This window comes from Papaver somniferum, unplaced genomic scaffold, assembly GCF_003573695.1.
Source record: "Papaver somniferum cultivar HN1 unplaced genomic scaffold, ASM357369v1 unplaced-scaffold_137, whole genome shotgun sequence".
In the NCBI taxonomy this organism is placed as follows: domain Eukaryota; kingdom Viridiplantae; phylum Streptophyta; class Magnoliopsida; order Ranunculales; family Papaveraceae; genus Papaver; species Papaver somniferum.
In genome coordinates, this window is record NW_020622934.1 from 17,575,407 (window position 1) to 17,647,495 (window position 72,089).

Below are 72,089 nucleotides of genomic sequence, written 5' to 3' on the forward strand. Positions count from 1 at the left end.
CTTCTCTGGAAAGATCAATTTGAGGGTGTTTTATTTTCTTGTGATCTGTATGGATATGTTAGTGGTGAAATAGTTGAACCACCTCAAAAAGTTACAGTTGATGGTGCTGAGATTGTAAACCCATAATGGGTCTCTTGGAGGAGATTAGATAGATTTGTTTCTACTTGTCTTAAGGCAACTTTTACACCGACAGTTAGTGGTGATGTTCTTGGATTGTCTACTGCCAAAGATATTTGGGATTTTCTTCAGATGAATTTTAGAACTCAATTTCTTGCTAGGAAGGGTATGTTAAGAAATCAATTGCATAGTATTAAGAAGGGAAACATGTATATTGTTCAGTATCTTCAGAAAGTTAAGAGTATTGCAGATTCTTTGGCTGCTATTGGTGAGAAAGTCAGTGATACAAATTTGTTAATGTTTGTTATGAATGGATTGGGAAGTGAATATGATGTCTTTGTTGTATCTTCACAAAGCAGAGAGACCCCTTATACTTTTGGAGAATTGAAAGCCAAGCTACTATCTCATGAGAAATTTTTGGCTAAAATACAGCAACAAAGTACATATATATATATGATGGTCACAATGCAACTGCCTTTTTTACAAGAAATGGTTCAAATACATATGCTAATAACAGAAGAAATGGTGGAAGTAATAGAAATGGCAATGGTGGAAATTTTAAAGGTAGTCAGTATTAACATGGATCTTCTTCTAACAACTCTACTGGTCATTATCAAAATGGGTCTAATACAACAAGTGAAAGAAGACCATATGTGGATTACTCAAAAATGTTCTGTCAGATATGTAAGAAGAATGGCCACATTGCAACAAGATGTTTCTTTAGATATCATCCTCCACCAACTGGTACTTCTACCGGTCAGCATGTTCAAGCACATTATGTTACTTCTAATGGTCAAGAATATCATTCAACAAATTCAGTTCATTCTGCAAGTACTTCTCAACATGCTTTTACAAGTCTCAATGTCAATGATGCTGCAGTTAATGATGATCCTTCTACTTCCCATTCAGTCTGGATTTCTGATAGTGGTGCTTCTTCTCATATGACTGGTAATAGAACATTACTGCAGAATACTTCTACTTATAAAGGCAAAGATAATGTGCTTATTGGAAATGGTAATACTCTACCTATATCTCTTACTGGTCATACTAAATTACATACATCTACTACTAGCTTTAAGCTTGATAATGTTATTTATGTTCCATCTATGAAGCATAATTTACTGTCAGTAGCTAGATTTACTAAGGATAATGTATGTTCCATCACTTTTACTCCTTTTGGATATGATATTAGAAGTCTACATGATAATGTTCTCCTGGATTAGGGTAAAATGGTCAATAATCTGTATCCCATTATTTGTCCATTCTTGTATTATGCTTTTACATCTCTTGTTGCATCTCATGATGTTTGGCATAGTATATTAGGGAATCCTTCTTCTACTATTGTTCAACAATTGCATTCTTCTAAAAACATCATTCTTAAATCTGCTATTTCAAATCAAATTTGTCATCCATGTCAAATAGCAAAAAGTAAAAGACTTCCTTTTCAGTTATATTCCACTCATGCCTCCTCTCCTTTAGTTCTTGTTCATTGTGATGAGTGGGGTCCTGCTACTGTTTCTTCTCTAACAGGTCATAGATACTACATCCTTTTTATTGATGATTTTAGTAGATTTCACCGGTTATATCCTATGCAACTTAAAACTGATGCATTACAATGTTTTAAACACTTCAAAAGTTTAACTGAAAATATGTTTAAATCCAAAATTATTTCTTTTCAAACTGATGGTGCTAATGAGCTTGTAAAAGGTGGTTTTTTAGATTCTTCTGGTATTCAAATTAGAATTTCTTTCCCAAAGACTCCAGAACAAAATGGTCTGGCAGAAAGAAAACACATACATATTGTTGAAATGGGAAATACATTTCTTTTTAATGCTTTTTGATCTAAGGAATATTGGTATGATGCTTTTTTAACTGCAACACATCTCATAAACAGAACTCTTACTCTTGTTCTTCATGGCAAATCTCCTTTTCAAGTTTTATATAACTCTTCACCCGATTACTCTCTTCTCAAAGTATTTGATTGCATTTGTTATCCTTTTTTAGGACATTCAAGAGTTGATAAATTATCACCAAAATCTGTCAAGTGCATTTTTCTTGGATATAGCTCTTTGCATAAAGGCTATAAGTGTTATAATCCTATTTCTAAGAAAACTTATATTTCTAGACATATTGTATTTTCTGAAAATGAGTTTTACTTCAACTCAGATGCTTCTTCCAATGCAAATCCTGTTGTTATTACTGAAGTTACTTCTACTGTTCAACCATCATCTTCTTTACCTTCTTCTTCCATTGTTACAAGGTCTCAAAGAGGAATTTTAAAACAAACTCTTATCCTGATCATGTTATGTATCATTCAGTTCCTCATCCTATTCCTTCTGCTTTCACTTCATTATTGATTGTTCCATCTGAGCCAAAGAACTTTAAGGAGGTAATACAAATTCCAGATTAGCAGTTTTCAATGACAGATGAACATGAAGCTTTGCAAAGAAATGGAACATGGGATTTAGTAGACCCTGAACCACATATGAATATTTTAGGATGTAAATGGGTTTATAGAGTTAAGCTCAAGGCAGATGGTATAGTTGATAGGTTAAAATCAAGATTGGTTGCACAAGGATATAATCAGCAAGATGGTATAGATTATGATGAGACTTTTAGTCCTGTGGTTAAAGCTACAACTGTGAGAGTAGTTATAACCATTGCAGTTACTAGAGGTTGGTCAATTAAGCAATTAGATGTATCTAATGCTTTTTTACATGGAGATTTAACTGAAAATGTTTACATGAGGCAACCACCAGGATTTGTTAGCTCTGAGTTTCCACATAAAGTTTGTCATTTTAAAAAAAAAAAATTATATGGATCAAAACAAGCACCAAGGGCTTGGTTTGATAAATTTAGTGCAGCTTTGCTTTCTTATGGTTTTGTCAGAACAGTCTCATATTTTTCCATGTTTGTTTATACTGCTGGTGCTGATATGATGGTTTTATTGCTATATGTTGATGATATCATACATACTGGATCTTCTGATGCTTTTCTTGCTCATATGATTACATTTTTGAGTGATACTTTTGCAATGAAAGAACTTGGGAATTTACATTTCTTTCTTGGTATAGAAGCAGTAAGAGATGGAGATAGTATTAAGCTGACTCAAAATAAATATACACTTGAGTTGCTGGAAAAACACAAATATTAGAATGTAATCCTTGTTCTACTCCAGTGGAAAAAGGTCCAAGCGTCTCTATAAATGATGGTATTTTGTTGACTAATGCTTCAGAATATAGAACCTTGGTAGGAATGTTACAATACTTATGCTTAACTAGACCAGGCGTTTGCTTTGGGGTGAATTATGTTAGTCAATATATGCATGCACCAATTAATATTCATTTATTATTGGTAAAAAGAATTCTCAGATACATCAAGGGGACTATTAGTTCTGGCATTACAATGAGAAAAGGGGATATACAAACTTTAACTGCTTACACTGATTCTGATTGGGGAAATTATCCTGAGACAACAAGATCAACTTGTGGTTATGAAGTTTTTCTTGGTTCTTCTTTAATTTCTTGGTCAAGCAAAAAGCAACCTACTGTGTCCAGATCCACAGCTGAAGCAGAATACAAAGCTTTATCAGTTGTCACTGCTGAACTTGAATGGCTTTCTTCTCTGCTTTCTGAGTTGCATATTGTTTTAGTGAAGCCAATTACTTTATATTGTGATAATACTAGTGCCATCTATCTGTGTGCTAATCCAGTTTCTCATTCCAGGGAAAAACATATAAAGATCCATTATCATGTTGTTAGAGAACTTATCAGGAGTGGATTTCTAACAGTTCAACACATTGCTTCAGAGAATCAGTTAGCAGACTTGTTCACAAAGGGTCTTTGTGATCCTATGTTTACTTCTCTCCTTCATCAGTTGCTGGGGGTTTCTGCACCAACAATTTCTTCTGCAAACTTACTTCTTGATTCTAGCTCAACAACAGACAATACTGTCTTCAAAAGCTTTTTCATCATAACTAGAATTGTGGCATCTAGTTTTTTCATCAAGTCCTACTTGTGCTGATACCTGGCGCTTTTAAGTCTGAGCATGCCTATCTCCTTTACACCTTGTCTACATAAGAGAGAAGCTTAAAGTTGTTCCACTTGAAAGTGACGAAGATCTCTTAAATCACAGATGTGTATTGATGAGTGTATGGAATGAAAGTTTGCTACATTATATGTGCTTAATTAGATTATTGTCAGTTCATCCCATTGGTACTGGATTTGGTCCAGTCCTCATTTATGAGTGGGTTGGCTTGCAAGTTTAATGATGAAACTGAAGATGATGTTATGGGATTGAAATTTGTGAGATATATTAAGTACAAGCTGATGTTCTTTTTGATGAGTCTGTACTCAATTCTGAGTGTAGCGTGTAATCCATTATCCTTTACTGTTTTTTACTTCATTATTCAAGTTTTGCTTTGTGTAAGTGAATAATTTCTGGTACTTTAATAAGTACTGGTGTGCTGAATAAAGCAAGGCATTTATCAGTCTTGCCCTCAACTGCTCATAATGTCATTGATGTATGCAAGTTAGCGGTGTTGGAAATGTGTTTGTATGAGAATGCAGCTTACAAGCTCAAGCAATTGAAGTGCAAATAGTTTTTATGTGGACTGATCTGGTGTTCTTTTATTCAACTATTTCTTCTACTTCATATGTTGATTCACTACCATTGTTCTACTACATATGTATCTCTATGTTTGGAACTGGTACAAATCAGCTGTTGTCTGGATTTCAAAATTGTACGTTTCTACAAATGGTGGTGTCTAGCTATGGTGTTCCCTGATTCTAATCCTTCTCCCAATTCATGTGCTGGTTTATCATCTGTGTCCTGCTCTAAATTCTGTGTATGAAGCTGACCAAGGTGTTGTCTGTGTTGCGTCAATGGTATACTTCTTTTAGACTGTGTGTATGCTTCAGCGAAGGTGTTTACTGATATTTTATCCCCTGCATCAACCATTCTTCCTCTGCACCAAGGTCCTTAATTATGATTTGTTATGAAGCTTATTTTACATATGGTTGGTGCTGGACTGTGCCGGATTATAATGCTTCAGGTTATTCAGTGGACATCTCAGGGTTGTGACAATGTTTCCACTCTTCCCAGTTCTGCTATTGGATGCTAGCATGTGAGTCTGTGTCATGTTTATATGCAAGTTTCTTGCAGCTGGTCTTTAATTTTTGCAGCTGTATTGACATAGTTGGGGATTCTGGAGAGAGTGATGAAACTACAAACATTGAACTACTACTGTCACACCTGTTTCAACTAAAGCTGTTGCACCTCACCTACTGCATCACCAACTGTCACTTCTACTCATTATGCTTATCATTCTGCCTACTACATCAATCTGTTTGCATCCTTGAATATGAACATCTACAAATGGTTAAGGATTGTTAAGGATTTGAACTGCAACTATTTTTGGATGAGTTTTCATCTTACTATTGTGCAAGATATCTTCTCAGCATACAATGGTGCAGGGTTTCTACACAGCATTCAGGGGTTTCAATTCCATGGTGTTTGCTTCACTCCATCTGTTCCTGCAACAAAGATGCAATTACTACACTCTACACTACCTGCAACTACTACATCCTCCTGGTATTATACTTCTATTCTATGCTTGGCTCTTTACATCTCCATCAACTGTTAGCATAAGAGCGCCAGTAGTGTGAGAACTGTGTTAGCAATCTCAAGTTGTCTTTTACAGCCAACTTGGGATTGAGGGAGGGTAATAGCATAATAGCGTCAGTAGTGTGAGAACTGTGTTTGTATGACAATGAGAGTGTGCAGTATGTGAGAGTCGCACGTGTAAGAGTGTTTGAGAATTGAGTCCAGTATATAATCATGTCTCAGTCCTGTAAACAATCAAGGGGATTTTAATAAAGTGCCACACTTCCAATTTGCAGTTTAAGAAAATGCCACCGTTTTTTTCAAAGTTTATTTAATGCCACACGTTTGACCTTTTCCATCCAAAAAAATTGTTGCCATCAGTTAGTGCATAGGTGGCATTTATCCAGCTTAGTAAAATACATATACACCCTCAAATCTTTCACCAACTCACCAAACCCATTCCTTATTTTGGCAGTTCCCTTCTTTTCTTACACTTCTTGTAGCCTTCACCGTCAGTTCATAGCTCAATCTTCTCAGCTTACAGCTGTATCTCTGCTTAAACATCTCAACTCCATTTACTCCAGCCATCACCCTGTAATCTGGCATACTCAGCTTCACCAGGACCACGGCCAGCTTAACCTCCTTTCTTCATTTCCAGCAATCTCTGCCTGCGAACACATCAGAACTACCACCAAACTGCAGCGGCAACAATACCAGCTGCACCATTTCATCTCATAAACATACATCTCCTCATACCATTTCCGGTGCCAATTCAATTTCATTACCAGCACATCTGTTACTCATCTCACTTGCAATCTCGCCATGTCCAGTTCAACAGCATCATACCCATCCGTAATCCATCACCGATTCCTCCTTGTTCTTGGGTTCACTGCACCTGCAACATCCACCAGTAAAACTCTCCAGCATCAACACTGTCATGTCACCTGTCCTAGCATTCATCTAAGTCACCAAATACCCATGGAACTATGTAGCAACACTTCAGTTCCATGGCAATTCATCACCAACCATCGCAGTCATTTTCTCTTGCTTCATCTCAAGAGCCTACAGCAACTCCCTGCAGCTCCTGTGACATTAACCAAGCACAAACCACCTTGTACACAGGCTCAACTGGTAGAAACTGAGCTTGAAGAGGTGAAGAAAAAACCATTTAGGACTTTTATCGAACACCTAATGTGCCATTCTCATCTTGGTGTAACATTGAAATTTCTAGCGCTTCTAAACTCACCGAAACACCTGCAAATTCAATCCCATGACAGTTCTACCATTTTATAGCCATATATCCCCTGGAAAACCATCTTCAGTTTCATTCAACACCTATCAGAAAAAACGTCACCAAACCCATGGAACCAACATCATACATCTCCATTACCACCAACCAGTTCAGTCTCTGCAACTCCTTCTTCAACCTGCCATCACCTGCAACCATGACCCAAGCCATGACATCACCACCAGTATCAGCCACCAATACTGCTTCATCACGACAACCATCATAATCAAAACAATTTACAGTAAAAAACAATTAGAAACCCTAATTAACATACGAAACTGGAAAAAAAAATGAAAATCAAGCTAAACCCTGTTCTTAAAACAACCTGAATTCTATGAATTAAACATAATTTTGACGAACCCTAAAATTATTTCCCAAAACTTTAAGAAAGAATTTTGACAAATCCTATATGTAGGTTTCACAAAACTGATTTTGATACCATCTCATCACTGTTCTTGCTTCATTACAAAATTCTAACCAATTCTCGATTTGATTCAAACCCACAATCATCACAGCATCCATCAGATCAATATCTTGATCTCTATCGGCAAATCAAACCCAATGTTCAATTTATTCTCAATTATCCACGACTGTAGCTCAGTTCAATTTCATCATTGTACCCTATCAATTCTTCTTCATCTTCCATTTCTAGAGATCGACAACAACATCAACTCCAAATGTTCATCTGAATCACCAAGAACACCTCCAATTTTAAAACAAATCCTCAATTTGAACCTTCACAATCTCAACAGATCTAATTCTCAGACCCATCTTCTTTTTTACTCGATTTCATCTCTCAATTTCTCTGTTTTTTTCTCGACCTAGTTCTCGGCAATAATAGCAGCAGCTGCTGCTTTTCTCCTCTCTCAGATTCTTTGTTCTGCTTTCTCCTAATTAGCGATTCACAAGTCTTTAAGGATTGTGAAGGGTAAATAGGGAATGATAACATATTTTCTTGACTTGTTCAACGCATATAGACCGGTTTGGTAGGCCCTGACGGAATATTTAACGGTTGTGGCATTTAATTAACTCTGAAAAAAACGGTGGCATTTTCTTGAATCGGGATTTGCAAGTGTGGCAGTTTGTTAAAATTCCCAACAATCAATCTTTCTCTTATCAATTCAATTGATTAAATCGTCTCAATACAATGTAGACATTTATTCATTGAATGTTAACAACATGACTCTTGGACTTAATCTGTACGATGTCAAAGGCGAGAATGACGCAGGGAAACCCGCGGGACACAGGCAGACAGTCCACGGTCAATGTAGCAGAGCTGATTTTTTTTTTCTTTCTTTCTAAATACAAGTAAATGCTGCTTTTCTCGTCAGCTTTGCGAGGTTGTTTGGGATGTTGATTCGACTCAATACTTGGATAGTTTAACTTCAGAAGAAAATACATAAATAAATCTGTGAACAGCTTTAAGCATCTTCAATTCTTGGTCAACTTAGGTTCAATTTGCTATTTCCTTCCGGGTGTTCTCCCACTTATCCATTTGACGCTTCTGCTTTAGCATTAGCATTTAGCCTGAACGACTTATCCCCTTTTACGTCCAACACGACGAGGATCTGTAACCTGTAGATATTCTCTTCAGATGTGTTGGCGCTTATCATTGAACCTACATACATAAAAGACACACAGTTATCACGGAACAAATACATGCAACAACTACGTTACACAAATTCAGAACATCCACGAGCCATATCCTATTAAAGGATGCAACTAACAGTTACAGCTTCTCGTGCATTCTTCCTTCAGTTCTCTGATGCTGTCAAATTCTACCATCAGCTTCACCGGTTTCCACTCATTCTGTTTTCTGATGCAGATACCTATAAGTCAATTAAGAATACACAGGTTGAGTTGCAACACCACAATTATACCAATTATGTAAAACATCCATCGAAGAAAGTCAGACTTACCTGGACTAGGCTCTCCATATAGATGCGGAGTCTTCCACCAACGGTGGCAAATGAGATGATCAAATTCAGGTACCCATTTTGGTGACACGACCAATTTGTCCGAGCTAGGAGAGCTAGGAAGAATTTGAAGGGAGATTGATCACAGTGTTTGTTTACGGCATCTTCCATATCTCTCGCTGAAATTAGATTATGGTTCACTGATGATTTCGATTCAACTAGTTGGAAATCATTTGCTGAAGTGAGTCTTAAAATACTACAAATCCTCTCTCAAGCTTTGATATTCAAATTTTGGAGATCTCAAACCTGAAGTGGAGTAGTAATTTCCTGGTTTTCTCCTTGTGTTCCAAAGTGCCGATCTCAAAATGTATAGTTTTGAGTGAAGGAATGTGAAAAAAGGGTTAGTGTTTTAGGTAATTTACATCCCAAATTTCCAAAACCGCCATCTCACAAGGTAGACCCCGCCCTTGATTAGTAGAGCCGTAGAGGGCAGGTTTTGTGAAATGCCCAGAGAACAAATAACCAGTACATATACAAAATCATTAGGAGAACACAATCATTAATTGGCATTATGAAATGAACACAATCATTAATCTTTGAATGAGCGACTACAACTATGCAGAAGCACCTAGCCAGATACATATATAAAATGAAGTAATACTTCTCAAGCTGAATGCTGGAGCGTGTGACTCCAGGTTCTAGTATCAACAGAATATCACCTCCCACTTGGGTTTATCTGTTCCTAATCATAAAATCAGGAGCAGCTATACGTTGCTTAAGATAACCCCACACTGGAACGGCCCTGCTCTACGATGCCTACTCTTCCACAAAGGGCACGCAACTGACAAAAGACTAGAATGTTATGCCAAAATAACTTGGTCTAACATCTAAACTAAGCTGCTATAGCTATACTACTCATATGTCCAGAAAGTGCATAGTTCTGCTCTTCTCAAAAAATCCAACAAGCAAACACTTACTCTTCTTGCCAAGGGAACGATATTCACAACTCTTACTCCTACTGTCTGCCAAAAAGATGCTTTAAGAAAATCAAGCATAAGTTCTTTCTTACTTCCTCCTCTGCATTACTCTATAAATGGACTAACTTTTACTGGCTGCCATCCGGAAAAGTGAGGCTTGATCCACCTTTTTATGGTGATTACCGTGTCTAAAATTAAGAGTACATCACCCAAGACATAGTTCTGTAAGCAAGCATCCCTTAGAATAGTAGCTGCTTCAAACCTGTTCAGAAGATGCAAAGCAGTTCTCTGGGTTAGGAAAACAATCCCTCCAAGGCCATATAATCTCACAGTATCCTAATGATAGAAAAAACACATTACCTGCACTTGGAAGCAATAACGTCAGATCTTCCATTCGGTGATAATAGAAACTTCTTGACTTCATCCCACACTTCCTTTGGATGCTGCCTAAGATTTCCACCGATAGGGTTAACACACCTCCAAAGCTCTCCCTGAGTCTTCCCTATGTAAACCTGAAGTGCACCAACTTGCCGCTTGTTTACTCTCCCTCGCTCAATGGAAATGTCCAGCACTTCCTTAACATCAATATTGTGGTGCGTAGGATCTCCATAGAGAATCCAATCAGCTATGTTTGCTTCAGTTGGTGCCATCTTATTCTCTTTTAGGCCGCCTAATGCAAGTAGAATGACGCAGATAAGGCCTTCCATATAGTCAGGAGGTTGCGGGCATCCTTGGCAATCCCAAAAATCAATAGGATAGTCGTTAGTACACATTCCAGAGGATGCTAATTCTGGAGCAACAGGATATCCCTCTGTATTGAAGTTTGACTTTGATACCCTGTTTTCTGGTTGTAAATGATGTGGAGACTGAAAACCAAAAGGGTATCCAGTACTCTGTGAATAAACATTAACCGGATCAGAATTAGCTTCTGTAGGAAGACTTTTCGACCTTGCATGATGGGGATAATGGAGTTCATAATTACTGGATAACCTGTTCCATGTGCTCAGTGAAGGATCAAGATTCTTGGGGATGGTACCATCACTACTGTGTGTAGAATTGGTGGAAGACGTAGCTTTGGACTTTTTAGCACCAAAGAATTGATGTGGAGCTACCTTAAGCTGCTCTTCTTCAAAGCTTTCATTGCTCTGATGAGCATCCTCATGAACTGGATCACCTGAGGTCCTTGATATACTGTTGAATTGTGATACTTTCCACACCTGTTTAACCACTTTATGACTATTACCAAAAGTCCTTGCATTACTAGATATCTTTTGGTTCCCCAAGGAGACACTACCAGAAACAGGATGTAGTAGCAATGTATCTCGGCCCTTATTAGGCAATGGTGATCCTCCTGCAAGAAGAACACTCCAAATCCACACACTTTTAGCTGCAGCAACAAGTGGAGCACATGCACTTGGTGGTTGCGCTAAAAGTATATTGTATCTTCTCATACGTAATTGATGAAGAGCATTGGAGAAGTCTCGGTCGCCAGAAATCAACAAATAATTAGCTGGAGCAGGATTGCCTACTGCCCAAAATAACATGTCAACCAGAATCTTCTTATCACTAGCATCTTTTACACCTGCATCCAGAATTTATATATCAATGGTAATAATAAATTCATGTTTAAGGTAATTCCAAATTTCTGCTACATATTACGGCTCTGAAATCAGTCATTTTTGCTGTCTCCTGTATCATATCCACCCACACATTTCACCCTTAGTACGGTGAAATGACTAAGATTAGCCATACCCATAATTAGGAAATATAAAATATAATAGGAAACACTTGATTGCTCCTAGCATAGCCGTAATGAAAATGCAAGTGAAGATGTAATGCAATCTCAGCACAATGTTTAACAATTTTCTCTGCCAATCAATGGACATAACTCTTTATTATAATCCAAAAAGATCCGGTGAATATAAACATCATAACTACTAATAATGAAAATATAAGTAAACATGCAAGCTAGCTTATTAACAATGATGAGTTTCATCTCGGCAATTTCTTGTTTTCTATGTGATCCAAAGGTTCTATGTTATATTCACACAGCAGTATGAACCAACTTAATCTAACTATTATTGGCTTCGATAAATTCCAGTGCAGATTTTACTCCACATGTCTATAAATGATGCTGCCTAAATCTATTTGAGGACAATGAAGCCTACAATTTTCTAGAACGACAGGAAAAATCGATGACAAAGAAATCATAAACTCAAATACTGACCAGGTGGTTTCTGCAAGATGGTCTCTATGTGACGTTAAAAGAATTTATCATTAAGTACCACCCTTTAATTGTGGTGCAGTACAGGGCCAGACATGAGTCAAGGAGTACCCAAATGCACATGGCATCAGAAAGATTATTCTAATAAACTTAGTTAAGTTGAAAATTCATTGACACAGACGGATGAAATATGCTATTCAAAAGTTACCAAACAATATAGCTTGAAGAAAGCAAAGATCCTTCATCAAAACAAGAACAAGAGACATACTCTTCTATAATGTATTTCAAGACCCTTCCCAGATATGTGGCCAAGATTCTCAATGGAATTACTGTAACCAGTTAGAAGTATGGGTTCACAGACTGACACAATCAAGAACATAGTCATAGTCCTAGATGATACATGCCCATAAATAATCAACAACCAAATAAATCCAGGGCAGATACAATATCAATAATAAGTGACTAAATCATCCATATAATCCCACTTTTCTCTATCAACGAAGTGTAAAACTAATTCATTCAGGCATGTCGTCAAACAGTAAAAGACCAAGAAAAAGAGAGAACTTCACAAATTACCAGAAGGGACATGGTTGAGAGTTATGCCGGTACTAGAAAGAGCATGTTGAACAGAAGTAGGAATACGGTTTGTATCACCATAAGCAGATATAGAAATGGGTCCTCTGTAATTCATTTTCTTTAGTGCTGAAGCTATGTTCTGTGCTGTTGAATGCGAAGAAGATGAGGAAGAAGATAACCCTTGACGAGAATGAAGAAACGGAACAGGACAGTTCTCGATATCCCACCATACTAATGTTTTTGTTTCTACATATTGTGCTTCCGCTTCCTCTCTTTGTTCTCCTTCTTCAACCTGTGTTCCACCACTTCCTCTCTTTTCATCCTGTGTTCTTGCACCCATCTTTCCTTCTTCCGATCACCACCAGAATCTCTGCCTCTCTTTGGCTTTGTCTTATGTGTATGAGTGCCTCTGTACAAAGAGAGTCTGTTTGTCTAAGGTTAAAAACTGAAGCGTCAAAAAGAAAACAGTTTGACCACCGGCTGTACGTTTTTCCCAGCTCCCCAAATCCTGGTATGACGCGTCCGTGCCCGGAAGAACGGAGCCTCAGCATTGGACGATGCGTGACACATCTACATATTAAAAAAAAAACCATTGATATTTCATTTTTCATCCAATAAAACAAAAACAAAAATTCCATTCATTAGGAAAATGACTCATCAATGTTCTCCATAGAAAACCGATATAATGCTACTTCGTACATGGCCACGTTAATGTTATCACCTAATGATGTGATTTTACATGCACGTAGTAAGACAAAAGTAGACCGGTTTGCAGTACATGGCTGCTAATGGGTATGCCGATCCCAGTCACTGCCCCGTTCGTAAAAAAAATACTCATACTCATTTCGTATCCACATGAATTGGGGCGGGCGGATATGGGGAATACTCATGTGGGGCGGGTTTTCCATGAGTTACCCGTAACACTGAGTTAATACATAAATTTGTTTATAATCAAAACTTATATATGATTCAAACAAAAATATTAACGTAAGAACAATGCATTCACAAATTTTAAATTCAAAAAATCATCTTAAAGTGAACAAAAATGTTTGCAAATGACTTGTTAGTTTTTCTACTTTTTCCACTCTCATTCTATCTTCGTTTCACTTTAAACCATTTCATTATCTGCTTCGTTTTCTCTATTTTAACTTTTAGAGAATGTGTCTGATCACTACAAAGGATCGAAAGTGATGAATATGCAAGAATGATCAAGAATTATAATAAATGAAAGAAAGCTTGACTAAGTGGTGGAAGTATAAAAATTCGATACAAATTCTTGTATAAAAGTCTAAACTCCTATAATATGAAACGTACGAGGAGGATATGGGGCGGGGACCTTGAATCCCATCCTCGCCCCATCCCCGTATTTTAGGTTTCGGGTATTACTCATACTCGACCCCATTCCCATTTATGCGGGTAAAACCCTACTCAAAAGGGAGGAGTACCAACGGGGATGGGTTTGGGTGGGACGAATGGCCATCCCTAGGAATGTCACACATCACCAAAATAAATGTACGGATATCAATATTTTAGTTGCTCAGAGCAATTAAATATTTTTAGATTTATTTCTCTAGGCCTTTAAGTCTTTAGATTTATATTTCTTTTTTTTTTGTATTTGGTTTTTAATTTTCTTGTTTTATGATGTTCTTGATTATCTTGTAAAATATCCATGTAATATGAATTTTTCCGTAAAATAAAATATTGCATGGTATTATAAAGAAAAAAATTAGAAAAAAAAAACAACATAGTCCGTACATTTTATAAGGTTGCACGTGAATTTGCTTGATGGGTAAAATTATCCAATTTTTTTATATTCTGTTCCAAAACACTGGTCTGGTTACTAGCGGATGCGTACATTTTTTTATATTCAGCTATCAATATTTAATTGCTCAGAGCAATACTCCTCGTATTGGTTCAGCTATCAATATTTTAGTTGCAGTATTTCTCCTGTTGATCTAGCTATCAATATTTGAGAACTTAACACTGATCTGTATTTTATTGGTTCATCAACCAACGTTTGGTTCGTCTGACAACCATTATTTTAATGTTATAATCTCTCATCATCATTCGACTGACTCATGACATATGGATCGAGAAAGACCTTCAATGATCATTCAGTGATGATTATGTTCACAAGTGCTCAGTGCACCAATATAACGATTTATGATCGACCCAACAATCTCATAAAATCGTCACTAAGTCATTCGACTACCATTACTGCTTCAACTAACATAATGTGTGACATGTCCATCAGTGACCTAATTCAACATCTATGGTCAGCAGAGCATGTTGTTGTTTCAACATTCCATGCTTCATCCATCATAATATTGAACATCGTCGGTTCAGTTCATAAGACTCATAGTCTTAGGTCAAATATTGACCACTCACACGTGAGACATCAATTCACGTCACATAGGGGGATATCACTAGGGTTTTTGGTCTGGTGGCCTACAACATGTGCCATGTGAGGTACATCCACGATGAGAGTTGTGGTAAGTCGTGCTGACAGTTAAGTAGTAAATAGAATAGTGGATTGTCGATCAACCCAGTCTTCCGCACAAAATGAAAATGGTTTTTACACGATCTCCCACTTCCCCATCCTTCCACTACCTTGAACTATGACCACTTACAGGAGATTGATGTGCTCCTACAAATATGTTTCTGAAGCTATGATATGATAATTAACAACGACCAAGACTCGTCACTGCTAAGTTATCAAACATTTTCAGAGGATTTATCTCGTCCACACAGAGAATCATCTTCACGGTAGTTCAACACATCATATCACCTACAAATCAATATCCATTGATCTCCACACAATCTTTGCTTCCCTCCCTACAAACTGACCCTTCTCCTCGTCTTGTGACCGTATTCAATCTGGAACTTCCATTGTCTTGGTTTAGGACAGGTTTCTACCGATTAGTCTCTCGAACTCAAAGTACTCCCGTGCAGTACATTTGTTTAAAGGATCAGACGATTCACAACTCCGAGCACCTGCTTTAGCGAACACTTGCCTCCTCCACCACTTTTTTACCAGAAAACCTGTGAACCATTTTTACCCACAAAAACCCGTGCACACCAAATTAGTATGAAAAGAAAATGCCTGGTGCGTGGCAAAGGCACAAATCTAGTTATGAATAAATCACGAAGAGAAAGAGCGATGAACTGTAATAATCCAATTTTCATAGGAAGAGTAAGGATGGTATAAACCAGAATAAAATCTGAACATTTAAGATAGTTGTCTTCTTCAAAAAGAGATGTTTCTGAAATAGAGAAGTAATTTGCTCTAACCATTGTCTGATACGAAACCGGATGCCCTAAATCTCTTGGATTTAAGGTGAAATCAAAGGTCGCCAATTTAAATCATTGGTGTTCTTGAATAATCCAATAACATGCCACATAGCAACTGAAAATCCTATAAATAGTTACCTTGGAAACAAAGATAGAATCGGCATAAAGATGAAGACAAAATCACACAAAAGCGAAGATATAGTCGCTCCAAAGGCGAAGAAAAATGTCAAACGACATTAAAATGAAACCAAAATTAAAAATCTACACTAAAAACTAATGGTAATGCAAATAAAACAAATTCTTTACTCAGATTTATTCAATTGGACTAAATCTGAGCAAAGGGATGAAGGCTATTTGAAGAGTCTTTAAGGTTTTTTTCCTAAGGGAAAATAGAAGAAAAAGAAGAAACTGTTTTATGCAATTACATTAATTGTGATTTTGTCGTAAATGATGAAATATAGTCTGGTCCCATAGTTAATGTTCTATTAATACTTCTGTTATTATACACTGCTAGATTTGTTCTAGGGGTATGAGCCGAGTTTTTTTTTCTTTCAACCATATTTTTGATTTGCTGTGTGCAGGGATTTACCCCGTCTCGTAGGGATATATTTTTTATTATGTGTGCGAGGGGTTCGGCCTTCACCGTCCGGTCAAATTGGCAAGCCTAGGTCCTCCTATATTCGGCCAATCAGGAGCCATAGTGACTACCTGCTGCTCGTCTATTATTCTAGCCAATCGGATCGTCGGTAGCCTACATGTTCCGCTCCCAGTGATTGGTCAAAGTGGTCTAGTCGGGCTCATTAATTCTATTAAGGAATTGGATCCTGACCGCCCAAGTTAGTCGCGAAGCAATCACGACCATCCAAATTTTCCGGTCAGTTAAGCTGCTCAACTCCTTTCCTACATGACCGGAAAAGTTTCATGATAGTCACCTCCTGCCCCTTACCTTTTCATCCAATAGGAACACTCCTAGACTACATGCTCCACTCCTAATAGCTATCCAAAGTAGGCTAGTTGAGACGCTTCAAAAACCCTAGTTAGGTCAATGTCGTTCATAGAAGTCGCAGATTCATCTCGACCGCTCGACTTAACTAGTCAATTTGACCAATCTAGATTTAATCCTGGTCGACCAATGAGGTTCCAAGGCTGCCATCATTTATCCCTCTTCCGAACATACCAACCACGTTGTCCATAATTCGCATGTGTAGCAACTAATGGTCGGACGAAGAGGTCCGGTCATGCTCCTTATAATTATATAAAAAAACATTTAAGACTGGTTGTGTAAGCCACATCTTTTAAACATTAATTTTAAGGGATTTGTGGCAGAACCGAAGTGTTTATTGTTAACGATACATTACATGAATCGGTTTTGAATAAAACCATGTATCGATTTTGTTCAAAACCTAATAACAACCAATTGAAGATCCCCACTATATGTGCTTCTCCTAACAAGGCGTGGGAGACTCTCGCCACTATCTACATGTAACATAACTCACATGTGATTGGTCGAGCATGTCCTACACTCACGTTCAACACCAGAGTGATTAAACAATCACGTCTTCTTATCCACCTCTTATAACTACCCTTCAGTTAAGGAGAGTGTTAGAATAACCACGCTCCATGCAACATAACTTGATGACCTGTGAGCTAGTCATGTAGGTCAGGCTAGTCGAGCAAATCGACTTCTTTTATAATTTTTCGCTCGGGATATTAACAATGTCACAAATAGGGGATGTTCATCATGGTATTGGTTTGGCGGCCTATAACATGTGATGTGCAACACACCCATTATAAGAAAGTGATGGGAAGAGCGGACAATTAATGAGTAAAGGAAAAGTGGGTACACAACCGTCCAGTCTTACCTTCACAATAGGGATATGGTTTCCACCACCTTCACATGATATCCACTTCTTCTCTACTCCACAACTCCACTTTCTATGAGATCCTGGTGTTCACTATACTTACTATAAAATCTATTGAATCGAAAATCAACACAAATTTACAGAAAACATAGAGAATTTACAACTTACTATTCTTGCAAGCAAGTTCCATCTTCTAAGATAAGTCACACACAACCACACTATACAAAGTCTATCTCTCTGAATCTCTGATCTCAACACCTTCTCTGCTTTCCTACCTAAGATCAACCCTTCTCCTTTACTTTGTGACTGAAGCAAGACTGGAACGACCATTTCTTGGTTTAGGCCAGAATTGTACAGATTGATCTCTCGAATCTAAAGTACTCATGTGAAGTACATTTGTTTACAGTCTAGACTCATTTCTCATCAACTTACCCACTTTTACTCTTTTATCCAGAATCAATTTTTGCCCTACTATATCTTATTAAAAGAAACACATTGTTTTGTGTGACTTTTATACTATGAAACCTAACTCTCATAAGTTAGGTGACGACTTCATAATCTTGCTAATAAAAAGAAAAGAGGCATTTTTGGTGTGTGTAACCAAAATTTTCAATCGACAATGATATTACATATTTACCCCGCCGGGTTTTTGTTTTAGTTTAAAATCATCGTAAATATTTTTAAACTCGGGGACGTATTCGTCCCAATATCTTTCCTCCGTGTTTTGTTTTATCTGAATCTGAAGCTCAAAGTCAAAGGATAGAACCAGCGAAGAGACGAAGAAAAGCACCGCCAACATCCACCTCCTACAGTTTCATCCTCTTTGACTGCCACCACCACCACCATCATCTCTTCTTCGTTTTTTCTTTTCTATTCGTTTCTTCTAACCTGGAACCCTAAATAGTAGATACGAATATAAATGTTTTTCCGATTGTTTCGTAGATTTCAATTTGCTGAGGGGTAAATTCATACTCGGTGGTTTTTGGTCCTATCTCTTACTCATGTTTCTTCATCCCAAAATCGATTATACGATTTTCTAGGGTTTTTTTTTCCCATTATACTTTCTTTAATTTCAACAAGAGAAACAACTCAGCATGGAATGGGGATGGGTAACTATAATCTGATTAACTTGGGGTAGGGATTGGATTAAAGGTTACATCTAATGTTGCTTCTTTGTACTTATGAAATTATTGATTCCTTTAATCGTTTTGATTATTCATTTAGTGTAAAATTTGGGTATGAGTTTTAGATTTTTAATAGTTTCGGTAATTTAGGTTAGGTTTTGGATAGGAGTTGAAGAGATGATTCAGGGTATGAATTCAATTTCAGTTGAACTTAGAAAATCAAATACCCTATTTTCAGTTTCGTGTTAAATGTTCAATATTTTCCTATAACTTCTATTTATTTGTTGAAATGCCTTATATAAAATTTGTCTGCTTTGGTTCTTAAAGAAGTCATGTGTATATATAAAACTAACGTCAAATTTTCAGTTGTGCTTTATGGTAATGAAGTATACAAGGCTCCCGGAGTTCAGGTGAGGGTTAAAACTTATAAGACACTCTTATGGAATTTCGTAATGTCAGCTTGCAAATTTTAGAAATACAACATTGTCGATGAAGATCAGGTTAACCATACCACTAATATAGTTTATGGCGCTTCTTATCCTGCCATTTCCGAGATACGTAGTTCTCTTTCTTTATGTTTCGAGCATATTTAGCACATTGGGTTCTTAAAGAAAACGTGTGATCTTTTGTTTTGTTTTACCTCTTGAATTGTGTTAAATTGAATTTAGCTATTGAGATTATGTTAAGTCATCTGTTGGCCAAGGACTACAAGAATTAGTGTATGTGTATTACAGGATTCATTACCAAAATCCCCTTATCCCCCTGAATTTTCCTTAAAGAAATATAATGTTCGTATACCGACATGAATTACCAGATGATTGATACCATATCATTTGATCTCAAACTCGAGATAAAAGAGATTCAGTAATTGAATCGAAGTTGGCTGTGATACTCTTGACATGTTTCCTGTGTTGGATGTCATCCACTTGATATTTTAAAAGCTACAAGAAGCATAAAATTGAAGAGAATCTTATTTCAATTAGTATAAAATGGATTAGTTAATAGTTAAGATATTTGGCGTGGGTGTGTATGTATAAGCTGTCAGTGAACCCAAAGCCACCTTAATTCGTCAGTGTGTCAATATTTAAAGATATTTTTGATAAATTAGTATTCAAGTATTCACAAATTGAAGTTCATTTGAAGTTTACTAATATATTTTGCAGGGGTCTTAAACGGAACAACTTGCACATCGTGGTGGGCGTCTTTGCTAGGACTGTACATATTATCTTCGAAGTACAACTATCGGGTATGTATTCTGCTGAAGTAGAAAGAAAGCTACTTCTGGTGATGATATTGTTGATTCTGAACGTTTCCAACTGAATGCAATCATGTAAGATACTGTTGCATTCTTTTGTTAGTTTTTTGTTCATTTTTTGTGGCAACTAGCTACTTGCTTTGGTGGAAAGATAAGAGTGAAATTTGGAATTTGTATTTACAACAATGTCGTTGCATTATGTTTTGCATCTACAGGTAAAATAAAAAATTTGCGTCTTCATGTTACCATGTAAAACAAGAATTTTTTTTACATTCACAATAAAATTTATGCAAGCGCCACCACAACTAGCAAAACCACCATAGCACCAGCATCACCGCTTCTGCAACAAAAATGTCAGCCGTTTTCCATTTCATATGGTTAGTTCGGTAACCATAACTATGGAAGGGTCGGAGACACTTGAATTGGTTGGAGTAGTATTTGGGAAATGAACTCTGTGTGCACAAGTTTGGAAATGTGTAATCTTCAGTTCAAGCGGCAGGCGCATCGCGCGTGCGTGTTATACTAGTTTATAATAATCCATTTAACCATTTTAGATTGAAATTTCGGTTTCGCTACACACACAACGTTGTATGCATCGAGAGGGGATCCAACGGCAAAAAGATCCCCTCTCTGCATTGGGATAGGGGTGGACAGAAATGGACCCCGCCCCTCGATGATGTCAATAAGTAATTATAAATATTTGTTTTTCGGTCCGCGAGTTATAACCCCAAAGGTGTCACTATCCATCAATAAAAAACCCATCAAAACAAAAGTAACACAAAAACCCCATCAAAATAAAAGTAACACAAAAACCCCAAAGAATTTTGATAAAACCAATTTTGAAATTTGGGATTTTTCTATCACCTTTTTAAAAGTTTGGGGGTTTTTGTTTCAATTTTGTTTAAGATGGAGTTTTAATTGATCTCAACATTTGAATAGGGTTTTTGTACCACAAGTTTGGTCACCTTGGATTTTTATGACTAGTTCTGTTTGTTTTTTAAGGTCAAAAATCTAGTTCCTTTGGCTAGAAGAAATTCACAAAGATAAATGTAACACGATGGGAAAAGAATAATTTAATTCGATATAAGTGTCTACTTTGACTTTGGTCAATGAGAATTAAAAAGTTCAGTCTTTCGGCTAGCAAGAATAAATTTGTCGTATATCAAGATGCAAAACTTCAAAAGCATCGTGCTTTCATTTTAGAAATTTACACGTGCTAATAGTTAAATAGTTCAATAATTTGTTTATAAAATCTCTAAATCACTGTAGTTAAACCTATGAAATCCATGTATTACGATTTTAGCAAGAAGAAATTTTCCTTATATTAGGATACAAAACCTCAAAAGTATCGTGCTTAATTTCTTTTTAAAAATTTACACGTGCATGTTGGTAGTTAAATGGTTCATTTATTTGTAAAATCTCGAAATAATCGTAGTTCAACTTATGAAATCTATGAATTAAAATTTCAAAACTGTAACAGTTCCATATTAATTTGCATGACAATTACGTGCACATTCATTCGCTCTTTTTTGCAGATGTTCTTGCTTTCTCTTTATATGTAGCTTATCTCCTTCAGGGCGGATTTTTTGATGAAAAAAGATCGCCCCTTTCTATATCATATTTTGGTTTCGAAGTCTCCTAAGAATTGATGGAGAACATAAATTTCCCAACTCATTCTGAGTTTGATGTTCTTGGTCTCTTCTATTTTCATTCTTAAAGCCTTTGCCTCAGGCGTGGTTTTGAACCGCCTACTTTGGATCTACAAAGACGTGGTCTTGAGCCGTCACCTTTCGAAATAATTTGGGTAGATCGGACACTTTAAGGGGATCTCATATACATATTTCAAATCCAAAACATGTAAGATTTATGCAAACTAATCTCTTCCTTTTGTTTAATTAGATAATAATTCACAACAAGTACCATTTTGTGTCGAGTAATTTTGTGTCAGTTTATTGACACCAACACAAAATAATGTTGAACTTCACATTTGTTTCATACATAAATATGTTAAAAGTTTTGAATATACAAAGATAACTCAAATATATCTTGAATTTTCTTCCTTGTGGATGCCAAAAGATCAACATATTATAATGTGTAGGTATGTATATCTTTTGCACCGTTTCAAGTATTTTTTAAGAAGTTTTTTGTGTAATCAAATAACAGATATTCCCTTCGTCCCACAAAAAAGTGTTTTTTTTAATGATAATAAATGGCCCCTTTTCATTTTTCATTCTAAACATGTCTTACTAACAACTAGTTTTGTTAAAATGTTCTCAAAAAAATATAAAATATTTGGTAGTGTCTTCACACAAAAAAAAATTTTGAAAATATAGCATCTATAAATATCCAACTTTTAATTTGTGTGATATGTTAATCCGAAGTTTTCACACAAAATGATAAATATAAGAGAAAAATACTAAAAATTTAATCCTTCCTCGTTTTTTTCCTTCAAATTTTTGCAAATACCAAAATGCTCACTTTTTTGTCGGAGGAAGGAATACAATTATTTCCACAAAACCTTCTAGTAGAATCTTTGTTCATGCTGAATATGATAACCAAAGAACACCAAGCAACACTCTTCAATGATTCAAATACTTCAACTTTTGATATTTTATTCCAAAACTTCAAGGTCGGAAATATTTGTTTGTTAAGAATAAATATCTTATCTGATGGTTAAATAAATCTATAAGAGTTAATGTGGGATCCTGATTAAAGAATGAAATAAATCATCAATAACTACTTTATCTTTGGAACTTTGAAAACTACAGTCCTCTTGGTTATCAAATATCAATCTCTCTTATAATAGCATGCCAAACCTCATCTTTTTATAAATTTACGTAATGCTAATAATTAGTGGTTTATTCGTTTGCAAATTCTCGATATGGTTGCACTAACAAATTTCGACATGTTGCGCCCTTGTATCTATGTCAGGATCATTTCAAAATCACAAACTGCCACACTTTCATTTTCAGATTTCTACTTACGATTTAAAACTATATGCTAGGATCATTTGAAAAATCTCAAATTTATCGCACTTCTATTGACATAATTCTACGTATTGCATTCTTAAAACTGTGATAGGATGGTCACAGATTAATTTGTACGCCAATTATGTGTATCGCTTCGTTCTTTATCCCAGAAGTATTTTTTTTTAACATAAACATACTCCCTCCTCCATCCATGTTGTGTAAGCATAGTTCTGTTCCTCTCGTGTTTAAGAAAACATTAATATGCAATTATGAATATCAATATATATAGTAAGTAAGTGTGAAAAAATACTGCTTTGAATATTAAAATATGCTTATTTAGACAGAAAAAATAGCTTAAAAAGACAATCAATATCGATTTATTAAATAAAAATAAAGTTGAATTGATGGTAAATCATGGCAATATTCCTTCTTTCTTGAGAACATCAACCACCGGAAAATTGATTTTGAAAGTACGCCGAGTAACACTTTCCCATCGTAGGCATCTCTCGATGGATTAGAATAGGTATATCTCTCGACTTCATTGACTACTTTCTCTCTGTAACTTCTATGCAACACAATATCATGATATGTATCACTATAATCTTCTTCCACCTTAATGGATTAACATCGTCGTTTAATGTGAGATTATGGTGTTGCATAAAATGGAACCTAACATCAAAATGTTTACGTATATTAGTATTAAACCCGAAAAAGCACTTTCATCCCCATATTATTATTATAAATTAATAATTTACTTAATATTGATGTGTACAAGTTGTATTTGCGATCATATTTGGATCACTTACTTTAACAAAAAAACGTTGATGAAAAGGATATCATTCATTGTTGTAACCCAAGGGTCAAGACATTTTTTTTTAATATTTTTGCCATCTACCACCATTAAAAATTATAACAAAGAAATTTTAAGACGTAGGTTGCAACAAATGGTGCTGTCATTTTTGTAAAATTAATTTTTTGTATCATCTTTCAAATGATAGTTCCCCAGATGATAATTTAGAAATGAAGTAAAATATGACTGAGTCAAACTGGATGAAAAAAACTATTTATTATTTTTAGTGGATGTGTGAGAGAATTTCACGAATTTTCGTTGTTAGTTGAGCTTAGGATTTTTATTTCTGCGGTAGTTTTGTCAAAAAAAAAATTCATCTTCAAAACTAATCTCAATGTTCATTTATTGTAACTTACTATTTTATTTCTTCTCTGATTTAAGTATTTTTTTATTTTATTTTTTGTTTTGGTAAACTCATATACTGGGACGTATTAGTATTCAAAGAAAGAGTTATCCTCGTCTCGATCAACCGGCAATAAATTTTACTTTTTTATTTGTTTATTTTATGTTTGTTGTATCGTCATGATTGTCGAGAAACCAATAAAAAATCATATTTTCCAACGATACATAACATTACTACAATATGCATGACATGGCTAGTTAAATGTACCCTAAAAGGATAAATTCAATATAACGACTTTAAAATGCCCATATCGATAAAACATTTTAATATCGCGTAATGTTAGTTGGCACTTGCATTTGTGCGAGTTACAAATTACTTCGACTCAAAATGAAATTAGAATCATAACATACATTAAAAAGCAACAAAGAAATTTCGGTTGGATTAAAAGTGATTTTGTAATTTTCGTGTTATGGTTGGCTTGATGACACCGATTCTGTTCGTACAAACATGTAAACATTTTTGTATATATAAGTATTCTTTTTTTATCCCTCTCGGAAACAATAATATATATGTATATATAAGGTTATATTTAGTGGAAGTAAATTCCATAGATTATCCAGTGTTTATTGAAATAACGATTTTTGCTTGATTTGATTATAAATTTATTTTCTTGGAATTGTTGGTCTATTTAAAAATAACGTAGTTTAAAGTATGTTTTGACTTTTTTTTTTAAAGGCAAAGTAATCTTGCTCAGAACTGGTCCAAAAAGGACCAAATCTAAGCAAGAGGTGGATGAAGGCTAGAGGGTTTTTTTTTTGAGAGATAAAATGAGAGAGAACAAGAAGAATAAGTATGTTTTGACTTGAAAAGTGTTTTATTATATTTCCCATAATAAAGATTCCATGAAATACATTTTCCATAAAAAAAGCTGAATCTTATTATTGGGGCTTAGAAAGTCAAGTTTTTTTGGGGGCTTTCTAGGGTCATCAAATATCAATTGGGACACCCCTCATAATATATTTACATAAAGACTAATATGACCCCATATGATTTTAGATAATAAAACGTGATTAACATTATTAATCATGATTAGCAAATAAATTAAGACTAATTCATCTCTTTAAGTGAAGTGATGAAACTGAAAATCAAAACAAAAGAATATCAGAGGGAAGAGAAGAAGAAGAAGAAGAGAAAAAAAAATTGGAGAAATTTTTTGCAAATGAGTGATTCAAGCAAAACTTTTGATGTAGGTGACCCTTCATCTTCAAAATATGATAACATATTATTACCCATCAACAACGATCAATTCTTTGCTGATTTTTCATAAAATCATGAAATTTTTTCTCTAACTCAAAATAACCCTTATGAACATTACTATGATTTCGAAGGACCAACCCAAGAAGAAGAAGAAATCGAAGAAACCAATGCTCAAGATTATCAAGTATACCTCTATTCTAGCTCCAATTTCAGTTCTTAAGCTCAGAGTGGCTAGAAGTTTCAATTTTTTCCTTCCGAAAACCCTAGTTTTCCAGCCGCCAGGTACAATCACGGCTGGGAAAAAATGAACTCCTGGCCTTTATTATGTTATACAGCTCACAGTTCATGAACTCCCAGCCGTTATGAAATCTTACGGATGGGACGATGAAAAGTTCTTGGCCGTAATTAGTCAATTACGGCCAGCTTTTTTTTACGTGCATGGGAAGCATTTAATGTTATCGGCGGCGGTTAAGTTTCCTGGACGAAAGTAATAAATGCTATTCAACGCTGACGGCGCCGGCTGGGTTACCCAACCGTTTATAGTTTTACGGCTGGATTTCTAAGCCGTAATCAGACTCATCCAAAAACAGGGAAATAAAGGGCCAATAACTCATATCCGTAAACTTTTTACAGATGGGATCATGGGCGGTCGACCCAGCCATTTAATTCTTGACGGCTAGAATATCCCTAGTCGACCCAGACGTAAATAATATTACGGCTCTAACGTTACCTTTCCACCTAGCCGTTTAGTTACTGACGGCTAGGTATTCAATATCGACCCAGCCGTTTCTGTGTATTTTTTTTAACAAATGATGTGACATATTTAATTTTGTTATAGATTGTACCGTACATTCCGGTAGAAGATCAAGAGGTGGTTATGAAAAACCAAGAGGTGGTTATAGAAGACCAACCGCCACCGGTGCAAGTTTCCGAGGACACAAGTGCTCACTATGCAAACAACTTTGAGTGGAAACATAAGAAAGATGCAAAGAAGTGGGCTCAAGAACAAGGGCTGAAAAAGATGTGCATCATAGTCCAGAATAAACAAGTTACTCCCACTAGCTTTCAAATGGTTTGCGAGTGTAGTGAAAAGTATGAGAGACATTGGAAGAAGGGTAGTGAGTATAAGCCAAAAACAACGAGGAAGAGGGGACGTTATAATACGAAGAAGTGCGGATGTCCTTTTAAGCTTAAATTTAAATTTAACGACGACAAGAAAGTGTGGTATATGGAAAAAGTAGTCTCGGGTTATCATACTCATCCTATTCCGAAGAGTTTGATCAACCATCCTTATTCGGCAAGGCTCAACACTTTAGAAAAAGAGTTAGTACGCGTGTTGAGTAAAAGACGTACAAGACCAATTGATATTCTTAGTGGCGTGAAGGTGTTAAACCCCTCAAACTCATCCTCACTGGCAACTATCTATAACGAAAGAGAAAAATTTAGAATTGAGTTATGGCAAGATAGGGTGCTTATGCAACAATTATTATTTTTGTTTGAGGAAGCAAAGTACTCTACCGCCCACGACACGAATGACGAAGGTGAAGTGGAATATCTTTTCATCGCGAATCCAGAATGTGTAGAGTTGACAAGATACTTCCATCAAATTATCTTTATGGATTGCACGTATAAAACGAACAAGTACAACATGCCGATATTGGACTTTATTGGGCAAACATCTACCAAGTCGACATCTACCGTTACGTTTTGTTTCTTGAAAGACGAGTCGAAGGAAAGTTATGAATGGGCATTGCAAAAGGTCCAGCTATTGTATCAAGAAGGTTATACTCCTGAGTGTTGATTACGGATAAGGAGAAATCATTGATGTGGGATATACCACGTGTTTCTCCCGACGCGCGTCACCATATTTGCACGTTTCATATATGGAACAATGTGCAAACTAATTGCAAGAGGGTTACTTGGCCAGCAAGGAAGACCGAAATGGAGAGGATCAAAAAACTACCCGAGGAGAAACAACAAGAAGCGAAAGATAAGTTTAAGATCGATGATGAGATAACAGGGGTGAAATGGGTAGATTTTCAACGTGATTGGGAACAACTAATATGGTCGCTCACGCAAGATGTTTTTTTCGCAAGGGAGCGTTTTGTATTGGAAAAATGGGAAACTACCCGGATGTTATTGAATATTTGAAGAAGGAGTTATTGGATCCCCACAAAGAGAAGTTTGTAAGTGCATGGGTAAACCGTTATAGACATTATGACAATCAAGCCACAAGTACGGTGGATTCGTCTCACTATCGGTTCAAAAGCAAGTTAAATGGTTGTGATGGTGGATTTGTTGTTGTTTTTGAAGCCATGGTTGAATATTTCAAGCGTGATCTTGATAGAATTAAAGGGGAATTTGAATGGAGCCGATCTATAAGGCTTGTCGATTACATGGAGAACCCTTGACTCCGGGGATTACATTTATGCGTTTCCCAATTGGAAATCCTAAAAATTATGGAGCAAGTGGAGGCTTGGGAGAATAATGATATTCCACCGGGAATTAGATGCATTTGTCTCATCAAGACGGCTTCGGGCCTCCCATGTAAGCATATGGTAGCCAATTACTCCACAAGGATGATTCCGATCGAAGATATAGATCCATTTTGGAAACAACTAACATTCAGCGATCCATTACCCAATCAAGGTCTTGGGGACGTGTTTTGCGACACGGACGCACACAAGGAACTCTTTGACAAGTATGCTTCTTTATTACCGGCGCAAAGGAAACTTTGGTTTTATGAATTGCGGAAATTCAATCGCCCTTTCACTAGAGATGATATTTTTGAACCTTCCAAGGTGAAGGGAAAGGGTAGGCCTTCGAACAAAAAAACGAGGAAAGTTGAAAGGCAAGAAGCTAAGAAAAAGGTTCACGAGGGTCCACAATAGATTCCTTCAATGCATAGAGATCTTTTGGGTTTTGAAAAGTTGAACTAGTTGTACAAGGAAAAAGGCGGACAAAGTCGAACTAGTGGAGTGAAGGTAAAAGGCCCCAAGAAGAAGGTGGTTATTGCATCCCAACAAGGTTCAAAAATAAAGGTTAATGATGGAGTCAAAATTAAAGAACCGGTTGTTCCATCCCAAGAAGGTTCAACAAAGGGAAAGGAAATGGAAAAAGGCGTACCAAGCCGAACTAGTGGAGCGAAGGTAAAAGGCCCCAAGAAGAAGGTGGTTGTAGCATCCCAACAAGGTTCAACAACAAAAGAAGGTAGTAGCGTCCAAAGGAAAGTTGGTAGTGCAATTAGCATGAAGAAATTAGCGAGAAGCCGAGGTAATAATGTCAAAGGAAAAGCACAATTGGTCGAACCATCGCAAACCACCCCACAAGTAGTTTCTCGTGGTGAGAAAGAGATGGTTTATATATACGTAGGATTAGGTATATCACCCCCTATAGATGAGGAAGTTAATTATATCCGACCTACGTACACAATTTACAAAAATTACATGCATTATTTACCACATTTTATTCATGAATATTTCAAGTCCACCGACGATATTGCGGGGGACGGAAATTGTGGTTACCATGTGTTCATAGATCAAATTGGACCCTTTTCAGATGATGCAAGAGATTGGAAGGTATACCAAATTACGTATGTAAGGGGAAAGTGTTTGCTTGAATTACGGTGTTACCCGGATTTCCACAAGCCGGTGATGAGATTCGAAAGAGACGAAACATAGGAGGTGCTAAAAGAGAGGTTCGAAGCATTTGAACGGAGTTTAATAGGCAACGCTAAATTTACAAGTGAATATTGGATGAGAATGCCAATATGTGGCTATCTACTCGCCAACGCATTTCATTGCGTTATTCATTCCATCTCCTAATGCTGATAGTGCTACATACACGCCAACAAGATCAAATTTTACCGATGATGAATCAACAAGGATAGTCACCGTGGGGTTTGTGAGCATGAGCCATTTTATCGGCCTCCAATTGAAAGAAGAATGCCCATTACCTCCATTAAGGAGGGGAGATTGTGGTGAGAATGAAATATCATTGGGTTGGTGTGCTAGGTTTGAAGAAAGATTTGAATTGTGGAAAACATTGCAGTTGTCGAGGGATGCGCCTTGTATACTAATGATTTCCGATGAGGATGACTATTAGACGTCCGACGATGATCACTATGAGTAAATGTGGTGTCAAGGTTAGTGATAATATGATAACAATGTTATTTTCAAGGGTGGTGATCATATGAACCTTTGTATGAATGTGGTGTGAACCTTTGTTTCTTGAATCACTCATTATAAATGAACATTTTAATTTAGTTTTATCATATGTTTAAAAAAACTAATTTTGAATCAATCATTACGTCCAGGTTTTATGCTAACACGACCTAACCGTTTAATAGAAACGGCTGGGAATACCTGACCGTATAATAAACAATGGCTGAAAAACCCCACCGTTTAAAAAGTAACGGCCTGAAAATCCAACCGTGATTACCAATTCACAGAATGACGACTGGGAATTCAACCCGTAATGCCCAATGAACTGGTAATTTAATTTTTTTCGCAGAATTACGGTTGGGGATCCCACCCGTATTTCTGGGCACTGTCAAGTTTACGGCTGATATTGTTGGACGTAAACTAATATACGGCTAGTAATTCTAGCCGTACCATCAATTCACGGTTGGTTATCCCAGCCGTTTTTTACTCTGGATTGTTAGTAAATTGTGTTCTCTGCTAGATAATTAAAACACTAGTATCCATCCATTCAAGGTACGTTAATATCTAATTACTGAAAACAAGCTAAATCCATGCAAATATACTAAAACAAAGTCTTGAATGATAAAAGCTAAGAAGATGAACATACTAAAACAAAGTCTTAAACAAGTACATAAACCACTTATTCACCACGACCAATATTCTTGGGAACATCGTCAGAAGATGATGAAGAAGAACTTTGTGGAGTTTGGGAACCACTCATCCAATCATCCTCGTCGTCATTATATAGATCATCCCTCATTGGATTATGTAACTCCTGGAGCCTGGGAAGCAGTGTTTTTTGTTGGTAGCAATCCAAATATAACACCTCCTCAATGTTACGTTGCAGTCCCCTGGGTATCCACTTAGCTCGCTTAACCATCATCGTAGCAATATCACACATTGGAAGCTCCTAGGCTTCTTTTTCCTTTTTAGGGTTCCTAAAAATGGTGAAAAACAAATCAAAGTTACACAATTACGTTTAGGAACTAACAAAAACTCATTCGTGGTAAATATTATCGGCTGGGATGACTGGGACATCCTAACCGTAAATAAAGTCTCGGCTACAAACAATGTACACGACCTAGCCGTTTACGAGATTGCGGCTGGGAAGTGTGCCCCTACCTAACCGTAATTACTAAATCGGCTAGGAATATGGATGACGGTCAAGAACTACTGGTTACAGTTAGGAAATTTCCAGCCGAAAACACTCAACTATGAAAAAAATCAGCTAACACAGGGATTTTTACGGTTGGGAAAGTCCCATCCGCGTAAACATATAACGGTTGGGATATCAAAATTTCCTAACCGTTTAAGAGGTTGACGACTAGGAGTTCGTGATGTCCCAACCGTTAGGTTGCAATTACGGCCAGGACGATATGATATCCCAACCGTAAACCCTTCAGAAATGAATTTTGAAATACTCTAAAATCATCTATCGAACTTATTTTTTCAATCTAATGATAAAATAACTTGTGGGTTTTTCGATTCTTACCTTGTAGGAGTCATTTGTGGAGGATTTTCAGGTGTTTGAACAGATTGGTTCACCACATAGGGATTTATTGTTTGGGGAGATTGGTTCATCGCATCTCCATTAAAAGGAACATAAATAACTTGCCATGTTTCATAATCAGGGTTCAATCGGCCGGATCTTATCGCTTTTGGTCTTGCTGCCATCTTGAGAATCAATGGAGAATAAAAAGTTTTTATTTTGGTTTTTGAGAGTTTTTGAGAAGACGAAGGAGAATAGAAAAAATGAATGGGAAGAGCGTTAAAATTAAGATTAGGTTTTATTTAGAGGAGAGGGTAAATCAAACTTTTAAGTCACTTGAATCTTCTTCCATCTAGTTTTTGCCTTCCCAAAACATTTAAGCCCAAAATGATCAAAAGACCTCGATAATACAATTCAAAAAAAATTCTTTCTCCATGCCAAAATAACCAACACAGCCTTAAATAAACAATACTACTATAATATAGTATCACTTTTCAACCAATTTTTCAAGAAAAATTATTATCAAAATTAAATTATATTCACCTAGAGACAAGAATTAAGATAACGAAATATTTCTACTACTTTGTAATCCTTCCCAACTGAGATTTCATCCTCCAAAACTTTTAACACCAACTCACCTTGTATTACTACTATCAACTGAATAAGCAGCTTTAGAAAAAATAAATAAATTTAATATTTCTCGACATTAGTATCTTTTCTGTTTGTATATCAACGTGAATAAGAAAAAAACTAAGTATCTTAATATTGCTTAAACAACATTACATATTATGTTGCTCATCCTTTGCATAGACATCTTTAATTGAGACTACAAAATCTTGATGATATGACACTGTCACTAATTTAACTGGTACTACAAAATCTAGAGAGTATCGCACTTTCATTAATTTAATTGGGACAACAAAATCCTGAGAGTATCGCACTTCCATTCCGAGGAAGACCCAGGAAGAAAATCAGCATCGATATTTTGATAGAATAGAGCTGACTCAAGTGGTAAATCATGGCACTACTCCTTGTTTGTTGAGCTTAATCGAGCGTGCAAAAGTGTATCTCGAAAGAATGCCTAATATTTCGACGGATCAAAAGTAAATTGTCTTCATGGCATCCCTCTCTCTCTCTCTCTGCTTGGTCGACCACTCTCTCACTAACTCGCATGAAATACAATTTCATGGAGTGTATCACCATAATCTTCCTCCACCATGATCGCTTAACACCGTGGATCTATGCAAGGTTATGGTGTCACGTAAAATGTAATCTAGACTCAAAATGCTTTTATAAGTTGGAACCGAACTCGAGAAAACACTCTCATCTACACCACCGCTATCATAAATCGATAATAACTCGCTCACTACTGTAAATACAGTAAAACATACATATACCGAAACCTAAACAATTAGCTGACAACCTAAAGCGTTGGTGAAGGTAGGGATTGAGTGTTGCAAGTATTTATAAGGGTTTATGTCCCAACAATCACATTCGGAAAGACCTATGTCAACGAAGAGCTAACAAGAAATGACACCACACTTTGTTGGATACCACGTGGTGAAATTACTTTGTTATATTTTACACAAAATTGGTTAAAAAGACCAAAATCAACAATTCCTGGATGAAATGGACAGATAGATTTTGATACTGTTTAAATGGACAAAAATGTAAAAATAGACAGGATGTAACCAGCTTCATAGTGCCCATTTTCAAATATTTTTTCTTATTTTTAATTTACACGGGATGTATCCCATTTCATCCTTGTTATTTTTTAAATTTAAGTCAGGATGAAATCAGTTTCATCCTTACTATTCTTTTTTTGGTCATTTCACCCAAACTATTTTTTACTCGTCCATTTGAATCGTGATTTAAAAATATTTGGACAAATGATCCATTTTCCGTATATTTTACTTCATCAATGGCGTTTTGTAACCGATCATCAAGTAATTACCTGACATACTTAAAAAGTTTGCACTTTGCACCCTATTTTAAATTTCGTGGGTTCCCTCCTGCAAATTTCAGGATGAGTGACTGTTCACAAATTTCACTCGGCGACCAATTAATCACTCTAGGCGATGTGAAATATATTTGGTATTAGAACTTTGATTGCCTACATGCCTATATGCAAAGAAATATCCCAGAAATGAAATTCTACGAATCAATGGTTGATCCAACGGCTAAGGTGTCTAGATCGGTACCCATCAATGATCCTATCAAGTAGGTTACATTAGGTGTGCAGTGGCACTCCACCCTAGTAAGGTGCAAACGTTGTCGAAACATTAATGAGATAAGAAGTCTAAATGCACGTGTTACGACAAAATTAGACTGGTTTACGCAGGAGCAGGTAATAATAGGGGTACCAAGTACCAAATACCAACCAGTGTCCAATGAGATGTTTTCGGCTTTCAAAATAGCATCGTTGCTACAAGGAATTACAGTTTTGCCATACCACGTGCATTTTGCAAAATAAGCAGAATAAACATGCACAGAGCAGCAGCACACACAAAACTTATAAATTACTATAATTTCGCAAATTCATGTAACCTTATCAGAATAAATGGGAAATGATGAAATATCTGGATTTATTTACGTTAACATGATATTGAACTGTAATGCTTCCCAAACTACCAGTAACATCGACCCATAGACAAATACTTGTTTTCTAATGGTTTGGCGGAGCCAAAAACTTAAGATAAGGGGCTAAAAAATTTTATCTAAACTTTAATAGTCTAAGCCTAAAATAATAGGTGGACTAAACTTCAACTGATCCACAAGTACTGCTATCTCAAGCTTGTTGTCAATGTTAGATGATTAAAACTATTTTTTTGATTTTTAGTCTACTAAATCAAGTCTCATACTAAGTTAGAATTTGGTAATTGAGTATTAGACATCATCCTCGAAGACCGACGATCGACAAAGACATTTGAAGAACTTTTGTATCAGGTTTGTGAAGACTGGACCGTTCTATTTACTCACTTTCTTATCATTCTATCTATTGGGACTATGTCGTATGACTTCGAGTCGATTTACGAATAACAAATTTTGAATCAAGCTTGTCTTATTAAAAATATCTAAATATGATTCTAACATAGATGTTCAAAGGTCCTTAATGATATTAGTTCGAAACAATTTATTGTTTGAGAATTAAAATAGAATGCGAACTTCTTAATAATACTGTACGTGTTTCATTCTTTTTACTGATGAAGCACCAACTTAAACAAATATGTCAGATAATTACTTGATAATCGGTTATAAGACACCATCGATAACCTGACATAACCACATAGTTGATTAAATAACGAAGTAATTTCACCAGGTCGTATCCGACAAAGCGTGGTGTTATTTCTTGGTAGTAATTTTCTTCGTTGACATAGGTTTTTACGAATGTGATTGTCGATACACACAAACTTTGGTTTCCAATATAGAGAATTTTTATTGATCAATTGATAAGATTACAACTCAATGTCTTAGCTATTTATACATATGAATACGTAGCTTACAAGTATTCTTGGGTCACACGTATTCTAAACTTAGAAGTAATACAAACTTGAATACAGGTGATAATAATTCAACACTCTCCCTCAAGATGGTGCATATATATTACACATGCCCGGCTTGACAATAGAATTACAAAATGATTTGTTTGATATTGCCCTAGTTGATACATCTGCCAGTTGATCTGAAGAACGACAGAACGCTACTTCAGTAATTTTATGCTCTAACTTCTTCTAGAAGAAGTTTCGATCAATCTCAACATGCTTAGTTCTATCATGTTGCACAGTATTTTGGGCGATCTTAATTGCTGACTGATGATCATAAAATAACTTCACAGGACTATTGGTGAATAAACCAAGCTCCCACATAAGCTTTTTAAGTCATAGTAATTCAAAAATTCCTTTAACCATAACTCTATATTCAGCCTCAGCACTAGACAAAGAAACAACTTTTTGTTTTTTTGCTTTTCCAAGTAACAAGGTTACCTCCAACAAATGTGAAACAACCAGTAGTTGATCTTTTTCTATCTCCTTTTCCACCCCAATCTGAATCAGTATACCCAGAAATATCCATATTTACATGGTTTGAAAACATCAAACCTCTTCCAGGTGCAGACTTTAGATATCTAAGTATTCTTATAACATCATCCATATGTTGTTTACCAGGATTATGCATAAATCTACTAACAACACTTACTGCATAAGCAATATCAGGTCTAGTATGGGAGAGATATATCAAAAACGCTACTAAACTTTGATATTGTTCTTTATATGTTGGTACTTGATCAGAAGCCTCATCTAGTTTATAATTTTGCTCAATAGGAGAACTAATAGGTTGACAACCTAGCATACCTGTTTCCTTGAGTAAATCAAGTACATATTTCTGTTGAGATAAGAAAATACCTTTATTAGATCGTACAACTTCATTTCAAACTCTGAAGACGAGTATGTCTTTAAGTTTGACATCTCATCAGCATCATTACCAGTTACCACCGTATCATCAACATAAATAATGGGTGTTGTTAATTTACTGCCAGACTTCTTTACGAAGAAAGTATGATCAACATTACTTTGTTTATAACCAAACTTAATCATTGCCTTTCGAAATCTTCCAAACCAAGCACGTGGTGATTGCTTCAAGCCATACAAAGCTTTATTCAATCTACACACAACATTAGGATCTGAATCACCAAATCCTGGTGGCAATGACATGTAAACTTCTTCCTCTAAGTCTTCATGTATAAAAACATTTTTTACAACATATAATTGTAGTGGCCATCCCAAATTTGTTGTTATAGACAACAATACATGGACATTATTCATTTTTGTCACTGGAGCAAAAGTATCATGATAATCTATACCATAAGTTTGTGTAAATCATTTTGCAACAGTACACTGACAATATTTAATTTTGCAACTGGAGGAAAAGTATCATGCTAGGTTGTCAATAGAACCATCAGGATTAATCTTCACGGTGAATACCCATCTGCAACCAACTGGATTCTTTCCTTATGATAGTATAACTTTCCTCCATGTCTTATTTTTTATAAGAGATCGTATTTTTTTAAGCATAGCATCAACCCATTTACGATTGGATAATGCTTCTTGAACACTGGTAGAATGGCAATATCTGACATCTGACTAACAAAATCCTTGCACGAATCTGTCAATCTATGAGTTGATATGTAATTTGCAATAGGATATTTAACCTTTTTTATGGGTTCCGAAGAATATCTTTCTGCTGGTACTCCACAATTGCTCCTTAGTGGTAGTTGATACCTGTTAGTCTCAACAAATTCACAATTATCAGTATTAGTGTTAGTAGTAGTAGTAATATCACTACTTACCTCAACGACAGGTGTAAAATCGACAGGAGTAGGTACTGTACTAGCAGAGGGGTTATCTTCTTCAATAAGACTTTGAGTTTCATCTCCGTCTTCATTTATATTTTCTGCAACAATACTACCAATTGATAAAATCTCTTATTTCAACAAATTGTTGACCATGTTAATCTTTATCATCACCAAGTAATTAAAACTTCTTCATCTTTTGTGGATTCTATCATGGAATCACAATTATCAGGAAACAATTCCATCCAATTAACATCTTCTTTTACACTCTCTCCCAAATGAAAGGCATTAAATTCAGCGAAAGAAAAATACATCTCATATTCAGAGAAAGTCACATCCATGGTGATATATGTTCTTCTTGTTGGAGGATGATAACATTTGTAGCCCCTTTGAAATTGATTGTATCCAACAAAGACACATTTAAGAGCACAAGGATCAAGTTTCGAACGTAAATGTTTTTGTATGTGTACATAATCTACACAACCAAATACTCGTGGTGGAAGTGTAAAATTATATGGAAGAGTCACAAATTAAGCAAGTTTATATACTGGCGTATGAAATTTTAGAACTCGTGTAGGAACACGATTAAGAAGAAAAACAATGCTAATAAGAGCTTCTTCCCAAAAATTTGGTTCATGTATGCTCCAATTAAGCTAGCCCTGGTAATCTCCCACAACTATCTATTTTTCCTTTTTGCAACTTCATTCTGTTGCGGTGTAGATGGACAAGTAGTTTCATGAACAAGACCATGCCCAGCAAATTAACCTTTTAAGGTGCGGTTAATATATTCTCCACCTCTATCACTTTGTAAAACCTTTAGAGTTTCAGAGTATTGTGTCTGGACTATCTTGTGAAAATTATGAAAACAATCTGGCACATCACTTTTATTCTTCATCATATAAAGCCAAGTCATACGAGTACAATCATCGATAAATAGAACAAACCATTTATTACCAGAAATAGAAACAATCTTTGAGGGAACCCAAACATCAGAATGAACCAAAGAAAACGGATCTTTTATTAAAACTGTCAGGATAAGTAGCATGATGGCTCTTTGCTAAAATGCAAGTTTCACAATGAAAATCATATGGTTTGCAAGAAGTAAATAACTTTGGATATAAATGCTCCAAATATCCAAAAGAAACATGTCCTAGTCTACGATGATGTAACCAAATTTCATTTGTACGTGCATGAGATATTCCTTTAGCTGACAAACACCTTCCTTCACACACTTCATCCACATAGTATAACCCCTATCTTTTAGTACCCCTGCCAATTATTTCCCCACTGCTGAGATCCTGAAGTAAACAGAAATCAGGATATATCAATACTAAACACTTTAACTGAGAAGTTACTTGAGACACTAACATGAGATTATTCGAAAGAGAAGGAATTAATAAGGTATGTTCTAGAGATAAAGAGTTTGTTAGATTAACTCTTCCTTATCCTATAACATGATATGTTATATATTAACATTTGTAACACCATAACAAGTTGAAGTAGTTTGTCCCTTAATATAGACATATCAAAGGTCATATGATTAGTAACACCAGAATCAAAAATCCAACCATTGTCCTTTTTAGAATTATCAGCAAGAGACGTAAGAAGAATATTACCTCAATCAACATATGTTGTTGTTGTAGGAACAATATATGTACATGTAGCTACCTTATCCTTAACTCTTCCTTTCCCATCCTTTATACGCTTTTGGTAATGATACCACCAATCTGGATAATAAATTTTTTCAAAATAGTTTTCAGAAAGATGTTTTGTATTCCCACAATGAACACATCTTCCACTGTTATTCGGATGAGATATTTTTGTATTCAATGAGTTTTTCTCAATTTTCTTAACAGACATAGCAATTTGAGAATCAACCCCTTGAGTTAACATAGTACTGCGTCTTTGTTCTTCTCGCCTCAGTATAGTAAAAGCAGCTTCTAGTTTGGGTAAAGGATCAGTACGAAGTATTTCTCCTCGAACTGAATCATAAGCATCGTCAAGCGCAGCAAGGAATACATATACTCTTTCTTCAACAATTTCTTCCTTTCCTTTCTTGATCACCTCTGGTTGTGTAAAGGAAATAGGTTTTCCATTATCAAATTCTTGCTAGATTGATTTTAATTTAGAGAAAAGGTTAGAAATAAGTCTACCACTCTGTTTAATTGATATGGCTTTCCGAGTTAAGTCATAGAGAATATACTTATCAACTCCTTCATAATATGTTTGAGATACAACATCCCAAACATCCTTTGCAGTATGCAGACGAACAAAAATATTCATTAAATCAAGTTCCATTGCACCAATCAACCAACCTTGACAGTAGCATCTTCCATGATCCACTTATTATACTTAGCTATGTCTTCTTCAGCTGGTTTTTCAGCATCACCAGTAAGATATCCTCTTTTTCCTTTTCCAGCAACAAACATTGTCACCATTTGGGACCATAGAGAAAAGTTGGTATCATTCAGTTTTATTCCGTATGGAATTGATGTTGGTGTTGGCTCGTATGTATGCATACCACCCATTGTACTCACTGAGAATGTTGGTCCTGACATACCTTCTTCACCACTCATTATAGCTCCTAAGTATAGGGTTTCTAGATAAATAAGGTTCATAGAAATATATCTCTGGCTATTAAAATCGTTGATGATTAGGGTTTTCAGAAAAATATGGTATGGTATTGAAAAGAACATAAAATTTCTCAAGGATCGTACCAGCTCTTGATAGCAACACAAAATTTGGTCTCCAATACAGAGAATTTTTATTGATAGCCTAATAATTTTAAAACCTAATGTCTTAGCTATTTATACATATGAATACGTATCCTACAAGTATTCTTGGGTCACACATATCCAAACTTAGAAGTAATACAAACTTAAATACAAGTGATAATAATTCAACAAATACTTAATAATCATAGACAATTCGGCACACTGTATGATGGTCTTCGAAGTTCGAATGGCAACAACCTTCTGGATTTTCAACAGAACTTGATTGCCTATATTCCTATATGCAAAGATATAACCTTGAACATATGGATGGATGGATGAACTTCTACGGATCAATGTCGATCCAACGACGAACGTATCTAGATCAGTACCACGTCAATGGTGCTAGCAAGTACGCTACAAGAGGTATGCAGTGGCAGTCCACCATAAAAAGGTGAAAATGTTATGGAATTGGAAATATTAATGAAATAAGAAAGGTGGATGCTAAATGCACGTGGTACAATAAAATTAGACTAGTATAAGCAATAGCAAGTAATAATTGGTGTACAAATGACATGTTTTATGCTTTCAAAATAGCATCCTTGCAATAGAGGAGTACAATTTTGCTTAAGTTTTTTTTGTATGGAATTGGGTACACCCCAAATAATCTTCATAAATCTCCTGTAGCAATTAGACAAAATAATTGCTTCTTTGAATCTCAGTTGAACAATCGGTGATAAAATTTCTAATCTCTTCTTTGAAGCTCTTCTGTTATACATATGTTTATGATTAGTTTGTCATTTCATGTTTGTTTCATGTTTCTATTAAGTTTTCCTTGTTGTTGTTTGAATCAATCTTCTTTTTATGTTATTTTTAGTTTTTTTCAAGTTTTTAATCTTATATTTTTGTGTTCTATGAAAACCTAAGTTCTATGATTTGCAGTGCTTTGGTTGATTTCAGTAGTGTACCAGTTGTGGTGTTTAAAGGGGGAAGTGGTGCAGATTTGATTCTATTTTACTCATTAGGAATAGTTATGTTTCCCATACCCTGGATATGGCCATGTTCAACTTCATTAACTTCCTTATTTCACTTCTTACAGTGGTCTTCTTAATTTTGATCTCATAAGAATTGATCTGTAAAGTTGTAGGCTTCACTGTTGATGCTACTTTCAATCACTCAAATCACCCAAATCATTTTCAGCGCCTAGATCTCTTTCGGTTTGAATCCCAAAAAACAAAGGGCAATTACAAGAATCACAAAATACCTAGTGCTCATATTTTGGGTATTTAAAAATTTGAATTTCACTTACCTAAATTCAAATCCTACTTTCTTGCATATTTTCATTTAAAATATCATGAGATATCTCAAAAGATTTGATATACCTATGAAAATCTTCATATATATCTGGTAGCATTTTCATAAACCCTAAATGTGAAAACTTTTATAAAGAGGCATACCCAGAAGGTAAAAATATATCTTCATTATTTCTCATATCCTCAGAAGGAATAATATGTATTCTCATTGTTCTAAAAATGTCTCAAAGCTCGAGACTCCAAGTGGAAGCTCTCACTAAACGTCTCAAAAATTCAAATCTTGGGAATTCTCAACTTAACCGTGCTAGAGGATGCCTGATCTCGGAGGAAGAAATAGATGTTGATGCTAATAAGTGGTCCAACAACCTTATTAGGAAGATTATTTTAAAGATGATATTGATCATGAAAAGGTGCAGAGAGATGTTAATATTATATGGAGGCGTCTAAGAGTAGCATTACATACCATGGGCATGAATCTTTATGTTTTCAAATTTAAAACTCCGGAGGATGTTAAGGAGGTTTTAGATAGGGTGCCATGAATCGTTTATGAGCATCTCATTTTTCTTAAAATGTATGATAACTTCATTCCCATAGAACAATATGACTTGACTCATCAAGTTTTCTCTGTCATGATAAAAGGTATTTATCTAGAACACTTGGATGATGGTATCATTGATAATCTATTTCAAGATATTGGAAGAAAAATTAAAAATGATGGTAGTAAAGGCCATACAATCAAAGGTAGAGTGGTTTCTTCAAAAATAGAATTAGATCTCAGCAACCTCTCAAAAGAGGAAATTGGCTTCTCAATGATGCTAAAGAGAACGTTTGTTGCAGATATCACTTTGAGAAGCAACCCAGGAAAATCTGTCCTGAGTGTTTTACAATTGATCATAATGATGAGATGTGTGAAGAACGTGCTTGGAATATGTTCATCTTCGGAATGACATAATCGTATTCGAAGATTACTACGACAAGCATGTACATATGGTGGAAGCTATGCAGAACAATATGGCGGAGTCTGCAGGTGACAATGGGTCTAATAATTTGGCTAATGGGCTTGATGGGATAGATGATGAAGATCCAGACTCAAGGAAGTATAAAAGAAGTAAAGATTCCGGATTAGAGGATAATTATGTTATCCTAGATATGAACTCTCAAAAACCTAACCCTAACTCTGAAGATTCTTCCACTGTGATGGTTAATGGCAGAGGTGATCAATTAGAAGTTCGAGAATTCTGTCCATGGAGGCTACGATTTAAACATGGAAGATGTAGAGAATGGAGGTAGAGAATCAAATCCTATGTTTCACCTTCTCCCTGCTATTGAATTGAAAGGAAGTGCAGCAAATCAGGTTTACTCATCAACCCTTTTATATCTTAATCTATTTCAAATCCAACTACTTGTTTTCAATTGATGGTCCTTTTATATTCTCAATTTTTTTGTTTGAAAATCTATATTTTAGTGTTTTATTTTTTTAGGGGAATATCTTAATTGTTCTGCAAATTTCGATTTTCACATAATTAGCTTCTAAAATAACTTAGATAACTGTAATTTGTATCCTGAAACTCATTCGATCAATCCTCAGACCCTTATACATAGTGTTAGGTCAGACACTATTGTCCGCAATCATACTTATTACGCTAAGAATATTGTCACTTTAATTGATTCTTATTTGTTGAATTGCTTTCAATCCATTGGTTCTGTAGTAAAATTAAGCTTTACTTAGCTTGTTATCAATTCTTTGAAATAAGAATTCTTTCGTGGAATAGTCAGGGTTTCGGAAACCCTACTACCAGGAATTCACTTTAGAATTTGATTAGAGGTCAAAACCATGACATTATTTTCCTATGTGAAACTAAGAATGAATCTTTAAGATGAATCATTATCTTAGGAGATCCAATTATCCTAACTCTTGGGTCATTCCTTCGATTGGTCGTTCTGGTGGCATTTCTCTTATTTGGAAAACTGGTTTTCAATGTTAGATTGTGCATAATACTGAGAAAATGGTACATGTCATGATTTCTGATGACCCTAGTAAGCCGGAATTTTTGGCCACCTTCCTCTATGGTTCTGTGTACCAGGATGAGAAGATGGAACAATGGAAATATATTTGTGAAATTGGCTCTAGATCCAATCTTCCATGGGTTATCATATGTGACTAAAATATCATTATGCATGCTCATAAAAGATCTAATTTCACGGCTCCGACTATTATTGAATTCCCTGAGATTCATACTATTTTAGATAATGATGACCACTCAGATTTAGGTTATGTTGGTAATAGGTTCACCTGGAATAATAGACAGTCAGGAACTAACTATATGCTAGGATTGATAGGGCTCTGGTTAATAGTCATCGGATAAATCATTATGGTTCTTCCCCTGGGGACCATATTGATATTGGCAGTGACCATATACCTATTATCTTGGAGAAAAGTCTTATGTCTTATCAAGGTAGTAATCCCTACAGATATTTCAAATTTTATAGTAGAGATCAATTTGTTAAAGAAGTCATTGATAATGCTTATTCTAAAGATGTTAAAGGCTCCTCTTCATTCCAGTTTACTAATAAGCTGAGATATGTCAAACAAGAGCTTAAATTTTGGAATATCCAACACTCTGGTAATTGATCATAAAATTAGAACTCTCAATACTCAACTCCATGATCTTAATAATCTTCCTCATTCTTCAAACAATGTGGAATTGATTAAACAAATAGAGTTTGATCTAGAACACTGCCAAAAAGTTCAAGAAGACTTTTTCTCGATAAATCTAGACAATTTCCATAAATCTAGACAAGAGTTTTATAAATCCTTTGATAGAAATATTGGTTTTTATCATAATTATGCCTATAGGAGGAAACACTTTAATCACATTAGTGCTCTCAAATTGGATAATGGGCAGTGGGTTAATGATAGAGCTGATCTTGAAACCCTTTTAGTAAACCATTTCAGTTATATAGGGGACAACTTCAAATCCCTATATAAATCATATGATTCTCAATTGTATAGACCCATGTATCTCTAAAAGTGATAATTTAAACTTGCTTAGACCAGTCACTCAGCAGGAAATTATAGACACTATTAACAAGATGACTCCCTGGACTTCCCCATGGCCTGATGGTTTTCCTCCTGGGTAGAGAATATTGATCTCCTAATAAATGATGTTTGGAAAGTTGTCAATAGTTTCTTTGATTCCAAACATCTTTTAAAGGAGATGAATCATACCTTCCTAACTCTAATCCCCCCCAAAAAATAATCCTTCTAGTTCATCGTCACCAACCTCCATACCCTGCTGCTACACAGAGAATTCTTCTTCCGAAAAAGTATACCTCTCCAATGTTCACGCTATACGATGGAACGGGCAATGCTCAAGAACATGTTTATCGTATCCTGGAATCATTGGGCGAACATGAGCACAATCAAGGTAGGAAACTAAGCCTATTTTTCAAGTTTAAGGATCAAAGGGAAATCTAAGGAAGGTCCAATTTACCAAAACAAATGGTCTGGGCGGAACCAACCCATTGAGAGGGTAGGAAACTAAGTCTATTTTACAAGTCTTGTCAATCCTAAAATTTTGTCAAATCTTTCAGGCTTACCCTTATTTATATCGCTAGCACCATCCCTAGAGGTCCAACCAATAAATTTGATGGTTTGTACATCGGAACACAACATCTTCCCCATGAAAGATGTTGTGTTGAGCGTCCAAAGATGTTGTTTTGAGCGTCCAAAATTCAGCTGCTCACGCAACATGTATCAATTAAAGACTAGATTCAATCTATTTAAATTATCTGTAAATACTTACCATTTTATCCATTTCAAATTAAATCTTCTCTACACCTTCTCTAATCATCTCTAAAAAAAAGTTATTCAAGTTTTCTTGCAAAAAAAAGTGATATCAAATTCGTTGCAAAGATAATGTCAAGCTTCTAGTAAAGTTTATGGTCCAAAGTATGTAGTGGAGAAAAACGAAAGTATTTGTAGTAAATATATATATCATACTTGATGTTATCAATCGTGCACAACAACAGGCTTTTGGCAAAAAATTATATTGAAAGATTTTGTGAAGAAACTGGGAACCTCAATCATCGTGATAGAAATGGATTGCCTAATCGTTTTCATACTAGCCAAAAACAAGTTGGTCAATATGTTGTTGCATCATGCAAATAAATTGATGCAAAAGAAGCGGGGATGAAGAGGATGCGATAAGAATAATACAAATATTTGAACTTCAAATTTGAATTTGTTAAACTATATTATAATTTTTAAATTTAATTATTGCTCCAAATTCAGGAACGAAGATGTAAAAAAGAATGACAAAGATAATTTCCAAATACGAAAGTTGTTTCACCATTTTATGGGAGCTGAACAGATTTAACCCACACTTGTTAAAGGGTAATCAAGTACTAAGTAGATCTTCATATTCCCTTATTTCACAAATATTTCAAATTGACACACCATACTCTTCACCTGAAACCACTTCACCCCAGGAAAATGATACTGAAAATCAAAATCGATCAAACTATAATCTTAAAGTTCATAAAACTATCAAAAAATAAAAGGTGAGGGGACATAAATCCACAATATTAGTGAGAAAAGAAGCCCATGTAGAAGTTTGTGCTCGAATTTATTCTTTGCAATATTCGTTTTTATTACCAAAGTCATACAAAATGTCTCAGTGGATAGAATGGTAGATAATTTAGTAAATAGGATAGTCAAAATCTTCACATACTTTATTGATGTGGACGTCTCCGACGTTCGTCAGTCTGCAAGGTCGATTGGTGAATTCTGATAATCAACTGCAATGCTCTATTCCAAGTCCGAGACTCACCTTAGTATATTATAAATCAATACGCAATATTAATCAACTGAATTTGAAAACAAGTTTGACATACCAAAACTTGTGCATTTGAGCGAGCGATGCTCTAAAAATCTCTTCTTTGTTAATTTTAGTGACAAAACTATAAATTACATACGAATTTAATATTAATCTTTCATCTCAGTCTCCATAATGATTCTTCATTCATTGAATCTTCAACACTCTTGATTTCTTTATTCTTCAAGTTCTTTTATGGTTTTATATGTGTTCGTTCATCGCCTTGTTGTAGAAGATCCGTAACTTGATAAGAACTTATGAGAATACTTAAGTTAGAGTATTTAGAATGTAATCAATCTTGAAAACGCGGGGTACCAAGTACACCACCAACTTTTTCATTCGGCAACCTGTATGGACAAAACTTAATACAATTGCAAGCAGACCAACTTAATGATCCTTGACAATATGTATTGAATTTATATCTCTACCTCTTCTCGATCAGTATGTAAAGACAAGGAGTCCATGAACCTGATTTTCAAAAAGAGTACTTGGACGATCTCAAAGATCAATATCCAAGATTAATATAGTTGTATACAAATAATCCACTCGGAACTCTACCAAGTAATTAAAATTTATATTTATCTTTCACGATACGAATTATTCAAGAAACAAGTCTCGAAACCGATCACAATTAGATGGACATATCTACTAATATTGAATACGTACAGCGTGCATATATCTAATTATAAAAATAAACAATATAATGTGGAAAAACAAAAAAACAAAAGACACCAGAAGTTTTTTTAACGTGGAAACCACAACTGCAGAAAAAATCCATGTACCTCATCCAGATTTGAACACCAAATTGTATTAAGCAGCTACAGACACTAGCCTACTATCATACTTCAAGCTGGAATGTAGTTGAAACCGAATCCAACCTTCAAACAATTCAGTTATATATAGTCGCGCTCGTTATGTCTATTGAACGTCGCAAGGTTCTACGCAATATATTCCCTTGATTGACGTCCTTTACATCCTAAAAGTTGTTTCAACCTTAGTGAAGAACTTTGATACCAATCTTCCTCTAAAAGATAAACCTATTTGATTTCTCTTTAGATTAAAGATCAAGGCTTGGAAATCTATTTGTAATAGACAAACCTATAGAAAACCTAACAATCTAGAACGCTTAGACTAACTTAGATGAGAAGCCTGGATATTTTACTACCTCTTAAGAATAATCTTCAAAATATCACTTAAGATCAATTTTCATATATCTATCCTAATGAATCACAAAGTCTGAGACAAAGAGAAGTTTGATATTTTTATCTATCTTTCCTGAAAGAGATTACAAAAATATCGATAACAGAAAAGAAAGATAGGGATTCACGAACTATCAAGGTAAAGATAGTCGGGCATGGCTTCACGAATCCAAAAAGCGAAGGCTTTTAGTCGTAAAGCTAATTATGTTTCTCAGAGGAAATCTAGGTTCATAGAGAACGACTATAGCTATCAAATAGGACATAAAGTGTCAGGGATTGAATTTCCCTGTTGAAAAAGAATATATATTAATGTATTTTCAAGACTGAGGGTTGCTTAGAATTCAAGCTAAGCTAACTTCGGAATCAAGCGAACACTTTTAGTTTTGAAAATACAATAAAAGAATATACACAGTGGTCCATTTACGAAACCGTATATAATGACTGTTCAATTTTGGAAAATATGCCATGTGAACAATAAACAAATCGATTATTCATTAAAACACCTAAGAGTTTAATCATGATGCAAACACATAAGTTTTTAAGTGATCAATGAAGTCTTAGAAATGTTCAAGAGAGTCAAAGCAATACTAAATATATTTAGAAAAATAAGTCTTTGAATATCTGCTAAATTCTGCTGGGACCGTTGGAGAAACGGTTCATGAAGCGTAAGGCTAAAGTTGATGAGTCAGAGTGCTACGGTTTGTGAATCGCGTCCGCCAACCCTACTCGGCTTGATAACTCAGATGTACACTATTCGCGAACTGGGGTTCGCCAACCATACTTGGTTTTTGAACTCAGATAGACACATTTTTCCAACTGGGTTCATCAACCTTAAGACTTTTATACCAACACCGAAAATTCATTTCACCCACGGTTCGTGAACTGTTCCCAATTGAAATTGTTGTTTTCTAACTGGTTCACCAACCTTCCCTATTTTTCTGAAACTCAGATATCTATGGTTTGCAAATTAGTTTTCCAACCTACCCTGACCAGGTATATCAGAAGTTTATGAATTTCTCTCTTATGATGTTTGAAACATTCTCAAATGATAAAATCAATTGTATGAGCTATTTTCATTTGATCCAAAAATTAATTCTCAAACAATAAATTATTTCGAACTAATATTGTTAAGGACCTTTGAACATCTATTCTAGAATCATATTTCGAGATTTTAACAAGACAAGCTTGACTCAAATTTTATTCTTTGTAGATCTACTAGAAGTCATACGACATAGTCTCAATAAATAGAATGGTTCAGTCTTCACATACCTTATGAAAATACTCACAAAAAGCTCTTTTAGAATGAAAATTCACTCTACTCATTGGTGTTATACGGAAAGACATTATTGATACCTTCCTCAAAGTTCAATTGCACATCAACTTTGAAGCAACACTATGGTGATACGTTCTCCCCCTTATTCAATACTTACATATTTTTAAAAATAGGTAAAACATATAGATAATAATCCACTCCCCCTTACATAATGCTCCAAAAAACCATATGTTGTAGCAAGATACTACAAAATAATTCTCTCCCTTTTGTCAACAAAATTGCCAAAGAAACCAAAAAAAGGGATCAGTATGAATTAAACAAAAATGTTTCAAGATTAGATAACACATACCATCTTTTAGTTTGGACGATTTCACCAAGAAAACTCGGTTTGCATCTCATACAATTCCACATCCACTCTCCCCACAAAGTTATTACGTTTAAGCATAAGTTCAGAAGAACTCTCTCCCATTTGATGTTATTCCCGAAAGAACAACATGAGTAACCTTGACTCTAATCACAAGAGAAGGATTTTCTTGGACATTAATAAATTTACTCGCCAGTTATAAACAAAGTGGATTTGTATCCCAATATTTTCTCTCTTCTCGCCAATTACGAACCAAGAAGTTAAAAATAACGATCTTAATGTTAGATGCACTAAGAAACAAGATTTTCGTGAGAAAATAATCATTGACAATAACTATTTTTCACGCCAGTTATGAAGAAGAGAACAATTAATGCGATATGACTCAACATAAGAATTATAACTTCTCTAGCCGTGCACGAATATATATATTAAAGTTCATTACTTATTCATCTTACTGTTATACAATCGAGGAAGTAAGTAGATTCCTAGAGAACATCTCACGGAATCTTGTAGTAATATATTCACATAAGTGTAATAGTGGAGCGATAAATACTGCCATTCTCAAAATAGTTTACTCCTGTTTTGCAAGAGTTAATAGTTTACCTATGAGAAAATATGAGAAATATGTTCTAATCACCAGAATATGACAGCAAGGAACAAAACTCACAAAATAAGCAATAAATATATATAATCCATAAAAGATTAGCAAGTCATCTTCTAAAATAAAGTTTAATTAAATAAACTTTAAACATGCAAAATGATAGTATTTGGAATAGATAATGTAACATATATGAACTACTCCAAAAGCTAGTGTTCCTCCTTAAACAATAAGAATAAATTCCTACAAGGAGTTAACTAGTAAAACCAAAAGAAAAAAAACATCTAATTAGATGTAATCATTTCCCAAAGACTTCAGGGAAGCAAGATCTTCAGAGGCCTTTTTCAAGTTTGAATTCAGGAGATCAATATTCTTTTTAGCAGTAGAAAGCTGATCAAACACAACTTCAAAGTCTCTCATTAGTTTTCCGACAAGGTCAAAAAACATCTGAACAGGGTTAGAATCACCATGTTCGTGATCAAAGTAGCAAGTGTTAAGTGTAGTAGTCAAGTCTCTGTTGACTCATGTGGACTGTCTCAGGCGAGGTCTTTTATGTTGGCTGTTATTTGACTTTACATAAATACTGTCCAGTCTATCCTGCAACAGTATCTTAGAATATTATGTTAATCACAACAACTTTACTTTCTCTCTCTAAAACCTTCTCATGGTATCAATTAGGGCTGATCCTTCTTCATCAAAAAATTTCTAAAAATTTTCATCACTTGTTCGATTCATCTATCTTTTCGTCATTTGCAAATCGTTCTTCATCTTTTCCCTATCAATTTTTAACAATTTTCATCAATTTTTTTCTTCAAGATTCATTCTCTGTGTTCAATATGAATATTAACCCTAAAAAAAAATTCTTGAAATCTTTCATGCCTAACACTCGAAGTATGGCAAATCAACAACAACATAGTTTTCAAAATCCTTGGACTTCAATCAACAATAATATTGAAAGTTCTTCCACTACTGAATATGTTAACACACATTTCACTCTACCGATTACCAATATCTTCAACTTTGTTTCACACGCTTTAGATTCACCCATTTATCTTCTATGACGAGATCAGTTTGAATCAATTCTGATCTCTATGGCTATGTTGATGGTGAATTTGTTGCTCCGCCAGAGCAAGTTGTTCTTGATGGCGTATTATTTGTTAATCCAAGATGGATCTACTGGAGGAAGTTACATCGATTTGTTACTAGCTGCATCAAAGCCACAATTACTCCAACAATTTCAGGTAGGTATTCTTGGTCTTACAACATGATAGACGCATTTTTATGTCTAATTTGTCTTCAATGTTTCGTATTGTTAGTACTGGATTTCGTACTTATTATGGTGTTTTGTGTGTTTGTAGGTATTTTTTGGAAATAAATATTGTTGGAAAATTCGGCTTGAAAAGTTGCTCGGAGTACCCCTGGAGGACATTTTCTATACAGACCCCCACTTTTGCTAAGGAGCACCCACGGATATGTGTAGCCCATTTGTCTATAGCACCCACTGGTTATTTGGCACCCAAGACGTTGGATAAGGGCTACCCATCTTCATCGTTTCAAAACTATGATTTTGGAGGGAAACAATGACAACAAGAACACATTTCTGGTTCGAGTTTTTGGTGATGATTTAGCCAGACTCAATAGATGGAATTGCATGGGAAGACTTGACTGAGCCTAACAGGATTGGTATGGGTAATCGGTTCGATTAAATTTGGATAGAACCCGTGTTGAAGTGAAGCGGCGAGGATACATGCGAACACGACCTGGATGGAGATATTCACGGGATTCGGAGAGTTTCGTGAGACTACACCATGTTCTGAGTCATGCAGAGACGTGTTGGAACGTGTTTGCAGAGATTTAACGCGTGCAGGAGAAGAAAAAGGGAAGAAAATATTCCCGAGAATATTTTCTTTTACTGCCGAGTATTGGAAGGATTTTCCGGAGTAATGAGCGAATATTCTTGTCCCTGTTGAGTATAAATAGCCTATTAGGGTATCACTGATGAAGAACAGAGAGTTTGGGAGAGGCGGAAAGCAACAACAAAAGAGAAAAATCGAGTTGCAAGAAAGTCCATTTCTGTTGCAGCTGAAGAACACGAAGAACAAAATACCACCAGAGGCAGTCGTTCATGCTACAATGACAACGACAGTTTTCTGTGGGTCGTAGTGTTTCAAATACTACCGCAACTTCATATTTATCGTTCTTTGTAACAGTTTTTTGCAACAATTATAAACGTTGCAAACACCCGATTTTTATCATTTTCTCAATTTCATCATTTGTAAACACTTTGAACAATGAAATCAACTTTTGAGCGTGTTTCCAACATGATGAGAGGATAATTTTCCCATAAACAAGGCAATGAGGAAGTTATTTACGCATGAATAATTGGTAACTATTTTATTTTCTCTAATTTATAATTTATAATTCACTCAATCACTGCTTTTGCAGAGCTTTAAATTGTTTGCGTAATTTTCTTAATTAGTTGTGATTCAATCTGATGGGTTATACTTTGTTTAGTCAATTGATAATCTATTCTTAGGGAATACAATTGATATTTGAGAATATGCCTGATTATTTTTGAGTTAAGAAATAAGGGACTTAAAAGATAATTAGAGTTCTGGGTTATTTACCATATTCATTCATGTGTAATAGTGGAATAAGAGTCTTGGTTATTTTTAATATATTGAAATCAATTTTGAATTAAATTTTCTTTGTTTTTAAGTTTTATAAGTCTAAAATCTATTGCTTTCACAAGTCTTGAACGAATCATCTTACTACAACAACTTTAAAAATCACATCACAACAGCTCGTGAGATATGGTTATTTCTTGAAAATAGTTTTAGATCTCAATTTCTTGCTGGAAAAACCTTGTTAAGGAATCAGTTGCACAATTTTAGAAAGGGAACATCATATATTCTTGATTATCTTCATACTATCAAGACTATTGTTGACTCTTTAGCTGCTATAGGAGAACGTTTTAGTGAATCTGATCTTATGATGCATATTATGAATGGTTTATGGAGATTATATGAATTTTGTGATTTCTGCTCAAAATCGTGATACACCATTTACATACTCTGAGATAAAGGCTAGATTGTTAACTCATGAGTAGTGGCTCATTGATCAAGACAAAGATTTTATGCTTGATCCTCAAAATACAACTGGTTTTTATAGTCGAAATACTTCCACTACTGGAAATGGATCTGGAAATTATAATAATAATGGATTTTCTCATAATAGTAATCGATCTAGATTCAAGAATGGTAATAATAATGGAAATAATAATGGTAATTCTAATTTTTAAAATAGTCAACATCAAACTAGTTCAACATCTTCTTATGCTGATAATGAAGGTGGTTCTTCTGGTGGTTCTGCAAGGAGATTCTCAACAAATTTCTCACAAGTACAGTGTCAGATTTGTCGCAAAACAGGCCACTATGCTAGCCGGTGTTTCTTTCGTTATCATCCTCCAAATAACAATAGTACTGCAAATACTGGTTCTTCTTCTCCTGGTTCTAGTGCTAATATGGATGAGGTTCAACAAGCTTTTACAAGTATGAACATTGATGATACTTCTCTTAATGGTGATGGTGCTTCTACTTCAACTCATTGGATTTATGATTCAGGAGCCTCTGCTCAAATGACCGGTGATTCCTCCATTCTGCATACTTCTTCTACTTATAGCAGCGAGGAGAAAGTAGTTGTTGGAAATGGACCAAACATGTAGACTTGAACTATCATGTAATCAGGGAGTTAGTGGAGAATGGTTTCTTGAAAGTGTCTCATGTGCCTTTTGCTCTTCAGTTGGTTGATCTCTTCATCAAGGGCCTCTTTTATCCTACATTTTCGAATCTTCTTTGTCAACTTCTTGGAACTTCTTCTGCTGATGTTCTTGAGGATTCTCCTGCTGATGCTGGGTCTTCTTCTGCTCTTGAGGATTATGCTGATGATGTTGTTTACTGAACTTTTTCCTGTTTTGTTTGTTTACTCTTTTCTTTTCCTTTCGAACAGAGTACTCTTTTTAGTTTGTTGTTTCAAGCTGATAACTTTGTTCTCTGCCTGCCCTTATCAGCTTGATTCATTTGGATTGTGGACTGTCTCCGCAGCGGACCAGAGAATTTTCGCTTTCAACGGGTCGGGTTACGATCTGCTTGGCAAGCTCCGACTCTCTGATATGCCACTCGAGAAACTAGACTTTAAAATTGCCGGACCAATTCAATTTTACTAAGAAAATGTTCATCGACAGACTGCTTCATGAAGAGGAAAACTTATTTTCATTCCAAGGATCATCGAATTCGTCAAACTGCTATGATATGAATAGATACCATTGCTCACCAACCAAATTATATGAATCATTGTGCAAGTGACAACCATCTCCAAGTGAAGACCAAGGTTCAGACATTGAGATTCTGCTGAATAGATACCTCGTTTATGGGTCATATAAATGTATGAATTGTCAGGGTAGTTCTGGATACCAGCCACCACCGGCCAGTGCCAATGGTCTTCCGGGTAGCCACCGAGGTGGTGGGGTGCCCTAGTGGGCCTGACAACACACATCGTATCAGACGAGTGAGGAATGGCCAGTGCCAATGTCGGGGTAGTTCTGGATACCACCACCATCGGCCAGTGTCAATGGTCTTCCGGGTAGCCACCTATAGGTGGGGTGCCCCAGTGGGCCTGACAAGGGTTTCCACTTAGGATTAACAATCTCACCATCCAAATGGTTCCCCCAGGGGTAGTTGGGGTACCATTTATGGCCTGGTAGATGGTATGAACTTCCCTGTAGCAACCATCCCTCGTTAGATGGTATAGATTGTCTTTAAACAACAACAACCATCTCCTCTCAGATGATATGAGTTACCACGTAATGTAAAAACCATTGCTTAAGTCGCGAGCCGAGACAGATGATATGAATTAGCTCGAACGGTAATAACCATCTCTTGTCTCACAGGCTGTACGGTTATAATCACAGATGGTAATAATCATCTCATTAGCTGGTATGAACAACGAATGCTGCAACTACCTCAAAAAAAATATTATATAATCTGCCAGGGTTGCAATCATCTCTTGATAGATGATATGAACTGCCAAGCAATAACCGACACTTCCAGATGATATGAACAACCTTGTATTGTTGTGCTGAACCGCATAGCGGCTGTCTACGTACCCTCTCCGTTGCTCGAAGGGATCAAGCACGACCGTAGTTCCTCAATTTATCTAGATAGTATGAGTTGCCCACGGTGGCAACAACTGTCTCTTAGATGATATGAACTGTTTTTGTTTAGTAGCAAACATCTCATGCTTAAATAGTATGAACTGCTAACCGTAACAGCAACTATCGTAGCAGTATTGAGCATTAAATTAATTAATCAAGGGACACAGTCGGAACTAGTTCAAAACCGTACACCATTTGTAGCTTTAATATTATGTTACTACCATAATGGCTTGTCACTATACATATAATTTAATGTAAAAATACTGAGACAAATGAACAAGGCTGGTGGAATATCACCTGTTACCACTGTTGTTTCCTACAAGCCGTTGTCTATTTGCGAAGGCCTTATTTCCACTTTTTTCTCAAATCAGCTACAACCTCAACTCTCTCTTCTTTGGCTTCTAAAATTCGTCATCCACTGGTTGTTATGCACATGCAAGTTTTTCTACTTGGACCCAATTTTCATTGACATCAGAAACCCATGATTCTGTTATTGTGGTTGTGGTAACAGAAGCTGAAACATTTTGATAAAATTCTTGTCTACTTGTCCATTTTTGGTGAAGTAAAATTACCCCAGAAAGAAAAAGAGGAAGAAGGGAAAGAAGTCGTAAATCCCCCCTGGTAAAAAATATCTCAAGCCCCAGAAATATTTAACCACAACCAGTTTCTAAGATTCGTCTCTTTTCAATGAGAGAAAGAAAGAAATTGCTAAGAAGAGAAGGCGAAGGAGAAAACCCCCCAGTTTCATTCCCTTCCTTGTTTTATCACTTGTAAAGAAAAGACCAAGGCTACCCCTGGCTCTTATTCAACGTGGCAAGCATGCTCAAGTTCTCAACTTTCCATATTTTCTACTAATCAAGCACATTATGCTATTAAGGGGCAACTTAAGAATGTCAAATGCACTTTAGCATTCTTATAATGTGATATTACTAACCAAACTCGCTATTATATATTAACTCACGATACTGATATAGTAAGGCTACAGTACGAATAGTATATACACTACTAATTAATTAACATAAGCTACTGAACTAACTACTAACTTTGAAAGTGAAGGTTGAAAGCAAAGAGACATTTCATTTCTGAAGTTTTGTTTCTTCTTACATCCAAAAAGTACGAGCTGCTCGGCTATTTATAGAAAATATGAAGGGCTAATACATGGACACGTGCTAGCAGTACTTAGAGCTCAGGCTATTGATACTTATCACAAGTTTAGGCGGTTTTATCTTAGCCGCAAAGTAATCCAGTAAAAACTGGAATGTTCACGATAATCAAAAGAGGTGAGGAGGTGAGAATTCTCTCGAATGTACTGGAGTAATTTTGGGTGGAGATAAAATGGTGGGCCATCCTTTATCTCATGCTTACATAACACTCCTCCTTGGACCACCATTTCTAAGATGTTGCCTCATTAAAATCTTGCCGGTAAAACCCAGTAGGTTAAAAACCGGACGAAGTAAAAAGAGTACAAGAAAAGTCTTAGAACGGTGTTGGACACGCGTATGCTGCCTCGTTAAAACCTTGACAAGGAAAACCCAGTGGGACAAAACCTTGGCGAAGGAAAAAGAGTACAACGCGTTATAGTCCAAAGCTCCCCCTGAACAAAACTTCCATTAATTTGTCTGCTTGTACATGTGGCGCATTCCGATTCCATATACCAACTTCCGAAAAACTTTAGTCGGCAGAGACTTGGTGAATAGATCAGCATAATTATCACATGATTGTATCTTATGGATATCAATCTCGTTATTTTTCTGGAGGTGGTGAGAATAAAATAATTTCGGTGAAATGTGCTTTATTCTATCACCCTTGATGTAGCCTTCCTTCATTTGTGCTATGCACGCCGAGTTGTCCTCACAAATTGTTGTTGGCACAGTGGTTATGGAAGCCAGACCGCAAGAGCTTCTGATGTGTTCGATTAATGACCGCAACCATACACATTCTCTACTTGTTTCGTGGAGAGCAATTATCTCGGAGTGATTCGAGGAAGTAGCTGGGATCCTCTGCTTACATGAACGCCATGAGATTGCAGTACCGCCAACGGTAAAAACGTACCCTGTCTGAGAGATTCCTTTGTGCGGATCTGATAGATATCCGGTATCCGTATATCCTGTTATCTGTGCACAGTCTAAAGAATCTTTCGAGTAGAACAAACCCATGTCAGTAGTACCACGAAGGTAACGGAAAATCTGTTTTACCCCTGTCCAATGTCTTTTTGTTGGCGCAGAACTATACCTGGCTAGTAAATTTACTGCAAAAGAAATATCGGGCCTGGAACATTGAGCTAAATATAATAAATCCCCAATTGCACTTAAGTATGGTACTTCCGGACCAAGAAGTGCTTCATCCTCCTCTTTAGGACGAAATGGATCTCTTTTAGGATCAAGAGATCTAACAACCATTGGGGTGCTAAGAGGATATGCTTCGTCCACCTTAAATCGTTTCAAGATTTTCTCCGTGTAAGTGGATTGATGGACAAGAACTCCACTCTCATAATGCTCAAGTTGGAGGCCAAGACAAAATTTTGTTTTACCGAGATCTTTCATCTCGAACTCCTTCTTTAAGCATTCAATCGCTCTGGAGAGTTCATCAGGAGTTCCAATCAAATTGATGTCATCTACATATACAGCTATTATTGCAATTCCAGATTCTGTCTTTTTAATAAATACACATGGGCAAATAGGATTGTTTACATATCCCTCTTTTATTAGGTATTCACTGAGGCGATTATACCACATTCGCCCGGATTGTTTCAATCCATATAGAGCTCTATTTAATTTTAGTGAATACATATGACGTGGTTTCCCTTCAGGTAATTTGAATCCTTCCGGAAGTTTCATATAAATATCTGTATCTAGCTTTCCATATAGATACGCAGTGACCACGTCCATTAGATGCATGTCAAACCTTCCATAGACTGCCAGACTAATTAAATATCGAAAGGTAATTGCATCCATAACAGGGGAGTATGTCTCTTCATAGTCAATCCCAGGTTTCTGTAGGAAACCCTTTGCCACTAGTCGTGCTTTATAGCGAACGACTTCATTTCTCTCATTACGATTTCTTACAAACACCCATTTGTAATCTACAAGAATCACATTTTCTGGTGTCTGTATTGGGCGCCCAAAAACGTTGCATTTAGAGAGAGATTCCAATTCATCTTGGATTGCCACTTTCCATTTAGGCCAGTCGTCTCTTTGTCGACATTATTCTATAGAGTGTGGTTCAATAACATCATTATCTGTGGCGATTTCAGTAGCTACTGAGAATGAAAATATATCGTCGACAGTTATTGTATTACGATCCCACACTTCTCTGTCGCATGCATAATTTATGAAAATTTCCTCATTCACAGGTACTTGTGTCTCAGTGGAGACTTTATTCTCTTCAGGAGGTTCATCAGAGAAAGTGGATCGTTCTTTGATTGTCTCTTCAGGAGCACTATCTGTAGCCTCTTCAAGAGCACTACCTTTGATTGAGACAGATTGGCTCTTCCTATTTCGAGGGACAGAATCTTTTGAACTAATTGGTCGTCCACGCTTCAAGCGTGGCTCTGATGACTCGTTTGCCGCTGAGCTCCCAATTTGTCCCGTCGGTACATCAATCTGAGCTGGAGCATTTCTAGCAGGCACATATGATTTTGTAATTCGACCAGTATCAGTAAATGCATCAGGCATTTGGTTTGCAATATTTTGCAGATGTATAATCTTTTGCACCTCAATTTCATATTAATTAGTGCAAGGGTCAAGATGAGACAGACTTGGTGTGTACCAAGATATTTCACGCCGTTCTTTTGACGGCTTATCATCTCCCCCTAACGGCGGGAAAAGTGTCTCATCAAAATGACAATCTGCAAATCTAGTTGTAAAGACATCACCTGTTAAAGGCTCTAAATACCTTGTAATAGACGGTGAATCAAAACCAACATAAATACCAAGGCGACGTTGTTGACCGAATTTAGTGTGTTGTGGTGGTGCAATAGGCACATAAACAGCACAACCAAAGACACGTAAGTGCGAAATATCTAGTTGCTTCCCCAAGACAAGTTGTAGAGGGGAGTATTGATGGCTAGCAGTTGGTCGAAGTCGGACTAAAGCCGCTGCGTGCAAAATAGCATGTCCCCATGCAGAAACTGGTAATTTAGTCCTCATAAGCATGGGTCGAGCAACCAACTGAAGATGCTTTATAAAAGACTCAGCTAATCCATACTGAGTGTGCACATGTGCTACAGAATGCTCGACATCAATACCAACTGAAAGGCAATAAGCATCAAAAGCCTTATATGTAAATTCACTAGCGCCATCAAGCCGAATGGACTTAATAGGAAAGTCCGGAAAATGGGCTCGCAACCGAATAATTTGGGCAAGCAGTCTGGCAAATGCAACATTACGTGTTGATAATAAGCAGACATGAGACCATCTAGCAGATGCGTCTATCAATACCATAAAGTATTGAAATGGTCCACACTGTGGGTGGATAGGCCCACAAATGTCACCATGTATCCTCTGTAGGAATGTTGATGACTCAATAATAACTTTGGTTAAGGATGGTTTTATAACCAGTTTTCCTAGGGAACAAGCAACACAATTCATATCCTTACTTAACAAAAGTTTCAGGTTTTGTAACGGATGCCCATGAGCATTTTGTATTATTCTACTCATCATGGTAGAACCTTGGTGTCCAAGCCGGTCATGCCAAAGCTTGAATAATTCAGGGTCATTAAACTTCTGGTTAATGACAATATGAGATTCGACTATTCGAATTCTCGTAAGATATAACCCAGAAGAGATGGCCTTAAGCCTCTCCACAACGTGCTTCTGGCACGAGGCAGATGAAGTAACATACAGGTACTCCATATTATGCTCATCCGTTGTTTCAAGGTGGTAACCATTACGCCGAATATCTTTAAAATTCAACAGATTCCTTTGGGATCTGGTAGAATATAAGGCGTCTTCAATAATTAATTTTGTACCACCTGGTAGAATGATACACGCTCTTCCGGAGCCGTCTATCATATTACTCGAACCCGAAATGGTATTCACATTACCCTTAAACCTCTTCAAGGTTATAAAATATTTATGGGTTCGAAAAATTGTGTTTGTTGTTCCACTGTCAACTAAACAAACATCTCCATCGTCCATTTTGGATAGATTACTTCTGGAATCCATATCCTTTAACACAAATAGACGAGAGAAAATTAAACAACAATACTACCAAAATGTCCACTTATATTACACCAAAAAAATGTGGTATACATCACCAAAAAGAACACACCCAAAATTACAACAAGAGAAAAGAAGAAGAAAAATACAGAAAACACAAGGAAATATACTACAGGGCATAAGGAAGAAACAGTTCTACAGCTCATCAAAAGAAACTGACTAGGCTCGCCACTTTCAAGGTCGACGAGATAATCAGATACATCTAAGTGGGTATCACTGGTACTGGGGGCACTTGCTTCAATTAAATTTGTCTCTATGTCTTCGGCAGGTCGCTTCAGGGACGCCTGATAGAGCCTAACAAAATGTTCCGGCGTACGACAGGTACGCTGCCAGTGATCAGTTAAGCCACACCTATAGCAAACACTTTTATGAGGAGGTTGGCTAGAAGAACCCTTTCCCTTTTCTTGCTTCGGTTCCTTTGGTTCCGCAATTTTTAGCGGCCGTTGGTACGGCTGGTAACGGACACCCTTTCCTCGTTCATTTTTGTGGCCCCCACGTTGGTTTCCTTTACCATTTCCATGTTTGCCTTTGTTACCATGATTATTTCCTCGTCTAAAATGCGTAGCAGCGTGTGCTTCAGGCACCGCTGCGGAACCAACAGGACGAGCTTCATGGTTTCTTAACAAAATCTCATTATTCTGCTCTACAATCAACAAACAGGAAATTAGCTCGGAATATTCTGTAAATTTACGCTCTCGATATTGCTGCTGCAGGAGCACATTCGAGGCATGAAAAGTTGTAAATGTTTTCTCTAACATTTGTTCGTCAGTGACATTTTTCCCGCACAATTTTAATGTCGAGGTAATTTTAAACAGAGCAGAATTATAAGATGCCACTGATCGAAAATCTTGCAGCCGCAAGTTCAACCAATCATTCTGAGCTTTTGGAAGTATGACCAACTTCAGGTGGTCAAACCGTTTTTTCAGACAGTTCCATAAAGTAAATGGATCTTTAACTGTCAAATATTCCCTTTTCAAATCATCCTGGAGATGATGGCGAAGGAAAATTAGAACCGTAGCGCGGTCCTGGTTGGACGCGTTGTTTCCTTCCGTAATGGTATGCCCGAGGCTTTTAGCTTCCAAATGAAGCTCGGCATCAAGTGCCCAAGAAATATAATTATTTCCTGAGATATCGAGACCTGCGAATTCGAGTTTAGTTAGACTTGCCATTTAAGGAAAGTAGTAAAAGAAACAACGACTACCTATACTCCCTTTAGTTTTAGCTGTTGAACGGCAACAACTTGACCGTCGACCGACGAGCGATTCGTGCTGATAACGTCTTATGAAGTGATATTACTAACCAAACTCGCTATTATATATTAACTCACGATACTGATATAGTAAGGCTACAGTACGAATAGTATATATACTACTAATTAATTAACATAAGCTACTGAACTAACTATTAACTTTGAAAGTGAAGGTTGAAAGCAAAGGAAACATTTCATTTCTGAAGTTTTGTTTCTTCTTACATCCAAAAAGTACAAGCTCCTCGGCTATTTATAGCAAATATGAAGGGCTAATACATGGACACGTGCTAGCAGTACTTAGAGCTCAGGCTATTGATACTTATCACAAGTTTAGGCGGTTTTATCTTAGCCGCAAAGTAATCCAGTAAAAACTGGAATGTTCACGATAGTCAAAAGAGATGAAGAGGTGAGAACTCTCTCGAATGCACTGGAGTAATTTTGGGTGGAGATAAAATGGTGGACCATCCTTTATCTCATGCTTACATAACAAGCATTATAATTTTAGGCATTTTCTAATCGTAAAATTTAGTTACTGGGTTTGGTTAAACCCGAGAAAAGTTTCAGATCTCACAATAAAAAGGTACGCACTGTTATAGTCTCAGTCAAGGTCTTTTATGTTGACTTTTATTTGACTTTACATAAATACTGTTCAATCTGTCCTTTAACAGTATCTTAGAATATTCTATTAATCACAACAACTTTACTTTCTCTTTCTAAAATTTTATGAGCAAGATGTGGTGAAGGGATAATTATAAAATCCAATGACTTCTTCGGTAACATCTTCCCATTTCTGTTTTCTACCTTCCTTAGCACGATTCTTAATGCAAGAAGTATCCATGTATTTTGAAATTTCAAAATATAAAAAAGGAGGGATCCCCTCATACCGTTATTGTCACACTATCTCACATGTTGGACGTCGTTTTTGCGAATAAAAACCAAACCGTAACGGATTTGAAGCTAATATTTTGGGAATATGTTACTAACACAAATCTCTACGTTCTTACCAGAAATGAGTGTATTCCGAGAAATATAACGCCACCATCTACTACTTTGAAAATGAGCCGTTGAAAATCAACGGATTTCTGGCAGTCGAAATTAAGACCGGTAGATTGTGAGGTTTTATATTTCGGAATACGCTCATATTTGGTAGGCATGTAGAACTTGGTAGGAGGAACAAATCTAAATATTAGCTTCAAATCCGTTACAGTTTGGTTTTTTATTCACAAAAATAACATCCAACATGTGAGGTAGTGTATGATTTATCATTTTATGTAAGCCGAATCGAATCCCTGAAGAGAATCATTCATTCACATCGTTCGAATCATCTCCAAATCCGGGCCTGTTGACCGGATTTTTAATCGAATTTGAAATTAGCAAATCCCAATAATACTTGTAGGTTTGCAGAATTACGAATTGCTGCCAAACACAGTAGAGTAAGTTTTTACATAAATAAAACTTATCTAGAATACAAAACAAAGCTAGGATAAGTTAGGCTAGATAAAGAGTGATCGAGATTTGTCTAGGAGGGATAAATCATGAAAAGTTAATTAATCATTCATCATGAGCAATCAATAGGACACTAATTAATAAAGTATTTATAATGATTTGTCTAGGAGGGATAAATCTACGGCCGTGGTTTTTTCAACTAATCATTATAAATATTTTATTAATTAGTGTCTTATTGATTGCTCATGATGAATGATTAATTAACTTTTCATGATAAATGTTCATTTAATGAATCTAATAAATACATATTTTTATTATAAATAAGTTTATTAAAAACTATATATATATATATATTGATCGGTAAAGAATTTGGTGCTTGCGAGTTTCGAACTCAGGTAACTTGTATCATCACCCAATGACTTTACCACTCTACTACAGTGACCCCGATTAAAAATTATATTAATAATTTTTAATGGTGGTGGAAACAGTGGCGGGTATTTGTGAGTGGTGGAGATGGTAACATAACTGGTGGTGGAAAAAACAGTGGGCGTGGCTGGTTTTTACGTACGGTGGTGGATGTTAGTGAATAGTAGTGGACAATAACAGTTTTCTGTCTTTACAAAATGGACAGCATTTTATTGTGATAGATGTAGTTGACTGTTTTTAGCACAACTGTGTAAGGACAAAACACAAATATTTTGAGGAGGATACTAAATCATATAAGACAATATGATCATGACCGCTGGATCGCCCAAATGGGATCCCGGCTATTTATAATACCCGGTCGAATAAATCACGATTTTTAGTATTAAAATAAAATTGATTACATTTCCAAAATACAAAACAAAGTTTGGACAAGTTAGGTTAGATAAAGAACGATCAAATTTATACTTGCAGAACATAAATCTACCACTATAAATGATCACGTTTAATTAAAATTTAATAATAAATATTCAATTGATGTTTCATAATAAATGTTTCTTTTATTAATCAAATGAATATATTTTTGTTGATACATAATAAATTTATTTGGTATTAACCATATCATAAGCATTAATGGTGGTTGTGATGCTGGGCAGTGGTGGGGATAATGATGGTGGGTATTGGTGAGACTGATGGAGTGGTGACGATAATGTGGTGGTGGAAGAAGTAATGGTAGTAGGGTGAGAAAATGGGTCCTAAGATAGGTAAATTAAGCACTGATGGTGGTTTTGATGGTGGGTGGTGGTGGTGGATCGGCGGTGGGGATAATGGTGGTGGGGATAATGGTGGTGGGTATTGGTGAGACTGGCGGAGTGGTGACGATAATGTGGTATTGGAAGAAGTAGTGGTAGTAGGGTGAGAAAAGATGTCCTAAGATAGGTAAATTATTTAGTCACCCTTGATTAATTTTTCTTTATTTTGTTTTAATTTGTTTTAGTTTTCAAATTACTTTTTTTATTATTTTTTAAAATTAAAACAATTTTTAAAGGCCAATTTTTTTTAAAAAGAAAATGTTGTGATTTTATGATTTTTCGGGTAGGGGACAGGAAGAAAAATGAAACCTATAAAAAAAAAATTGACCAAACACAAGGCTACGCGTGAATTAATTGTAATCGGTTCAGTTTCTCACATCTCTCTTTATTCCCCTTTTTTGTCATGGTTTACGTTTCTGTCATTATTTCTCCCATACTTCATGGGATTATACAAGGCTATGCATAAATTAATTGTAATCGACTCAGTTTCTCACATCTCTCTTTATTCTCCTTTTTTGTCATGATTTCTGTTTTTGTCATTTCTCCCCAACTTCGTGTAATTGTGGATGCTTGAGAAATAGTTCATGATAATAGGTAAAGAGACAAGAAAAGAAATGGATCAAGAATTAAATATTATTATAAATTCTAGGAAATTAAATTAACACAAATCTATGTAAATTGGGGACCCTTATATCAAAGAGAAAAATTTAATTCTAATGCTAATGGTAACATATTTTGCAAGATTAATCTAATTGATTTTAAAGTAATTTTAGGTGTTTTTATTTTTGTTACAAGTTTGGCGAATGACCTTTAATAGTATCTTTTTGAAGTAGTGAACGAAGTAATGTTCTACTGTCCATAGGATTTGCTATAACGATTAACTATGTTTGTCCCAAAGGGTTGTATGACTTATATACACAATATTAAAAAATTCGAGAATAAGGACATGTTTATTAACCAACTTCTCAAAACATTTAGACCTGGATCGATCGGTTCGATTCTTTTCAGACAATTACGATATGTATGAATCGATGAATACATTTGAAACACATATCCTTACCCGTGCCGTTATGGCAGCGGTTGAGACCTAGTCCTAAATAAAACTTATCCTAACACCACTGTAGATAGTTGGTGCTGGGCAAGATTGAATCAAACAACATAAACATGTGGCTAAAGATGGACACTACTAAACCTTTGTCAATAAAAATACAAAACATAAATACCAAACTCCCCAAAACGATTCTTTTATTAGGCTATGGTGCAGCCCTCTTATGGTTGCAGAGTTAAGTGTGCTCTACAATTGAAAGGTATAAATTATGAGCACATATAGAAGATGATCTTCAAATAAGAGTGATTTGCTCTTGCAGTACCATCTAGTTCATAAGAAGGTCCCTTTTCTTGGTCATGGTGGAAAACCCATAGTAGAATCGTTGATCATACTGCAAGACAATGATGACATGGCCAAACAAATACCCATTACTACCCAAAGATCCTTATGAAAGATCTAAAGCTGGCTTTTGGACTAAATTTAGTGGGGGATTGGGGAAGTTGATAACTATAAAATGTCGTGGTCGAGACTCGAGACACAGATCGGTCCAACCAACTGGCGATAATGCTACCTAGAGTTATGGGAAGGTGACGGTCTAAATTTACGATGATGATCATAGCTCACTATCATTTCTACAACGCTTTATTACAGTCAAATTAAACTTCAGTATCATACTAATAGTTGTTGAAAAAATTTGTAAGAATCTTAATTAATAAATTATGGATATAAATGAAGTTTAGAAAAAAAAATGGGTGCACGGGTCAGGATTAATTAAGGGATGTTGATGTCATTTTGCTAAACCAAGCAAAACGTACGTTGGTAACAAACCAACAAGACTCGCCTGATTTTAAGAAACATTGAGACTTCATGCGTCTTCAATGCTTTCAACAAAAGCTAAACAATCAAACCATCTTTTATCCAATATACTTCTGCAGAATCCTCTTTTCACTCTCCTTCCAACTTGAAAGCTCTTGTATTATCTGCATTTGATAGAAAACAAAGTTAAAAAAAAAACATGGTAAACAATAACAAGTTCTATTCAAAACCTTTCATAGTTTTCTGCTGGCTGATTGCAGCGGTAGGAGGTCTTATGTTAAGAACCCTTTCAAGAAACTCATACAACCCTCAAGTAGACCACCTCTAGTTATTGGCATGTCGATGCAATTATTCCAACAACTTACAGGAATTAACGCTATTATGTTCTACGCCCCGGTCTTATTTCAAACCATTGGATTTAAAAACGACGCGTCGCTATTATCGTCGGTGATCATAGGCGTCGTAAATGTGCTCAGTACATTGGTATCAATTAAAACTGTTGACAAATTTGGTAGAAGAGCATTGCTGCTTCAAGCTTGTTGTCAAATGTTCATCACTCAAACTATAATAGGGATCATTCTGCTAGTAAATTTGAAGGCAACGGGATGCTTGGGCAATGTAGAAGCTATAGTTGTAGTCGTGCTGGTATGTTTGTTTGTTATGAGCTTTGCGTGGTCTTGGGGACCATTGGGTTGGTTGATTCCAAGTGAAACATTTCCCCTCGAAACAAGAATGACGGGTTTTGCATTTGCAGTTAGTTCAAACATGTTCTGCACTTTCATCATAGCTCAAGCATTCTTGTCAATGATGTGCCATGTGCGTGCAACCATCTTTTTCTTCTTCGCTGCTTGGATTCTTGTCATGGGCCTTTTCGTAGTATTTTTTCTGCCAGAGACGAAGAATGTTCCAATAGATGATATGATTGAAGGAGTCTGGAAGCAACATTGGTTTTGGAAGAAATATATGGATTGCGATCAAGACGTAAATGGTCAGAGGATCCCAAGCCAACCTCAGCTTTAAACAGTAATTTGAAAGGCTATACAAAACACATAAACTGACTGCTTGAAGTTTGTTTTGAATCTTGATCTGTTTCGATCTTTTTCAATTGCCTTTGGTTCCCTATATGCTATGCACTTGTTCTGTATTATACAAGAATCCTTTGTCCCTGTAAAAAATACGGTGGCTAGCTAATATCCTCAGTAGATGAAACGGCAATGGTTACTCCTCATTGTCCTCAATACTGTCGGGTGTTGAGAATGGAGAAAACGCACCCCATCAGTGCAGCACATAAACCCGAACAAGGTATGGTTAACATTGGTTAATTTGTATGACTGGCACATAAACCCCAAGTCTGCTTTGCCCATGGATGAAGATTCTTGAAAATAGAAACTGCTGAATTTTCAGGGCTAACCTTAGAAACGTTGATGATATACTTCGCCATGGCTGTAACACGTATTATTTGTCTTTTCTTCCATTATTTTTGGTTGTAACATTTGGTTAACCTCGCTCATTAATGAAGATCTTTTCTTTTCATTTTTTTTAATACAATTAATGAAGACACGGCACTACTAAAGTTTTCCCGATGAAAAGTTTTTTGTTAGTCTTACCCAGAACTTTTCAAAATTTAGAGATATCTAGTTCTGCATTTTCCTTTTCCCTCTTTTTTTTTTTTCCCCTGATGAACTGGATTTTCAGTAAACCAAAAAGAGACATTACAAGGGAATATGGGAACATAACCATATCCATTTGAGCAAGAACAGAATGTTTCTACAGAAAGATCCAGCAGATCAGATGAAGATCTTTTTAACTTTTGACTATACGGGCTTCTCTAGCTAACAGATCAGCCAGAGAGTATTGGAAATTCTAATTTCTAGGGATAAATTTACAGATAGTAGCAGGAGAAAGAGCTAAAAGAGTTTTAATCGCTACTGACACTGCAAGAAGGTCAAAAGAATAACTTGAGATAGCTGCCACTAACATTTTGCAATCACAGTAGATACAGGAAAAAAGTGATCGATTCCATTTTCATCCTTCAGATGACAGCTAACAAAGCACGCTTTCCGCATTTAGGAACCATGACCCCATCTGAGCCTGCTTTGATGTTTCTTCTTGCACCTGTGCCATCCATAAGAAGTATGGTATTAAAGCAAACTGCCAGTTCCATACTCTAAGGCACTATGTCACAAAATTATCAGGAATACATCCCTGGAATTTTAACAGGTTTAGAAAGAGCATTTAATAAGTTTGCTCTGGGTGGCAGTTGGGGTAAAAATCTGCTTCCAGCAAAGGTGACCAAAATAACTGAATAAAGACCATGCAGAACAGTGCGAGAAGGATCTAGGCCCTCTTTCTTAATCAACTGTTTAATGCACACATTATGAACATTCACAGTGATATCAGGGAAAGAATACCGCCAACTTATATCAGGGGTTAGATTCTAGAGTGACTATCACGTGGTTTACAATAAGGACCAATGTGAAGGGTGTATTTCTGCATCTTAAATTTAAAAACAAAATGAAGACACAAGTTTCCATATGAAAGACTCGGCACAATGAAAAATAAGGTTTCCATATGGAAACCCTAACTCTAGGCAGATAACGAAGATTCTAGATGTGGTACCAAATTTTATCTAGCAGATATGCTTTTAGAATTAGAAAGAATTTAAGACCTTACTTCACTGCAACATGCATAACAGTAACATACAAACAAAATACTAGGGACTATGAAGCCTGAAACATTCCTACCTGTACTTTCTACAAGAGGTGTGCTCGAGGTCGGAGGAGAGGCATTCAGCTGACTGTGTATTGTCTCTCAACAAACCTCGAGGGCCAAATCCTACCGCTTGGGCGCTCTCTCATAGTTTTCACCACCATCATCATCAGAGTCATCATCGTCATTCTCATCAGAGTCATCGTCACTTGACCTTTTTCTCTTTGTTGAAACCTCTCCATTTCCAGCACTTACCACACCTTCATCATCATCCTCTTCTGGAATCTCATCCTCTTCTTCACCAATCTCCTCAATTAATTCAAAATCACTAGCATCTTGCGCATCTTCATTACGACCTATTGGACGGACAAGGTACTCTGCTGCTGTATCCTCCTACACAACGATTATGCTTGTAATTATTCATCAGACAGCTGTAACAGCAACCGGAGAACTGAATATGCACTCATAAGTCTTACCCATCATAAACAATGGATACACCTTGTCAATAAACTAACAGATAAAACCGAATCTCGTTACAAAAAAAAAATATTCAAGGTCGCATGAAAAATACCAGCAAATCTTGGATCAAGAGTTTCACATTTGGTGTATCTTTTCATGATCCAAGATTGAGCAAAAAGCTTCTAATCTCTCCTAGAAAACATACAAATTCCTCAAAAACATAACCGTAGAAATGGTGAACAAATTATTCTGATAAGATTGTGAAACCGGAACCCAATGAACTGGCGCAAGAAAAATTCAAGATAACAACAATAAATATATTGAACTTAGTAATCTAAATGCTAAACCCCAATATTCAAAAAAACATCACAATAGAGAAACTATACCTCGTCATCTTCGACTTCCTCTTCGTTCTCAAGATCTTCCTCCTCATAAACATTATCATCATCTTCTGCGTGAGCAACTGGACTTTCGGTCCCCATTTCCTCCTTCAGAACAATTCCATGTTTGTGAATATTCGACAATAAGATAAGATATAAAGCAAGGTTACAAGTCTTAGAGATAGGTGAGATAGAAGGGTCGGGAGGGATGAATAATTGTAGATAAAGGATACATCTAGCCAATGGAAGGTAAACGGCAAAATAGACAAGAACCCAAAATAAAATAACAGCATACAGAGAAATACAGCGAACCGTAACTGAAGTGCATAAACCATATCAATTCAACGGAAACAAAATTCACGCGCAGATAGTCATCTGAAACACAAACCACATGCTCCTCAATGAACCACTATTCACCATTCAGGGTCAATGAAAAATAATAAGTGGGGTTGACAAACTCTGCTAGCATGTGGATACACACGGTTCCAACTGTGAATCTAAAAAAATAAAACAATAGAGTACTTTTGAGGACAGAGGGAAGCAATATGATGCCAAGATATGAAAAAAATGTGTGCAAGGGATAACACAAAAAGACGAGCAAAACTATGGATGAAGGGTGTTTCAATTACTACATGCCAGACCTAAAGTGTATCTTTTCATGTTATTTCCAAACTTTGAGCACAAAAAATTTAAAGATACAAAATGATTCAAAACCTATCATCATCCAATTATTCATTAGTTAGGACAACTGAACCGTCCCTCCAACACAAGCTTAAGTGGAAGATTATCCATTCAACACGTCTAGTCTCCCCTAGGCACCGTATGTATATTCCCTGAACCAAAACACAGGTCCCCTGAACAGGTGATTTAACACTTTATTGGTTATTTATGCATTAACCCGAGACTTAACAGTTTATAGGTTATTTATACATTAACCTGAAACAAACTAAAATCAGATGGAGATCAACTACCTTAAACAAGGTTTTGATGCAGCAAGTTACCTTATTCTGATAGGATTATCAAAAATTGGCAGAGTAGAATTTTGTAGAAAATTAGACAATACTTTGTCATTATTGTGCACAAACTTAAGCTTCTTTTCAAGCTACAGTTGCATCAAAAAAAAAAAAAAAAAATAAACGAAGTCCCAAAACAAATATTTAGGGTGAAAATTACAAAAAATAAAGATAACAGAATTATAAAATGACACAGTAACTCTACAATTAAACCATAATATTGAAAGTATAGAAAGGGAGAAACTATACCTCATCATCTTCGACTTCCTCCTCGTTCTCAAGATCCTCCTCCTCATAAACATCATCATCATCTTCTGCACGACCTACTGGACTCTCTGTTCCCAAATCCACCTATACAACAATTTCATGCTTGTAAATATTAAGAAGTCTGATGTAAAACAATGTCACAGGTCACAACAATATATAGTATAGTATTACAGAAGACATGTAAGCAGCACCAGGATACATCAAAAATGAAGGATACACCTTGTCAGTGGAAATTAAGAGACAAAACTGTATCTCTCAGTACAAGTGCAAACATGACGATATGACCAGAAATGGCATAAAGAAAAGTATTCCTGAACCGTTTATCGGTCATCTACAAGTAAGACCAAATAAGACCATAGAGGAACTAAAAATAGAAAGGAGCGAACAAATGAAGCAACTTGCATTACTCAAATGAGATTGATAAGCTGCCACTGCAAATTTTCGCAAAAACTAGCTAAATGGAACCATATTATATATCACATATCTAAGCTTGTTGCTAGATTGCGGATTTGCCAGTAAAAATTTAGGGCAAAAAAGAGACATTAAAAGACATTGAAGATAACAGAAGTACACACAAAGATAGTAACTTCTACATGATAAACTACAAAATTACAATAAAAAAAAAGAAGAAGAAGAAACTAACCTCATCATCTTCCACTTCCTCCTCATTCTCGATATCCTCCTCCTCATAAACATCGTCATCATCTTCTGCCTCTGCACGACCTACAGGACTTTCTTTACCCAAATCCTCCTACATAACAATCACATGTTTGTAAATTTTAATCAGTCAGGTGTAATACAAGGTCACATGTCACAACAAACTAAAAGGGACTGGTTAAATTGTGGAAGAGAACACGTGTCAATTGTTGAATATGCAACGGTACACACCATCAAAACAGAGAGTGCCTCTTGACGGTAGAAACTAAGGGACAAAACTAAATCTCACTACAAACCAAAGAAAATGAGGATATCTTAAGAAATAACATTGGTATTTTACATTAGTAAGCTAGACCAAAGTGTATCTTGCGCAAGTCAAGATTAAGAATGGAACTTTAAGAGATATTGCATGCTTCACAACCGCATACATCAACCAGTGTATTAATTAGTTAGCACAATCAAAACCATTCCCTCAAGACTAAGTGGAACACTATCAATCCAACATGTCTATGTCTCCTCCAGACAACAATCACAACATACATAATCCTTGAAGCATAACCATAAGTCACCTAGACAGGTGATCATAACAGGTTATTGGCCAGTTAGAAGTCAAACCAAATAAGGTCCACGAGGAACTAAAACTAAATGGGAGAAGTTAAACAAGGAAACTTGACTTATTCGAACAAAAGTTAAACTAAACCTTCTTGTATTTATACACACAAGTTTAATCTTCTTCTTGAACAACTGATTTAAAATAAGAAATAGAAACTAACATATGTTGGATTAAAGTTTCTGAAACCTTAATAGTTAAAAGAAATTAAGGATAACAAACAGAAATGCACACAACAACTTGGTACCATCTACATGATAAACCCCAAAATTGAAGTTGAAAGTACTGAAAAGGAGAAATATACCTCATCATCTTCGACTTCCTCCTGGTTCTCATCATCATCCTCCTCATACACATCATCGTCGTCATCATCTTCTTCTTCTGCGCGAGCTACTGGACGAACAAGGTATTCTGTTCCCAAATCCTCCTGCACGACAATTATATATTTATGAATATTCAACAGTCAGGAGTAAGACTAGGAGATCACAAGTAATAGCAATAACCAGAGCTGAAAGGGATCTGGGATCGTTGAGTTTGCATGGGGGTGAAGTGCCAATGGTTGAATACGCACCCAGACACATAAAAACATATACAAAGGATTTATCGTCTCAATAAAAACTAAGGGACAAAACTGAATCTCAGTACAAGCCAAAAAACGAAGATACAACCAGAAATGGCATAAATCACTATGACTAACCATAAAGAATGTGTACAGGTCATATCACTATAAAGATAAACAGAAT

At 35.9% G+C, this 72,089-nt stretch overlaps 4 protein-coding genes and 1 long non-coding RNA gene across 6 annotated transcripts in view; 2 read left to right on the plus strand and 3 right to left on the minus strand.

Annotated features, from left to right (window-relative positions):
• Positions 1–9,608: 9,608 nt before the first annotated feature.
• On the minus strand, positions 9,609–13,084 carry LOC113334337. The gene is made up of 3 exons (XM_026580620.1): positions 12,703–13,084; positions 10,263–11,484; positions 9,609–10,164 (listed from the first exon to the last, which is right to left on the minus strand). The coding sequence occupies exons 1-3, from the start codon at positions 13,040–13,042 to the stop codon at positions 10,008–10,010; spliced, it is 1,719 nt and encodes a 572-aa protein (XP_026436405.1). The 5' UTR covers positions 13,043–13,084; the 3' UTR covers positions 9,609–10,007.
• A 5,521-nt stretch (positions 13,085–18,605) lies between these two features.
• LOC113334509 lies at positions 18,606–20,533 on the plus strand. The gene is made up of 2 exons (XR_003352852.1): positions 18,606–19,389; positions 20,143–20,533. It is a non-coding gene; the product is annotated as an uncharacterized LOC113334509 (long non-coding RNA).
• A 5,997-nt stretch (positions 20,534–26,530) lies between these two features.
• On the plus strand, positions 26,531–27,454 carry LOC113334626. The gene has a single exon (XM_026580839.1). It carries the CDS (start codon positions 26,531–26,533, stop codon positions 27,452–27,454), a length of 924 nt encoding a protein of 307 aa, XP_026436624.1.
• Positions 27,455–57,963: 30,509 nt separating this feature from the next.
• On the minus strand, positions 57,964–60,626 carry LOC113334627. The gene is made up of 2 exons (XM_026580840.1): positions 59,547–60,626; positions 57,964–59,406 (listed from the first exon to the last, which is right to left on the minus strand). The coding sequence occupies exons 1-2, from the start codon at positions 60,624–60,626 to the stop codon at positions 57,964–57,966; spliced, it is 2,523 nt and encodes an 840-aa protein (XP_026436625.1).
• Positions 60,627–66,974: 6,348 nt separating this feature from the next.
• The window catches only part of LOC113334867 (acidic leucine-rich nuclear phosphoprotein 32-related protein-like), a 6,866-nt gene continuing 1,751 nt past the window's right edge, over positions 66,975–72,089 (minus strand). The window contains exons 2-7 of one of the 2 annotated variants that reach the window (XM_026581091.1): positions 71,651–71,773; positions 70,723–70,830; positions 70,062–70,163; positions 68,806–68,907; positions 67,996–68,353; positions 66,975–67,366 (exon numbers count right to left, since the gene is read on the minus strand). In XM_026581091.1, coding sequence (XP_026436876.1) covers positions 68,087–68,353; positions 68,806–68,907; positions 70,062–70,163; positions 70,723–70,830; positions 71,651–71,773 — 702 coding nt within the window. In that variant the 3' untranslated portion in view covers positions 66,975–67,366; positions 67,996–68,086. The remainder of the gene's footprint in view (positions 67,367–67,995; positions 68,354–68,805; positions 68,908–70,061; positions 70,164–70,722; positions 70,831–71,650; positions 71,774–72,089) is intronic. The other variant, XM_026581092.1, reaches the window with a different exon arrangement.

Bases quoted from the DNA above. Each gene is read 5' to 3' on its own strand.
- LOC113334627 (XM_026580840.1), bottom strand. From the start codon at position 60,626: ATGGCAAGTCTAACTAAACTCGAATTCGCAGGTCTCGATATCTCAGGA. The intron at 59,407-59,546 runs GTATTTTTCTTC...TTTGTGTTAAAG, and splicing joins TATATTTCCTTGTGTTTTCT to GATATGGATTCCAGAAGTAA.
- LOC113334337 (XM_026580620.1), bottom strand. From the start codon at position 13,042: ATGGGTGCAAGAACACAGGATGAAAAGAGAGGAAGTGGTGGAACACAG. The intron at 11,485-12,702 runs GTAATTTGTGAA...TTCTGGATGCAG, and splicing joins TCTCAACCATGTCCCTTCTG to GTGTAAAAGATGCTAGTGAT. The intron at 10,165-10,262 runs GTAATGTGTTTT...TCTTCTGAACAG, and splicing joins GTTATTGCTTCCAAGTGCAG to GTTTGAAGCAGCTACTATTC.
- LOC113334626 (XM_026580839.1), top strand. From the start codon at position 26,531: ATGAAAAACCAAGAGGTGGTTATAGAAGACCAACCGCCACCGGTGCAA.